General features: G+C 46.2%; 1 protein-coding gene across 1 annotated transcript; it reads left to right on the top strand.

Annotated features, from left to right (window-relative positions):
• Positions 1-34,050: 34,050 nt before the first annotated feature.
• On the top strand, positions 34,051-69,468 carry LOC149332072 (phospholipase A1-like). Its single transcript, XM_089557463.1, has 6 exons — positions 34,051-34,104; positions 36,166-36,474; positions 46,763-47,015; positions 49,179-49,364; positions 55,274-55,507; positions 69,452-69,468. Exons 1-6 carry the CDS (start codon positions 34,051-34,053, stop codon positions 69,466-69,468), a joined length of 1,053 nt encoding a protein of 350 aa, XP_089413589.1.
• The last annotated feature ends 2,621 nt before the right edge of the window (positions 69,469-72,089 follow it).

Genomic DNA, 72,089 nt, shown 5'->3' with positions numbered 1-72,089 from the left:
ATTTATTTCCAAGAAATTTGGATTCGAAGTTGAAAAAGTTGTTCCCGCCGCTCTGATTCAAACTTGGGATTCTCCTATGACGACACAGGACTAAGTCACGTGAAACATGACGTGCGGATGACGTAACGCAGACTCCGTGATTTCCGGCGGCCAGCAGTGCGGCCTAGCAGCAGCCGAAAAAAACGCTACCGCCGGCCGCACGTTGAAGGCATCTGTCGGCTATTGCGGCCGTCGCTACAGTCGCTTCGTTTACGTTTGTACCGGCGTTTTGCCAGCGTTACGATGGAACCCGTTCTCGAAGTCGTCAACGAAGTTCTCTCAAATAGACACCTATAGACCAGATTCTTTTACCCTCACACGCAGGCTGCTGGCGCGCTCCTACTCTCGACACCAGCCGCCATCTATCGGCGCGCGCGGCACGATGGACTGCGGGTCGCGCCGGCGCCGCGCGTAGAATGCATGTTTACGTGTTCGCTTCTGTCGTTGTAGTGCTTCATCATAACGTATGAGGGTGTGTGCTGTGCGTCACTACTCATATTTTCCCTCTACCAGACCGTACTGCGGTTATCTTGCGCGCAGTTATGCGTTAACGTAACATCTCCGAGTTTTTTTTTTCGTTCATTTGGGTGTGAGTGAGTGCGGCGAGGCAGTGCGCGTCTGTCTCGTTGTTTGTGCCCACCATGATGATATTGATATTGATGATTAGCGCTCGTGTCCTGTCGTCACCTTTTCTGTGTCTCGTTTTTCGCTCTACGTTTTTCAATGATGATATTCTGCTGTCTCAGGATTCTAAACGCTGGCACCGCAGCGGCGACGCTGCTCCACCAAGCCGCTGGCGCAGCGGCGCTGCTCAGGGAAATTCTGGAATACTTATGCAAACAGCAAGGATTTTTCCCGCGGAGTAGTTGGCCAGGTAGCGTACGGACTGGAAACCGGCACTTCTAAGCATATTTCTGCGCTGAGTGTCGTTTGTTGCCGTCTTTTACGTGCGCTATCATCTATGATAATTTTAGGCACAGAAATGTGGATTTATTGATTTGATTCAATGGTGTAGTAACTGGATAGTCGAGCTGCAGACTGAAGGTTGTGACGAAGCGCGTGTTTTCGATCACCTCCTTGCGCTGAGCTTGCTCTAGTTCCCATTAAACTCATTTCATGCACAGGATTATAAGCACGACCGCTACCGATTTCAGTTGCTCTTTCCGCACGCATGTCGGATCAGGGGGGGGGGGGGGGGGGGGGGGTAAAGTGTTTACTGTAGTGTCTTTCTGCTTTTGCTATCTACCTTAATCATAGGAAAATATGCGCGATTTTAATCCATTCATTCACACTTAGCCAAACGCCTACGCAACGCTGTCACACGCGGCGAGAGCTACCGAATAAAATGAACGCGACTTCGGACCTCAGATTTCGTGAAAGCTGGATTCGCAGCTAATATCTATTCAAGCTTTGATAATTTGAGCAAAAGTACGTTTTTATGCACCAGGTTGCATAAACCATGACAAATTTTGTTTTTTGTTGGCACTGCGACTCAGTTAAGCTCAGAGCGGTAATTTGTTGATAAACCGGCGCACCACGCATGCATGCGACAAGAAAGCCCTGTTTGTGGGTGGTACTTTATGGCCGAAGGATTAAGAGTGCATGGGAATTGGAAATGCATGCTAGCCGCACACCTAATACTTGATATTGAACGAAAAGTTTTTTTTTGCAGAGGAGCACTAAGACGGTAGCGATATAAGCATGAGCGCGTTCTAAGCGTCAGCACAATTCACGTGAATGTCAAACTAAATGTCATTCAAACGCATCAATGTGCTCCCTTTGATAACGTGAATACTTACTGCAACACAGCCACGCTGCGGAAGTATGCTCGGCAATTTTTTTTTAGCGCCCGAAGCGCGGCTATATGCAGGCGCGGCCGCGGAGTTGCCGCAGCCCCGCAGTCCCCAAAGAAACGCCCGCACCGCGGCGCGCCAGTCGGTGCAAAATGGCCGCGCCCAGGAGCGGCTCTGGATTCTGGTCTATAGCATACCGTGTACCTCGTTACCGTTAGCGGAATACCGGGAGCCCGCCTACCGCGGGTGAGCAGGCGCTGGTTGGTCCTGATGCTGCAGACGCGCGCGTAGCTGCCGAGTACGTGGCGCCGTCTGGCGACGTGAAGGAGATTTGCGCATGCATTGGCTGCGCCTCAGTGATTTGTGCTTCTCGTGTCCTAGTGTTGCTAGAACCATTGGTTCTAGCAACACTGTTTTGTCCTATGACGTCATGACGCTTGTACTTGCGAGTTTGGCCTGTGGCGGCGATACCTGTATTTTGGTTCTTGCTCTTTTCTACGTTACAAGAGATTTGTTGTCAGTATGAGTGGCGTTTTTGTAATAAGGAGCTGATATTCTGTCGATACAAGCCAACTTCAATTTCTCCTCAGTGTCCCTTTAAGCACTTTGGCACCCTTCTGTCAATCTATGCTGACGACTTCTCGTTTACAAGCTTTGCATAGGTCCTCAGCCTACGCTGTGACTACTCTCCCACTCCGGGTGCATAAGTGACTCTTGGGCCGGATATGCGTGAGCGGCAAGCCAAGACGTGCAATGCCTTTCTTTTTCGATTGTTTTGCATCTTCCATTAAACCTTTCGGAACATTAAAACACTTTGCGGTCCCCCATTGCGACAACTTACGTTGCAATTGAAAGCATGTTTTTTTTTTACGTACGACATTTCAGTCTCTTAACTACTGATTGATGTTCTTGGCCATGTTGTGGGCATGGCTACGATGATCTCCCATTGGCTACTATAATGCTGCGAGAAATTTTCAGAGTGAAACTTTTGCAAAGCCAGGTTTGAGGACTTTCAGTTCTGTATTGTGCCACGAAAAACAGGTGCACAGTCTGCACTGTGGGTGAGAGAAGGCATCGCACCATCGTTATATCTGGACCACAAGCGAGTCGATCACCTGCTTGGTTGTAAACCTAGTTTACACCTATGCCCTCAGCTAGCCTACGCACGTGCTTTCTATAAATGAAATGAAATTTAAGCGCACACGAAACACGCACACAAGAGGAGATACACACAGGACAGGCGCTATCCTGTGTGTATCTCCTCTTGTGTGCGACAAGCGAGTCGATCACCTGCTTGGTTGTAAACCTAGTTTACACCTATGCCCTCAGCTAGCCTACGCACGTGCTTTGGTCCACCATGACTACTAAAATTCCGGACAACAAGAGCTTGTTCTAGACCGCGATAACCTTTGTGAATGGGCTCGTGGAGTCTCTGCAAAGCAAAAAAATGACAGTGGCTTAGCTCGACTATGCCAGAATATACGTAGCAAAAGCAGGCATGCGACACAGCTGGCGAAGCGAGCGGAGGCAAGCGCAACGACGAGGCAAGCGGTGTGACGTCATACCAAACGGCGACGGTAGCTCCGCGGCGAGGCGCGCGGTGTGACGTCATGCCAGATGGCGCGGCGAGCGCGCGGCGTCCGCCAGCTTCGGCGGTTGCTAGGCAACGACTCAACGTCGGTCACTGTGCCTCCTCGGAGCACCACCACAGCGAAATCGCAAGTTCGTGGCCAATGTAGCTTTCGCTACAAGAAGCCTATCGAGCGTGGTCGTACCTAATCTCTGTGCGAGAAGCATAAGCCGCCCTTCAGACGCGAGACAGCCTTGGCAGAGTCTCTGGGCCCTCAAGAGACGCAGAGGATGACCCAGCGTTACGCGAAGCAATCGGGGAGACCGCAGGGGGTTATTACCGTTTCCCACATGCGGGAATATCACACGCTTCGGGAATCGATATCAATGACTCACGAAAACGACGCTATGCATGTGACTGGAGATGCTACAAAGTCATGACTAAAACCTTGTGCTGGCTTCTCAGCGCAAATGAAAATCACAGCTAAAAACATTTTTTTTACCGTTCGCGCGTAAGTGCGTACGCTATTTCGTAAAATACAGTTGTTCCCTCTGCAAAGAGGACGCAGTGGTGAAATGCCTGATCGTTAACGCCAGTTATCAACTCAGTACAGTAGAGGTCATGTCTTCTTGCGCAAGCTGGAGCCTACACTCAGGAGGTGACAACTTGCGAGTTACTGTTTCGACATAACTTTGATATATTGATAACGTGTTTCAAACCACAGTCATTTCAGTCTGACAGTACCATTTTAAGTGTATTTGAAGAATGTACGATGAGTACTGCGAACGTATACAATATTCGATAATAGGTATTCGTCGAATGTATTTGAAGAATGTACGATGAGTACTGCGAACGTATACAATATTCGATAATAGGTATTCGTCGAAAAAAGACGTGTTTACACACTAATGACATTCCTACGCTAGATTACGTGAGCGAGGATGAAAAGGGCTCCACTCTTCGCTGACACAGTTAAAAAAAACGATAAGCAAAAGAAATACGCCTTTAATGAAGAAGCGAGGATAGATTCCACTAAGCTTCAGGTGCAGCATCTGAGACATAGGGTTTTCTTGGCATGCACAGCTATAACCGTGAGATTACGGCAATATTGCTGGAACTCGCTCCTAGTTTGGGTTAGGTCTATGGGGGTTTAACGTCCCCAAGCGACTTAGGCTATAAGGGACGCTGTAGTGAAGGGCTCCGGAAATTTCGACCACATGGGGTCCTTTAACGTGCACTGACATCGCACAGTACACAGGCCTCTAGAATTTCTTCTCCAAAGAAATTCGTCCGTCGCGGCCGAGATCAAACCCGCGTCTTTTGGGTCAGCAGCCGAGCGCCATAACCACTAAGCCACTGCGGCCGGCAACTCACTCCTAGTATTGATGTCAGTTGTGGTGCTATTCATTAAAAGTGTCGCTTTTTACTTTCAGTAGCACCTGTATTGCTGCCACGTTTGGTATGATGGCCGGAATTCTTTAAGACGTTTACTGCAGGAAATATCTGGCACCCTTTCCACGCTGCGTGAATGCACAAATACCTACTTTTGTATGGCGTCACAACCGGGAGCAGATAATTATCTCGGATTTGTATTCATTTCTATGAGACTGAAATGTTTTTTAAAAGAAGTGTAGACACCAAATTTTGGTGGCTTGTTTTCTTCTCTAGAATGATGCGGAAGACACTGCTATGCATGAATCACCATGTGGTGTTCGCCTACGACCGCTAAATAATTTATAATAGAATATTTCTGTCACGCTGTTTCGCTTTCGGTTTCAATGGCGGAACGATTGCTGTGACGTCGAAGAGAGGTCATAGGTCACACGAGGAATAGAAAAACTGCGAATTTTTTATTTATATATTTACTAATACTGCAGAGTCGCTTTGACTACAAGGAGGGGTGAACAGTGAAATCACAATGAAATACCATAAAATACAACTATACTTGCATACGGAGACACATGATACGATCGTGTGCATATTAAAGTATACGAGTACACATACATATCAAACAAACACATTACAAAGTTCACACACTGAAGGCTCTCAAGTTAGCAAGAAATGTTTCCACATTCGGGCTTTCTACAACGCACTTCGTCAGTTTGTTACAGTTTGCAACTGTATTCTAAAAAAATGTATATTTAAATGTATTACTATGACCTCGATATTCTTGAATAATTTTTACATTATTACGACATATACTTGCGCGGGATAATCGCTGCTTCACCGTTTTAATTCACTACATTGCTGAAGCCAGCCTTCCTCAACAGCTGAAATAACAACGAATGCAGAAGCACCGATTATATTGCAGATTTCATGCCACCCGTGACCTATAACTTCTCTTTAACGTCACAGTCATCGTCCGGCTATTAAAACCGAAACTGCACAAGAAAGAAATTCGATTATAAATTATTCCACGGAGTACCAAATTATAGCACGTGGTAATCCGTGTATAATAATGCCCTACGCCTTTATGCAAAGAAAACACGCACCCAAATGTTAGGTGTCTATACTTTAACAGCAGAGCAGAACAATGACAGTGCCGTTAGTACCATCTGAAGCGAATCATTAGGCCGGGAATAAAACCGAAGGGATGTGGGCGGTTGGGCTGTTTTCTGCCCGTTCGAGCCGTTAGCCTTATAACTGCAGTATATCTCTGCTCCAAGTACCATGCTTTAGTAAAGGCACAGGGTTTTGAACAATTGTAGAGAAAATAAAACACGAAAACACATGAGGGAAGGCATAACCAGCTATTTATTCCTTTTTTTTTTGCTGTACTGAAAACCAGCGCCAATAAGGAAACCGAGAGAAACCATTGACATTAAGCATGCTTGAGAAGAAGAAAAATCTAAAAAAGTGGCTCGAATTAGATTCAGCACGACAGATATGTCTATGGTGCAATGTTTTGCATTCTGTATAAGGAGATATACTTGCAGAAATTCTCGTGCCGGTTTATCACGGCTTTGTGTAAACACAAATATCACACAACCACGAACACACGTATGGACTTGCAATACGCGGCTTTGGTGCAGACCGATTTGTAGCAGTTTGCCGAAGCAACCCCGACTTCTTTGTGGGAACGTATACACAACCGCCGTTTGCCTAATTTAAGGAATAAGATCACGTGAAATCACTCACACATGACTCTAATTCTCAAATAGGTTTTTAAGTCGACTGCTGAAGTGACCTACACTGTCTTGTGACGCTTTCTGCTCAATATCGCTGTTTCTTGGAGTGTTGTTGCTAGCTGTGTTTCTCACGACACTGTTGTGTTTTTCACGACACTGTAGCTGCAGTGAATAAATACAATTTTTGCGTTCTGTTGGCGTTCTGGCGTATCATGGTTTTTCCACAGCGAAAATGTCGCGAGCAGATTTAGCCCTGTCGATGCGGAATGGGCGATTGAGATTACTGCTCGGTAAGGTGCTCATTTTTTTGCCAACATGAAGAACACAGTTTGATTCAAGGTAAGTGTAGGATCTAATGCTCGAACTAGTCAAAAACCGGCACTGATTGTTTCTTCTGTAGCTTTTGCAAGCGTTCCTAATACAAGCGAGGATCACCATGGACAGCGGCGAGTAAAAGTTGTTCACGGTAAATTTCCTGTGCGTTTATAAGCTGCACAGCGCAGTGACAAATGCCTGCGTAGTACAAGTGACTGCGATCGGAGCGAGCGCTTTTCCGTCAAGAACAGCAAAAATGTACTTGTGAAAGCTCACTACGCACGCCGCGTTTTCCCGAATGCTGAAATGAACTTGGTGTTGTGCAGCTAGTCGCATTCATTGCGATCGTTGCAGTGTTCGCAACCGCAGAGAGCACACGCCGTTGTTACTGCTACGTATCCATCACCGATTTTAGTCACTGTACTTGTGGGTGCTGTGCTTGAAAACTTACAGAAAGTTACGCTGCCCCCAAACGTATAATAACTATTTCAGAACGACGACTCAGTTCTTAATGCGAATTCTCGATCGAACTTAGCACATCGACTTGAACAAACCAGGCTGCAGTACAGGCGACTAACAACCGTCCATCATTACAACCGGCATGATCACATTTTTCTAATAACTAAGATTGAATAATTTAAATTAAAAGTCAGTTATTCAATATTGCACACTGCAGTGGTTTTACGCTTACCAAAGGTGGTTAAAAGAGGCTAGACATTTATGAATGAAGTATTTCCCAAGCCATGCACAGTAGTTGTCACTGAACATTTAAACAGACCTTCCTGGCTCCGTTCTGACAGTTATTGCAAAAGACATAAGTTTATCTATTCAATGCATAAGCTGTTTGTGTGTCTGATTTGTGCATGGGTTAGAAATTTACATTTTAGCGCAGTGTTTTCAAATACGAAAGCAAATGCATATGAGAAAATTATGACGTTTCCAACCATTTGGAGCACGCAAAATCGGTGGTAACTACACCAGTTCTGCATTTCAAAGGAGGGTAACTATGCAACAATAAGTATTTATTTTTTTTTCGTGCTTTTCAGCCCATTATAAAGGGCAAAATAAAAATGGCACCGTGTAATTGCAAGGGGCCGAGACATGCATCACTCGGCTATAGTGCATGGCTTTATTCACGGCTCGGCAGCTAACACTGTGCGAATCTCTTTAAGGAACACCAGACACTAATCTTCACCAAATACTGCTGCTACTCGACTGTGTCCTCCTATGAAGGGCTGAGACATCGTCTAAAGATGGTCGGTCGTTATTTCATCATTTTGCGCCAGTAAGTTCTTACAGCTTGTGTAGGAGTTCTCAATGCTGATATTTCGTTATTTACTTCAGCACAGCCTGTTCAAGTGCATTTTAATAAAAGCAGAGGTTGAGAATTCTGGGAAAAAGAAATAATTTGCATCAAAAGCGAATGATTTAATGCGCACTACGAATGATAAGAATGCTGCCCAGCTCTCCAACGAAAAATGGCTTGGAATAATTGTTGTAGCGCTTAGATTTGCAGTTTTAGTAGTCTTGTCAAAAGTGAGTGCGCAAATGATTACGGATATGTAGCTTCGCATTAGCTGTAGATCGAGAACATACAAAAATTCAGATTAGACTCTAATCTGAGGAACTATATTCTGCATTTCTTAAAATTAATCTTCTCCTTCAAGGGCACCTTGAGTCTCAAGGTGATAGTGCTTGGCGCCACCACGGACCCTTTGCTGCATTACCGATGCTGTCATCCGAACCGTGGCGATAGGCTTTAAAGGTGCACTGAAGAGGAATCTGAACTCGTCTTTTTGCCGCGGGAACTCGATCTACACGTTCTGAGCACTCTTAGAAACTTCGATTTATTGCCCTGTGTGGCTGATTTTCCTAATTAAATCGAATTAACGTCCGGCTCCCGCCTTTTTTTTTAATTCTCCCTCGTACGTTGGGCGGAGGCGACCAACGCGTGGAGTGCCTTGCAGCCAGCTCCGTGGAGGCTTTGCTTTCGCTTTATTTTGTTTTTTAGGTTTCCGTGAATAAATAGTTTCATTCGCAGATAATATAGCCGCAAAATAAGCCCGCAGAAATAAAAATACGCGCGGACTATTTGCCTCTACGGACTACTACGTATTACTCCGCCGATGGCAGAGCGGCAAGCCGCCACGGGACTGGCTGAAAGGCACTCCACGCGTTGGTCGACTCCGCCCACCGTACGAGGGAGAATTAAAAAAAAAAGGCGGGAGCCGGACGTTAATTCGATGTAATTACGAAAATCAGCCACACAGGGCAATAAATCGAAGTTTCTAAGAATGCTCGGAACGTGCAGATCGAGTTCCCGCGGCAAAAAGACGAGTTCAGATTCCTCTTCAGTGCACCTTTAAGGTGAAAGGTAGAAACCATGAACGGTGGCGATCGGGGCCATGGTGAAGCTCCGGCCGAAGGGCTCTCTGTTTACGAGACGGGGGGCTCCGGGACCTTCCTGTGAATAAAACGGTGAACCACAGGCGACATTTTAGGAATCGTCAGCATATCCATATCGCATGAGTACTTTTTCCAAAAAACCGGATCGCTCCCTGAAAAGGAACCGCACTGATGAAAGCTCCGCCAGTACCCGACCTGACTGTGACCACTTTCCTCACTTCCTGGTTATCCACTCTCAGGTAGATAACGACCCAGTCGCTGCAATGTCAGTTTTTGTTATCGCTAGAACCTTTGAGAAAGTGATAAAAAACTACAAAGCAAAAAGCTTTCATCTGGTGACCTTCTTATTGAAGTGTCTCACAAAGATCGCTCTGACATCCTTCTGAGGCAGAAGCAGTTTGCTCACCTCCTTGTTGCCATCACCCCCCCCCCCCCCCCAGCGCATCTGAACACAGTACAAGGTGTCATATCAGAACGAGATCTGATCCGAGAAAGAGAGTTTGATCTCCTGGAATACTTCCGAGATCAAGGTGTCATAGCCCTTCGCCGCATCATCGTAAGGCGGAACGGTGAAGAGGGAGTGACACCCCATATCGTCCTAACATTTGAAAGGTCCCGTCTTCAAGATGCTGTGGAAGCAGCATTCATCGGCAGTAAAGTTCGTCCCTATATTTCAAACCCGAGAAGGTGCTTCAGCTGTCAAAAGAACGGACACGGATCTAAAACATGCCGCGGAAAACTCGCCTGTTCGAAGTGTGGTGCCCATGAGCACCCAACTGAAATCTGCAGTGCCACCCAAACAGAATGTCCCAACTGTCAGGGGCCACATGCCGCGTACTCACGAACATGTCAGTCATTTCTGAACGAGGAAAAGTAATTCAGATCAAGGTAACCGAAAGCATCACATTATTTGAAGCCCGGAAGAATCTTTCGCTTCTCTCCGGTAGATCCGACGCTGACGCAGCGCGCCGGGGGGCCGGGCGGCGTCTCGTCACGGTAAGCACGCAATACAGCATCGCTGATGCGAGCTCATCTCGGTCCCCCAAGCAAGCAAGCGGCTGCACTAACATTCTATGTACCAGAGGTCAACTTTTCACAGACCTCTGCGAAAACCCAGATAAGTGAGAGGGAGTCTCTCCCTCCTGTCAGATCGTCGTCTGCTTCTGCGTCTCCACAGGAAGCAATGGAGGTGACCCCGGGATCTTCAGCATCAGAGACGCCGAGGGAGTCTCCCTAAGAGAAGCTGAGTTTGCTAGACCGCTTTAAACGGAAAAGACATCTGCCGGTAAAGCCTCCCGATAAAGGCGCTGGTATCTGAATAACTCCCTCTAGTCTTCACTTCCTCACTAAGAACAATGGCCGGCGAGAGCATTATCCACTGGAACTGCGGAAGGCTACTTAAGAACCTGGATGTCATATGCGAAATACTCGCACAATATCATCCAAACATACTTTGGCTGCAAGAAACGCACTTAAACCCAACTCATAGAAAGTTTCTAAAAAAATATGTAGTATACCGGAAGGACAGGCAAGGCAGCGCTCACTCCCTAGGTGGCGCCGCTATTGTCGCTCAGAATTCAATTCCCTTTCAATGTCTTTCACTGGCTACTGATTTAGAGGCAGTGACAATACGAGTCCCAACGTTTGGTAGAGTAATAACCGTATGTTCCATATATATCCCACCAGATCATCGCCTATCTATTGACGAACTTGAAAAACTTTGCTTCCGGAGCCGTTCCTGTTGGTAGGCGATTTTAACGTACACCACCCATTATGGGGAGGTACTAGAACCCATTCTCGAGGAGCGCTAACTGAAAAATTCTAATTGTCGTCTGGCTGATGCTTATTGTCGTCTGGCTCATGCTTATTGTCGTCTGGCTCATACTTATAGAACAGGACCAACACACTTTAATGCAACACACAACTGATACACAGCAATAGACCTTGCTTTTGGATCTCCATTGCTCTTGGCTGGTACTGAGTGGGCTGCTATTGATAACCTTTATTGAAGTCACCACTTTCCTATTTCTTTAAAATGCACAGAAATTATAAATTCGAAGGTAAAGGATCCTAGCAACTTTAAAGACCAGATTGATGAATACGGCAATGCCGAGACTTCCCGGAACAACTTCTAGTCATCAATCACAGATCTAGGTACAGATGAATCACAATCCTTGATCACTCTGGACATTATAGCCTCTATACAAAAATCCATCCCACAGTCATCAGGTAAAATACAAAACAAACGAAAACCATGGTGGAATGCACAGCGCAAGAAAGCTCGTCAGAACCAAAATAGCGCATGGTCGAAATTCCGCCGTTATCTTATGGTTGACAACTTAATAAACTTTAAGCGAGCTAAAGCGAACGGCAGGCGTACTCGACATACCGGGTATTTCAGCGAACACTTTCAAAAATTCTCATAAGTAGAATTTTCTTGGTAAAGATATGGCTTTTGCAGCATAGTATTACCAAAGTTGGCGGACACCAGAAAACCGGTGAATCATATTAGGTAGTAAACTGGTTCACTAATTTTTAATAATTCACTTTTTAACTATTACAGTTAGGCGCCTAGTTGCAATTAGATATTTGTAGCTGGTCGTTAGTAACAGCCATATCAGGTTTTAGAATTTCGAAAATGCGATTATCCTCGGCGCTGTGGCTCGACAAAATTTGGCTTTTTCGACTAGTTACGTGCACTGGAGGGGATGCTTTGCCTGCATGCTTTCGATAGCGCATGTATTTTTCGCCCGATGCAGCCAAACTTTGTCGAGCCACAGCGGTGAGGGTAATTGCGTTTTCGAAATTCTAAAAACTGATATGGCTATTACTAACGACCGGCTACAAATATCTAATTGCAACTAGGCGCCTAACTGTAATAGTTAAAAAGTTAATTATTAAAAATTAGTGAACCAGCTTACTACCTAATATAATTCACCGGTTTTCTGGTGTCCGCCAACTTTGGTAATACCATGCTGCAAAAGCTATATCTTTACCAAGAAAATTCTACTTATGAGAATTTTTGAAAGTGTTCGCTGAAAAACCCGGTATATCCAAACGGAAAAATTGGGAGTCATTTCTCTCCTGTGGAAATTCTTATACAGACACGCATAAAGTGTACAATAGACTGAAAACACTTAAAGGGCATAGTGCACATCCAATTCTATTTGTTAGCACTGCTGGCGATACATTGAAGCACCGAGCAGATGCACAAGGAAAACAATTCGAATACACTTTTAGCTCAGCGCATTATACAGATTCCTTCTTGAGATGCAAGCTAGCTCAGGAGCGAAAACCTATTGGGAAAAAAAGGCCATCTGTCGGAGGATACAATAGCCCATTTACGTCACAAGAGTTGAGGGTTGCCTTCGGCACATGTGGCAACTCAACAGCAGCAGGCCATGACAGGATCACATACGAAATGTTCAAGCACCTGCATGAAGAAATCCTTGAATCTATCCGGTGCCTGTTTAACAAGATGTAGGCCACTGGACGTTTGCCCGAAGCCCGAAAAGAAGCGATTATTATCTCGATATTAAAGCAAGGCAAAGAAGCCACACTTGCGGCCAGTTATCGGCCAATTGCCCTAACCAGCTGTTTACGTAAACTCTGAAAAAGTTGTTTATCGTCACCTTGTGAATTTCCTTGAATTCAGTGGTCTTCTTGACCAGCACCAAGCTGGATTTAGGGCTAACCGTTCAACCATTGATCATCTTGTGGCCTTCGAATCTTACGTAAGGGATGATTTTGTGCATAAACAGCACTGTTTATCAGTTTGAGAAAGCATACGATACCACATGACGCTATTGTATCGTACGTGACCTGTTCGCCTTTGGCATTTCGGGAATATGTTGACTACCGTTCAGAGTTATCTCATTGAACGAACATTCAAGGTCCGTGTAGAGCATTCCTTATCTAAGCAGTTTTCACAAGAGAATGGCGTCTCTCAAGGCGGCGTTCTTAGCTGCAAGCTTTACATAGTAAAAATGAATTCATTAAAGAGTATCATACCTAGATCAATATCCTACTCTGTTTATGCTGACAATTTAGAAATAAGCTTCAAACCATGCAATTTTTCCATCTGTGAGCGGCAAATTCAGCTAGGACTACACAAAGTATGAAAGTGGGCAGACGAAAACGGATTTAAACACGGAAAAGTCAGTCAATGTACTCTTCACAAAAAAACAACAAACAAACAAAGTGGTATTAGACCCGAACCCGACATCACACTGAACGGGCAGAGTATTTGTGTCCAAAAAGACAACAAATTTGTTGGTGTCATAGTCGACGAGAAGCTTACATTCGTCATACGCATTAAGCAGTCAAAAGTTAAATGCATGAAGGTGCTGAACCTTCTAAAAATCCTGTCACACCAGTCGTGGGGTACAAATCAAGACTGCCTGTTGAGTCTCCTAAATAGAGTAGTTCTGTCACGTGTAGACTACGGCTCAGCAGTATACGAGTCAGCAAGAAAAAATTCAGGGGGGCACTTTGTTGACCTCAAGTGCGGTGAGGCGAAAACCTTAAGCGCTGTGTGGCTGCTTGTGCCACTGATGTGTGGTTGAGATGTTAAGCATCGCCACTAAGAATGGAACGCGACAGCGTCTTGCAACACTGCCAGGGAGTCCACAGAACGCCATCACCTGTTCGGCTCTACGCCTTAACGGCTCTACGCCTTAACGGCTCTACGCCTCACCTGTTCGGCTCTACGCCTAGGAAAGGTAACGTGTCTGTCTCGCATATCTCCGCGGACACCTGAACCTCGCCGTAACGGGAAGGGAGGAAGATGGGTGTGAACGAAGACACCGTATTCACTAGACGCGCCTTTGTTCATTCCAAACCATCGAGTTGTCATGGCGGAGTGGTTAGCGTGCTCGTCTCGCACTCCTGTGGTTCAATTCCACAACTCGACCAATTTCCTACTTAGTTTTATTTATTTATATGGTGTGACTAGAAAGGTTATTTAGGCTAATTGGTTATTAAAGAAATTAACTAAACACAGTCCCACTTACTTGGAGCATCACTTTACGATCCCTTTAATTGGTTGCATGGTTACTAGATAAAGTACAACTGGCCTCGTTCGAAATTGACGTCACGACCATTTCGACCAATTTAAACAAGGCCAGCGTAGCTAAAGCCAGACGGCGGCCATCCGAGGTCTCGCTTTGGCTGTCGGAGTATTGCTTTCGCAACAAAAGCACCTTAAAAATGCTCGATTCCGTATACCACCGAGGGCTGCGGTTGGCTACTCGTGCTTTCCGTACAAGCCCAATTGCCAGTTTGTATGTTGAGGCGGACTGATGGTCACTTGAACGACGGCGAAAGTTTACAAGTATAGCATATGCCATGAAGGTATTATCTCACGCTGACCATACATGCAACGCGATATTGCGAAACCCAACCAGGACATTGTTGTTTTCAAACCGACCGTCTGAAATCCCACCTTTACCCATTATAGTCGCTATACTTGTCCAAGGCATGAAAATACATGAAAATACCAGTCTCCAATATTCTGGTAGCTTCCTCCAAAGACATAATTGCTTCCTGGGAAGTGCATTCGCTTGACTGCGGCATCTTTTCGTGAAATTGTCAAGCATGGGTCGCCTACTGACATAAAACAGCACTTCATGACCCTACAGGCAAAGTACCAGTGCACACAGATTTACACTGATGCCTCCAAGACTTCCTCAATCTCATGTGCAGGTCACAGCTGTGAATTTTCCGAAACAAAAACAATGAATGGACAGACAAGCATATTTACAGCAGAATGTCATGGTATCCTGTTCGCTGTTAGATCCATCCTTCAAAAGAAAATCCCAACCTCTGTTCTTTACTCAGACTCTTTGAGTGCGGTCATCGCCCTGTCCTCTTAGAAATCCTACAAAAACCCTGCAATGAATTCGTTCTTGAAATGTGTTATGTCTGCACGCATATTGAACGTCAAAATTACGGTATGCTAGGTACCAGGTCACTATGGCATAGATGGAAATGAGGAAGCAGATAGGCTTGCTGCGTCAGCTGCCGAACTGAGTCGTATTGATGTAAACCAACTTACATGCCAGGACCTCAGGCCACATATTAGGACTGCACTCCGCAAAGAGTGGCAGCAGTACTGGGATGAACAAGCAGAAGACAAACTACAGACAATAAAACCAAGGATTGGAAGCTATGCCACAGAAAAACTAAATAGATTCAAAGAAGTTTCTCTCTGCAGACTGAGGATAGGACATACATACATCACCCACTCACATATGTTAAAGGATACGCCGGCACCGCAATTCGCGACATTTGGAGCCCACATATTTGTTGTCTACACATTAATCATCTGCCCTAGATTGGAAGCAGAAAGACGACAGCACTTCCGAGAACTATACAGAGTGAAAAAACCAGTGCACCCTTCTTTATTCTTAGATGATGACTGCATGTTTTCATTGGATAGAGTTTTTACATTTTTAACACATGCCCGATTTTACAAGAGATCTCTTATTCCAAGTAACCTCAGCTCCTCCTCATCTCTGCGCAGAAGGCTGAGCTTAGCCGTAGCTGCCAGACGCCTCACCCTTCTTGCTCGAGCAAGGACTGTGATTGAGAGGTTACCAGTCTTCATACTCTACATTTAACAGTTTTTAACACAATGTTTAGGCGCTATACACCACCACTTTAGGCGATTCCGTCTGACATACACACATCTGACGCACTGTAATCATGCACCTACTTATTACTCTAAGGCACTACACACCAGTTTTTTTAACAGTTGTACATATTTTAGCTTGAGCCAACCAATAAACTTGTGTCTGGCACTTTTTGGCCTTAGAAACCCTTGCGCCAAAAAAGACCCACTATCATCATCATAAAATTAATCTTTATGCATTTTCGCACTGGACCGTATGAAATGAATTCGGAAGGGCAGATGAAAGTGAAAGAATTCTTAGAAGATCTTGCAAAACGATCATACGGAGCTTCTATCTATTTAATTCTAGAAAATTTTTTTCTTCGATCTTTGCTGTCTGCCAGCTTTATTGACCCGGCAGATTTAACGAAGGCGAAAGTGCAGAACCCTGCCAAGCACAACACGCTTAGCCAGTTTTGTTCTTGCGTGCTTTACCAGTCTTGAGCAAAGTATGCCGTCATTAGCACACGAGGCTATGGGTGCTGCGAATACGTTTAAAAGGACTGCCCGTTTGTAAGAATTGAAGTATACTTCGGATGAATTATTTTCATAATTGCGAAAGTACACTTTTAATACACTTACAAGATGCTAAAACTGCATACATATTTTTCACGCATTTGAAAAGTGCTCGAAGTATGCTTTAAGTGAGGTATTTCTGGCACCTTTTAAGAATATATTTCGAATACCAAGCATGAAATTTAAGGAACGTATTTCTTGCATATTTTTAGTGCATTCATGAATACAAGATACGTTTAAAATACAATTTAAATAGCCCACCCTATATTCCAAACACATTAGTTTTCACTAAGGGTGTGCAAATACAATTTATTTAAATGGTTTCAGCATTTTACAAAAGCGAATCAATTTATAATTAAATGTGCATGTTCTAATGTGCACTACGAAATATGAGTGCACGGCGTGCAATGAAGTGATGTATATTTTTGATTTCCGGTTGTGGCCGGCCTTTAATAATTGACTGCGGGAATGGAAGCAGATTTGCTGGTTCGCATTAGCTTTAGTGCAACTACTTCCTGGAATACAGATTCCACCAGGATTTCAGAAACTGCATTTTGGATTTCTTAAAGTTTACGTATTTTAGCATTCGACTATATCAATGAATTTGACAGTAAAACTAGTACATACAAAACATTCCTACGACGAAGTGCCGGGGAAAGTTGAAAATAATTCAGAAAGCTGCTTTCCTGAGACAGCTGCATCGGACTCGGAAAAATTCTAAAGGCAACCCGAAATTTCCAGTAAAGCTTTGCGAGGAATAATTCTCCGATGTCAGGGCAGGTTGAACTACCCCATTTGGCCGAAATTTCCGGTGTCCTTCACTACGGCGTCCCTCATAGACCGAGTCGCTTTGGGACGTTAAACTCCCCATAAACCATAAACCATGTATAGTTTTGATGCTGGTTAGAACTTCTTGACAAAAGCATCGAAATGTTGAAGAACGTCCAGGTTGCTGCTGCAACTAAGTATGCGGGTATGCCTGTTGGGATACAGGCACAAGAGATAATCTAGACAGGGACAAGAGCGGGAATATTTATTTATTTATTTTATTTATACATACTGCAGCTCTATTGGACTATTGCCGGGGGTGGGTGTGAACAAAACAATGTAGAGAAGCAAGGAAGACAACAATGGCAAACAGCCGAAACAATATGAGTGAAATGCAAGAAAAAGGGCAAAACTATTCAATAGCCGCTAAAAACAGCTCTAAAGGAAGAGATCAAGTAGGACCAGTTAAAGAATTCCAACATTAAGTATAAATGTAATAAGTAAGTAATAAGTAATAATAAGTAATAACAGTAGTAGTAGTAGTAGTAGTAGTAGTAGTAGTAGTAGTAGAGAGTAATAAGAGTAATAGTAGTAAGTAATAAAAGATATCAGGCATACTCCTGGGCCTGCCTAAAATCAAGCCAGTCGTTGTCGCATAAAAATACCTGTTTTATAAGGTAGCACTGGCAATAAAACATTCCTCACTGAAACATGGTAACCAGCGCTAAAAAAACACAACGGACAGCGAAAAATGCCGTCGGGACACACGCAAGGTAGCTTTTCGTTGCCCTTTGTGTTTTTCAGCGCTGTTACCATGCTTCAGCGAGTGAATAAAAAGCCCCAATTAGCCCGTCTTCCTTCTTTAATAAAATTTTTCATTACGAATGATTTCAGATCATGAAGGGGATTAAAAAGGCGGTTGCCGTACAGAAGCCGTAGAGAGCCTAGAAAATAAATTTTTATTTAGTTATGCTACCAAGCAAGCTTTTCGATATAACAGTCTTGTGCCGCCTATTGATCACGTGATTGCGGGCCTTATGCGTAAAATAGCGACGAAATACAAAAATTAAAAAAAAGAGCCATAAGTGAAAATTTTAGGGACACTTCAGCTTCGCCTTAACGGTATGACGCGATAGCGTAATGGGTCAATTCCCATTTATGCAGAAGGCCATTCTCTATTTTATATTCATAGGTTCCTAGGAGTCCTCATACCCCTCCTGGCACAGTGGTGCAGCGGTTAAGTGATGAGCCACTGCCCTGCGATGGCAGGTGCTCCTAGCGGTGGGTCCTGTGCAACCCAGGTTGCTCTTCCCAAGCGACCAATCATTTTTATGCGAAGCATACTAGCCGCACAACCGAGCTCTTCCTTGCTGCGCCGCGCGCGGCCGCGTAGCTACCACTTGACCTACATCGGCGCACCACGTGATATGACGTCACAACAGCTGTGAAAGCTGGGGCTCAACTCGTGCGCTCGCTTGCGGACGCGCAGCCTCCACCGGCGGCCTAACTCCCGCTCCTTCCGCTAGGGGCGCTGACGTCACAACAGCTGTGAAAGCTGGGGCTCAACTCGTGCGCTCGCTTGCGGACGCGCAGCCTCCGCCGGCGGTATGCTTAGCATCCTAGGCTTAACCATAAGCTAAGCCAGGTCATTTTTTTTAACTGCCACCTGCTAACGTGGCCAGTTTGCTCACTACATGGCGGGCAGGTTGTGATCACGCCGCAAGGTCACGCGACCTACGTGGCCCACCTGGCTCCTGGGTTGCTCTCTGGAGATTTTGCGTGGATGTTTCGCCCACTGTCAACGAGGCCGATGGCGATGTCGGATTTTCTGCGACATGAGCTCCATAACGCTGTGGCGTTAAAACTGAAGGAAGTACTTATACTATGCACTTGCAAAAGTCTCCTATGGAGATGCACAACATAGGTATACGGTCCCTCAGCCCCAGTACGGCTGATGTAGCACCGAATGCAGTATTGAGTTGATAACCTTATTTGTGCTTGCCGAGGTGTTTGCTGTATGCAACCGATCAATTCCCGTGTGTAGTCGGCGCTGTAGAGAAGCTGGAAGGGGCCAGACTCAATTTCGATGCTGAATGGGGCCTCGGCCAGTTTTCTTGATGAGGACATTGGACTTGTGAGGTGTCGTCAGAGGCAGATTCGGTTTGGTCGTGTTCCTGTGTTGCCCACAGGGGACCAAAGTAGATATAATAGGGCTCCCAGCAGCCGGAATTCACCGCGTGGTACACACAGTGGTCTAATATTGTGTCTTAATTTGAACGCATGGTTCAACATTATGTTTACGAATATGTTCGAAGGGGTATTTTCAGGTTTTTACAGATTTTTTTGCACGGCTTCTAATAGTTCTAGTGGTCTCGGTGGTTTAAAAAAAGAACAGTAAATTTCCTTAGTCGTGATCGCAGTAAAAAGTTTAATAATGCGATAGTATTTAGGCTGCCGTCATGCGGTTCCTTGCTTCTCCGTAACGAAATTCCCTGATTGTTCAATATCCTAATTGCGTCATCAGGGTCTCGTGTCCCCATCTTAGCAACCAGAGAGCACCGAGAAATTCGAAATTTCCCGCAAAATTCTCTGATTCGTTGGCAGGATGTGACGTCATCGTAACCTCCCCACCGTGGCAGGTGTGCAGCCTGCAATCGAAGTCGACTGCCCGCCGTCGCCGAATTTAATGCAGTGGCCACCTTCCCTCTGTGGCGCTGCGGACGAGCCTTACGGGAGCTCGGGAAGAGTATACGGGGTGTCACTAATCCCACCGGTGGCTGTGTTTAGAAGAGCCCCCTGCCGTGGCAATGGCGCATCACTTAATCGATGCACCACTCCGCCATTTCGGATATGAGCACTCCCAGCGACCTATGAATGCGACTGGGAGGGTTGTGACGTCAGTACAATGTGACCACTATTGGACCAATCAAAGCACACTGCAAGCCGCCGCGGTGGCTCAGCGGTTATGATGCTCGGCTGCTGACCCAAAAGACGCGGGTTCGATCACGGCCGCGGCGGCTAGAATTTCTTTGGAGGAGAAATTCTAGAGGCCCGTGTACTGTGCGATGTCAGTGCACGTTAAAGAACCCCAGGTGGTCGAAATTTCCGGAGCCCTCCACTACGGCGTCTCTCATAGCCTTAGTCGCTTTGGGACGTTAAACCTCATAAACCAAACCAAACCAAAGCACCCTGCGAAAGTTGAAATAATGAGGACCGTTAAAGTTTGGAAGCTGGCCCAACCCCCAAAATTTCCAAGGACACTCAAAAGTTTGGAAGCAGGCTAACCCCAGAAAATGTATTAAGGAGGATTATTGGGTTCGATTACCATAATTCCATAGGATAATCAATGAAAGGTACTTCAACAGACTACGGCACCTCTTTCTTTCTTTATTCTTTCACTCTCACATCCCTCCCTTTCCTTACGGCGCGGTTCAAGTGTCCACCGAGATACGTGAGACAGATACTGTGCATTTCCTTTAATCAAAAACCAACCAACCAGCCAACTTGAATATTCTAGAAGATGGTTGACTAACGCATACCACACATGGGCAATGGAACTGGTACCACCCGGAGATTTGGTAGGAAAATCGCGAGAACATTAGACACTCATTGTAGACACCAACTAAGCGCCATCGCATTTTCTTCCCTAAGAATGTGGCTCGGAAGGCACCCATGTTTTTTCCTCGGAAAGTAAATAAATGTCAGTGGCCAACCACCGCCGTTTCTAAGCCGTTATGCCGTTGTTCACTGGGAACTAAGCAGTGAGTTAAAACTCAACAATGGTGGCCGCAGATGGAAAGAGGCTGAAAAGAAAAAAATATCCGTTTGAATTGAGACGCTAGTGCATGGTAAAAAAAAAGCGCAGGTGGTCGAACAGGCATGATTCGTTTTGGAGTTCGTGGCTATCCCAGAAAAAAAAAAGCATTCCAACGAAATGTGATTAATCAAAAGCTAAATGCGCCTGCTTACAATGGTCGTCACATGCAAAAGGTCATCCTTTAGATCGCATCGTTCGTTATCGATATGATGTGACCTTTGTATTTGTGGCAGAGTGCATCGTCATCGGCGCGCGCGCACAAGACGACCACTGCGCATGTCTGAGCACAACAGCTGCCGATATGAATACCGGAGCACTTCTTAATGAACTATTCATTACTTGTTCCCACATGCTTGCGTGCTACTGACCTTACTGCGAGCGGTAAGCTTTCAACGAGCTTATTATTAGTTTCCCTCACACGCGTATCCTCCTTGACCGTGCTATTCTCTTTTTGTTGTCTCTATGAGTGATTGCTTATTCTAAATGTTCATATTTTATGCTGACACGCACATGATCAGAGAGGCGGATAAGTGCGTCCCACCAGCTGGCAGACTTGCAAATCGCTCTCTTCACCCTCAGCCTTTCTATAAGAACCAACAACAATCGTGAACTTGTATGCAATTGTAATTACGCCGACGACGACGACAGAGGTTAGTAGTCGACGCAGCCGAGGCTTGTCAGGCGGTTCTCTGACACCATTGAACGTTAAGTAATGCAACCTTTCGACGAGGATCCGAAGAGTGTGCGTACAAGTTTTTGTTTCCATGCGCCTGTCATTGCCACGTACAAATGAACCCCTGACGGGAAAGCTTGCAATAGAAGCGGCCAAACTGAGACATTCAGGTGTATGAAATTCGATGAGCTGTTCAGGTATATTGTGGTTGTTTAAATTTGGCGCGCGATTTTAAAAACTACATTAGTCACTGCATCGCAGGTAATATTGAGAAACTATGACCTGTGACCGTATTAAACTACCGTCGCCGGTCCTTGATGATTGACAAAGTCGGTACCCCTTCCGTCGGCTGTTATCAGTTTTTGAGTGTAGTAGAAAGTTTAGAATGTTTTTGAGTAGTGTATAAATTACGTGTGGACGAATGGTGAGAATTTTGGTGAGTGGTTGTTGAGTGTTCAAGTGGTTCTCAAGGATTTTATTTACGTTGAGCTGAGTCGAGGCTAACTGTTAGGCTTAGCTGTTCGCGCGATCCGCTTAGACTTCAGATTCTCGTAGGATTTCAGAAAACGGTCCCACCTGAATAAGGGTGGGTGGTCTCCTCGTTGTTCTAGTAATGGAGCCAGATGGTTTTGTGGCGCTTCGACAAGTGCTTAGGGAAAGGAACATAAATTCGGTGCAGCCGACGTGAGACACGTCAGCTCTTATTGACTGCTAGGGACCGCCTATACCCCATAAGGGCAATTGAATCGGTTCACCCGGAGCTTTGTAGGAAAATTGCCAGAACGTTCGACACTCATTGCCGACACCACTTAAGCGTAATCGCATTCTCTCCTCTAAGAATGTGGCTCGGAAGGCACCGATGTTTTTTTCTCGGAGAGTCAATAAATGTCAGTGGCCACCAACCCCGGTTGCTAAGTCGTTGTGCCGTTCTTTACCGGGAGTTGAAACTTAAGCATCGTGGCCGCAGCTGGAAAGAGGCTGAAGCAAAAAAAAATACCCTTTGTATTGGGGCTTTAGTGCATGGTAAAGAAGAGCAGCTGGTCGAAACTTGCGTGATTCGTATTGGAATTTGTGGCTTTCACAGAAACAAACATTTCATCGAAATGTGATTAATCAAAAGCTAAATCCTCCTGCGTACAATGGTCGTCACATGCAAAAGGTCATTACACTGAATCGTTTGGTTATTGATATGATGTGTCCTTTGTATTCAAAAGACGTGGTTGCCAAGGGCTCTTTGAAGCTTAATATTCAACAAAACATATATAAAAGCTAGGCTGCTATGTGCAGTGAAGTTTTAGTGAAGAGAGATGGGAAATGCCTTTTTCCTGCTGTGGACATTGCTCTTGCAATGAGAATAATAATGACGTTACTATGAGCGGAAAGCTTTGAACGAGCTCATTCTTAGTTTCCCTCACACGCGTATCCTCCTTGATCTTGCTACTCTCTTTTTGTTGTCTGTCTGAGTGATTACTTATTGTAAATGCACATCCTCAGACAGGCGGGCAAGTGCGTCCATCAGTTGCCAGACTTGCAAATCGCTATCTTTTCACCCTCAATCTTCCTATAAGAACCAACAAAATTCGTGAACTTCTATGCAGTTGTAGTTACAACGACGACGACAGAGGTTAACAGTCGACGCAGCCGAGGCGTGTCCAGCGGTTCTCTGACACCATCAAACGTCAAGTGAATGCAACCTTTCGGCGAGGATACGAAGAGTGTGCTTACAAGTTTTTATGTCTCCATGCGCCCTGTCACTATCATCTACAAATGTACCCCTTGCAAGGGTGGAAGAGCGGGCTAGTTGGTAGTTCATCATGGGGAAAAACACAGCGCATTCCAACGACAAGGACGAAGAAAGACAAGGCGATACAGCGCTACCTTCAACTGATTATTTTATTGTGGAGCGACGTATATATATGTGTTCGAAAAGTGGGCGGGAAGACATGGGTAACAGCTGCTGAGTTTGCACGCGACCGAAAGATGACATACTAAAATTGAAAAAACACATAATGGCAAGGGTGACCCTCGGAGGCAACAAAAAATGAACACTAAACATGATAGAAAAGAAGAGTGGAGGGGCGATTAAAAGGATGACGCTGAGAAGGATGACGCGAACAGGCAGTACAAGAGAAACACTACGAGATGATAAGTGAACAAAATACACTAAAAGGCCAAAAAGACCATTAAAAATGGGAAGAATTTTAAAAGCGATAAAAGAACCAAAAGGGGCATTAAAAGCAGAAGACACAAAAACAACCTTGTACAAAAGGTAAAAAAGGCTAACGGACGTGTTTCGGAATCCTACACATTAAAGTTCGCTGTGCTTGGCTCAAATACTCTAACTAACATTTCGTTACCGCTATCGAGGGTGTGCTTACACAATCTTCACCTAGCTTTAGAATGTGGGCGGCTTCTATGATTTCGCGTGTGGTTTGATGCCCATTTCTCGCGATGACAGAGCATTCATGAAGGAAAGGCTCATGGGAACCGGAGGGGTACTTTAAGCAGTGAACACCCAGGTTTTTCTTGATGGTGTTAGAAACATTATGTGAGTGCTCTATAAGACGCTCATTGAGGCAACGTCCGGTTTGCCCAACGTAGGCCTTGCCACAGCTCAAGGCAATCTTATAAACTACACCAACCTCGCAAGGAACGAAGGGTGCATGGTGCCTCACAGGGCACGCTGGCTCTCTCACAGCCGGGGCATTCACTCTGCGACAAAGCTTGGATAGCTTGTCGGGAGCCGAGAACACAACTCGGACACCTGCATTTTGTCCAATTCTTTTGAGCCTGTGAGAAAGAGCATGCAGGTACGGCACCACAGCGACTTTGTGTTGGTGGTCTGGGGCAGCACTCACTTGGCTTTCTTTGAGTTTCCTTAAGAGGGAGCCGGCTACTGAGATGAGTAGGTGCTCGGGGTAGCCAGCTTTTATGAGCCGCCGATTCTGCTCTTTCAGGCTATGGTCCAAAAAGTGGACACAGGACTTCATTAAGGCATTTGTGAAACAGAGGTTCACAATGCCCCTCTTAACGATCTTCGAGTGAGCTGAACTCTAAGGCAACAAGGACTTGCCCCCTCTTGGCTCATACAACCAACACAGGTGATTTTGTGCCGTCGATAGCCTCAAGTCAAGAAAGCGTAAAGACCCATTCTCGGGTAACTCATAGGTCAAAACGAGGGGTGAGAGGTACCGTTCAAATACGTGGAGCACTTCTGAAACTGAGCTATGAAAAGTACAATCGTTACTGGCCAAAAAGATGAGGTAATCGTCCACGAACCTGAAAACCTTCACGGCAGCTGACGAAGAGAGCCGCTCTTTTATCAGTCGGTAATGATGGACGAGATAGATATCGCTTAAGATTGGAGCTATGCAGGAGCCGATGCACGCTCCGCTCTATTGAATAAAATTACATTCACCCCAGGTAACGAAAGTGAAGCTAAGATAAACGGTCAACAATTCTAAGAAGCCGCCCACCGAGATGCCACAAGAATTCTGAAATGTGACGGATCCGAACGAGTAAATACAACTTACAACGCACAAAAGAAGCTTGTCATGTGGAAGTGAGTAATAAAGGTCCTTATTGTCAACCGAAAAAGGCATGAGAGCACTACTGCCAGCTTTTAGAAATTCAAAAACTTGTCTCGAATCCTTCAAAAGGAAAGGATAATCGATTGTTAAAACCTTGAGTTTCATTTGAAGAAATAACCCCAGGGATTTCTGCCAAGTGCGCTTTTCAGTAACGATTACTCTCGATGGGCAGTCGACTTTATGTGTCTTTGCAGCGAAAAATACGTCTAGGCTTTTCTCGTCTGCAGCACCTATGTTTGCAACCAGTATTTCAAGATTTAGACGCTTGCAAACCTGCTTAGCCTTTGATTTCAGCCTAGAAAGGGAAACCTTATCGTCCCGTACGAAAACAGATGCTAGAGCTTCAGCAGCTTTTTACCAAACAGATCTTTGGGTAGGACTTGAAAACCATCCTCCTTATCTGCAACTAAAAGCGAAAGTTGATGTCGTCTTAGAAATGAAGCGACGTAATTGATGGGCCCAGTTTTGTCCTGGGAACTGTAGCGCGACAAAACCTGGACGCCTACAGTCGCGCTACAGCCAGCGGAATGGTAGTTATTTTAGTTCATTTCGCTAGCCTAAAATTAAATGTTACCCCGTTGTGAGCTTCGACTGTGCTGTGCCTTTGCAATTTGTCTTCGTGGTATCATAAATGCAAATTACGCTTACAGGAACAAGTACCTCGCTTGAAGACGATGGGCAGCAGCATAATTCGTAATTTCACCGTACGGATCGCTTGCGTTACAGGTATGTGATATTAAGCTCTCACAAAAACTAGAACGCCTACTACCGCAGAAAGTTGGCGCGTGAAGCCTCAGTGTGCAGGAGGCAAAGTGGGGAATGAAATCCCGCTCTCCACTTTTCGGAAAAAGGAGGGAGAAAGAGAAGTTGTGAGGCACACCGCGGTCGCTAATCAAAGTTTATACATGGCGAGAGAGGAGGGTACGGGGATTCACATTGTGATTTCTAGATGTAGTGGAGAGGGAGTACCTCGCGTCAAAAAATGATTAATGGACTGGGTGACGCCACCCGCTGTAACGACCTGGACCCGTTAGCGGCAGCGCCTACTTCGTCCGAGGGAAACACTAATGCTTACGCATACTCTGTCGCATTAAGCGCGTTTGAATTTTTTCTTTGGCACAGCTTTCTCGCCATCTCGGCTTCTTGATATCAGTGTCTATGCGATGGGAATTAATTACGCTTTGCACTGCAGATGGATTTAAGATACTAAAGCATTTTAACTCAATTCGTGTAAAATAAATAAATAAATAAATAAATAAATAAATAAATAAATAAATAAGTAAATAAATAAATATTATTGCACAGAACATAACCGAAGAAAATCGCGCTTACAGTGAGCGCTTAACAACGGCTGTTTTCAAGCAACCACTTTACTGAACTTTTTGCGGGCTCCATTTGTTGATGGCGCAAGAATTTGTTGAAAGTGTAACAACTTCTGTGCCCATACACTTAGAAATCCATCCGCGTATGAAATAGGCTATTTCTTTTTGAGCATGTCCGTTTGTTGGTACTCATGGAGTAGCTCGAACAGCATGCGTGTGCGAGTGAAGCCATCGCTCATAAATCTCCATTGCAGTGGCGTTATGGGGAGTGCCAGTTTAGTTTAAATGAGGAGAGCAACAAAATTGGACAGGGCACTTAACCTCCGCTTTAAGGGTATGATGCGCTAGCGTTATTGAGTTAATGCCCATATATGTGTACTTGGTCATTTTTTTTTTTGTTTAAACTCAATCGCTGGGAGTCCTCACACCCCTCCTGGCGCGCTGGTTTTGCGGATAAGCGACGCGCCACTGCTGTGCGATGGCAGGTGCTGCCCCTGGTGAGGCTTTTGCCGCCCAGATTGCTCTTCCCGCGGAACCTCTCGCGGCCAGTCATTAATTTAACTGTCAGCTGTCATGGTGGGAAGTTTGCTCACAACCCGAAAAGCAGGTTGTGATGAGACCATAAGGTTACGCGATCCAGGTGGCCCACTTGCAAACTATGCTGCCCATCTACGCAGGTTGCTTCTCTGTGGATTTTTCGCTTACGGCCAACGACGCCGACGACGACCCCGGCTTTTTTGTGACACAGGCTCCTTAGCTCCTTAACGCTATCGCGTTAAAGGTTTGCGAAGGCGGCCGTCAAATGGAATATGCGTACGCTAAACTCGCTAACAAAATCTAATGCGCCCAGCAAGCACAAGGCTTGCGAAGTCTTTTCACACCTGAGAACAGGGTGACCGAGAAATTATTCCAAGCAGGCTTATCGAGAGCGAAAAGGGGACAAGGAACTCGAGGCTCGCCGGATAACTAGCGCATGTAGTTGGCGCCGTTAGTGGTCAGTACTATTCCCAAATATACCTACTACGCCTAGGCACCTCCCAGCACCAGCACGCCCAACTACACAGCCTCCTTGAACGGGATTGCGTTAGCGAAAAGCGTTGAAGGACAGTCGCAAGACGTAGAGCTGTCACTCATATCGTCGCTCGCGGTACGTCCTGTAGTTAAAAGGGCATTAAATTGGAAATAACAACTAAATCGGAACTTATAGCTTACCGTCGCGTCATAGCAAATGCCATCAGCATTTCCTATAAGCCAGAGGACAGCGGATAAGTGAAGTACGCTTTGAGACACCCTTCCAAGATTCTTGCATTTGCACTTGATGATGGTATAATCCCGCTGACCACGATTAGACCATCGTTGTACTGCACAGCATTATTTCGACGGTAGTCGGCAGGTAACGTCGGAGAAGCGCATATTCGCTAGTACCGCTCCTTTTGGCAATGTGCTTGCATACCTTTTTTTTTGTAACGCTTCGCGCGAGAGGCTGGTGTGATGGTGAGCCTGCATGCTCCAAGATTCTGTCTCTTAGGGAATAAGCCTTTTTCACGAGATGTGGCGCCCTCTGGGAAGTGGGCGAAAACACTGAAAACCATGGTACGTTTGAGAGACAGCTGCCGCCATCTGTCGCCTGCTCCTGTCGCTAACATGAACTGCCCAGTTAGGCTGGCTACCCTAAACAACTCCCAGTAAGACCGGATGGTTTGTTTTCCACCGGTGGAGAGAAGGAGGAAAGGTGCGCAAGCACAGAACGGCTGTGTTAAAAAAGGCGGATTAAGATACGCGTACTGCGTCCCATGCAAAAAGTACTCCGCCCCAGGCAAGGTAAAAACGTGCTTCACTGTGACAACAGTAACAGTGGCACTTGGCGGTAATGACAGCGTTATCAGTGTGAAAGCCGAAAATTTTCTCTGTGTGATGCTTCTGCCCACGAGAAGCGCCAAACACCTTCCGCCCACTAACTGCGCCCCCAAGAGGCGCTCCCCAGCTCCAAACCACCTACCTTCACAAACCTACCCCAAACACGCCCACCCATGACACTCCTGCCAACCCACTCCATCAACCGCCACCCTCGACTCACTTCTCCATCATTTGACGACGCACCCAGCGAAAGCATGCATTAGCGTGAAAACGTAAAAAAGACAATCATCGAGAGTGAATCCAACTGAGGTCACAACTTTCTCACATCAGGCTTCTTGATCGCCCAATTATTTTTTTAAGAGACCCAGATAATCTGAAGAAGCGCGCTCAAGGTTTCGAGCCACAATAACATTTTACAGTTGCTACACCGTTTCAGAAAAAGCTTGAACACTGACCCCTTTTCGTATGCGGTATGGGTTCAATCTAGGATTCATTGCCATTGTCCAATCACTGAAATGCACAGTGCAAAGAAGGAGAGCAATATGACTTATAGAAAAGAGAAACTAGCGGCGAGCTGCTTTCACCTCGAGCACAACACGAAGGAATCAGCAAAAATTAATAGACGTCAGCTGCGATAATAGTAACGGGCAAATTATTCATGTTTACAGTTCAGGAGAATGAACCTTAATTATTCCGCAACTATTGCACGAACTTCTTGTAACTACGAACGGAGAAGCATGCTGTACGTTTCTTGTACTTAGCTATATGGAGAACTCGTCTAGCTACATTTGCTTTGTGTGTGATCGTCTGTGATCAAGTTGCGGCCTGGCCGCATTGCCATTGGTTTGTCACTTTACACTGCATGACTCGTTTCCGGCGGCCCAGCTTACTACATCCCATTTGTATACTACTTGTCTTCAATGCCGGTTACATTGCCGCAGCAGCCGCCGCGGTGGCTCAATGATTACGGTGCTCGGCTGCTGTCCCGAAAGACGAGGGTTCGATCCCGGCCGCGGCGGTCGAATTTCGATGGCGGCGAAATTCTAGAGGCCCGTGTACTGTACGATGTCAGTGCACGTTAAAGAACCCCAGGTGGTCGAAATTTCCGGAGCCCTTCACTACGGCGTCCCTCATAGCCTGAGTCACTTTGCGACGTTAAACCCCATAAACCATAAACATTGCCGCAGCCGTGGCGCTGGAAGAGTAAATGAATAATAATTTTAAATACGCGATCCTCCTTCTCAAATGATTATTTGATCAGTTTCTCGGTGAGACCTGTCGTTTGTTTTGTTTACCATAACTGGCCTGTCATCTCTCCATTTCGTTGCCTACATTTGAGCGAAAATTTCTCTTCAGCTGCTGAAAAGAAAATGTCAACTTGGTTTTCAAAAGTTGTGTCCCGTAAGGTAAAGAGCTTGTTCTTGAGATAAAGCCTTTGAATTATACTGAGGCATAAGATTAGAGGTGGAATAAAGCTGTATACTTGCACTCTACACGCTCAAAAGATGCCTACGGTTAAATTGTTTTACACTTTCTCGCTTCTTTTTTCAGTTGTGTTTACAGCTGTGCTCTGCGCGGCTGCCGCGGACAACGGAGTTAATGAGGCGAGCGGATCTCATGTACCTGATGCGTCGGGAAAAGAAGGAGAATGGACCAGCGACGTCATTAATAATACTCTTATCTTTATGGAGGTTATGAAGGTAGTAATTGCATTGAACGGTCATGCGAACGTTCACTATGCGCTTTTCCGGAATGTTTGAAATCTTTGGTGATCTTAATTATGTAGACAAGGGGGCCGCCGCGGTGGCTCAGCAGTTATGGTGCTCGGCTGCTGACCCGAAAGACGCGGGTTCGATCCCGGCCGCGGCGGCTAGAATTTCTTTGGAGGAGAAATTCTACAGGCCCGTGTACTGTGCGATGTCAGTGCACGTTAAAGAACCCCAGGTGGTGGAAATTTCCGGAGCCCTCCACTACGGCGTCTCGCATAGCCTTAGTCGCTTTGGGACGTTAAACCCCAATAAACCAAACCAAACTATGTAGACAAGGTGGAGCGACCTGACTTTTCACGTCACACCATCGTTTATGTTGATTTCGCCGCAGCGAAATTTTAGAGCCAGTCTGAAGGAACCCAATGGCGAATTGAGCAGAAAGGCCACATCGCCACTTTGAAACATCACATAAAACGGCTCCATAATGAGGACTCATATATTTGGGTTTTTGCCTTTAATATATTGGCTCCAACTCAAATGTTTAAGAGCTTAAAGGGACCCTGAAGGTAAATCCGCCCAATAAATGTTACCTGTTAAAATTAATTCCTTGGCTTTTTCTGGATATGGTAATGTATGTTCTGCTGCCAAAATCCTATATATCGCTGAGAAAATTCAATATAAAAATTTCCCACCCCTTGATTCGAACTTGTGACGTCCATATCCAGAACGATTGATAGCCACCTTTTTGAAGTGATCGGCGGGTAGCATGCCGCTAGGATCCACGCCCAATATGCGGTGTCAACGCAAGGAGTGACGTCAGCGCTGATGGCGCCACCTATATTTAGTTTGTTGGCTTTTCTAGCTGGTGAAAGCTGAGTTTTTGGTTAGAGTGATCTTCTTCTCCGTACAATACCGTAGTCTAAAGAACCAGACCACCTTCAATTTGTCTTTACTTTTCCTTTAAAGTTCTCTAAAATGTTTTTTTGTTAATCCGATTGAGTTAAAGGCTCCCGTTACGCAAAAAAAATCAGGTGTCGGCGTTGTTTGCGTCAGTGTTGCGAGCCAAAAATCACTGCCATCGCTCTGGCAGGTGGTGCCCAGAGAGCAACCCAGGAGGCAGGTTGGCCACCTAGGTCACGTGAACCTATGACGTCATCACAACCTGCCCAACGTGGCAGGTGGTAGTTAAAATAAAGATTGGGCTCTCCGGAAGAGCAACCTTGGGGGATCAAGGCTCTCCGCTGGGAGCGCCTGCCATCGCTGGGATGTGACGCATCGCTTAACCGCTGCACTATTGCGTCAGGAGGGGTATGAGGTCACACAGGGATCTGTGAATGTAAAGTAGCAAATGAAAAATTGCATGTATATGGGAACTAACACATTACGCTATCACGTCGTACCTTTAAGGGGGCGCTAAAGTGTCCCCTCCAACTTTTTCAAAGTGAAAGTGTAGCAAAATCTCGAGGAATTGAGGTTGAGGCAGTGGATCAAATTCAAAAGCATGCAAGCACGAAATAAGACTTTCACCTCCACATGCCTGTACAGCAAACTTAATAGTGACTTGTTTATGTAGAGAAGTGCTGCAAAGAAGCACGTGTTTATTAGACATGACCTTTGAAAACTAAACAAGCTAATGCCTAGACAGGCTAAGTAGGAGGTGTCCTATGACTTCAATCTGGGGCAAAATGTTACCGTCGGGAAAGGAGCGCCAATTACATCTACGTATTTTAATATGACGGAGCTAAAAGCGCCACATTAATTTATATGCTAGCCACCAAAAACCCAGTTCATCTTTTGAAAATTTGTCTCCTTAAAAAAGGAGCAGGAATGGTGAGAGCAGTAATTCCCATAGGAGGTAGAATAACGCTGATACCTCATCTTTATTTCCTATTGAGAGAGGGTGGGGGGGATACGCACATGAAGAGTGTAGGGAACGCAGCAGTGAAAAACACAGATGAATTTGTTTACTTCCCAACCAATCTCCTCGACTCCTCCTCTGCGAAAGGTTTTGCCTCAACTAATCTTTCTACATCAGATATGCCACGGTAAAGCAATGCAGATTTCAGGCTCTAAATTATGCGAATCAAATAACATTTCGGTGGAATGATTGAGAAAGGAAAATTTTGAAGTCAAACGAAGGTACAGAGTGTAAGAGAAGAAAATGGAGATATGCAATGTAGTCCTTGCAAATTATGCTGCGCAGGTGTTTAGTAGTTTTTTTCTGAGAGGGCTTTATTTTAGCGTTTATTTTAACGTAAGGAAGACGATTCGTTTGCTTGAGAATTCCTTTCTATTTGTGTAACCTCCGCACTCTCGGTGACGGCGCATGCGATGAAGGCTACACAACCGATGAACGCTGTAATCTTGTTTTAAATGATGCAGCCGATTTTATTTTTTAATAGCATTGTTAGAATATCCTGGATTGAAAGTGAAGCACCGTTTTGTATGTGGTAACTCGTTGGCAAGTACAGTTGGTGTGATTACGCAACAGGTTATTCACCTGCGCGAATAAAGAAATACTTTTTTGCGTGGCTTTCTTGACGCCCTTCTCGAAGCATTACTTTGCTAGTTGAACATATGTTTAACAGGTGGGGTTAGCGTTTCGGTTTGGTTCTTCACAGGTGTGCGGATTTTGTAATACAGAATAATATAAACGTCATATGAGTTTTTTATCCTTTCCGTTTCTTGTTGTCTTTTATGCATTTTTTTGTGTCCCTTGTCACCACACTCTTCGACAGTATATGCAGTTTGTTTATATAAATGTATATGTATGCACATATGTATGTAAACGTTCATATTTCAGTAAGTGTGTATGCACTTACTGTGATCGCTTCTTGTGGTCACTTATTTGATCACGTATTGCAATCGTTAAATATACTCGCTTTTACAAGTCGACCTAAGCAATAACAACGAGAGCAGACTGAGTTAATAGGCTGACATAGGACACTAAAACATCCTTACCATTGAAGAAGACGGTAGAATAGCCGAGAACTGTACGCAAGTCGGGGGCAAATAGAATGGTTTCTTTTAGGCGTTCAGCAACTCTTGGCATATTTTACAAATCTGCGTAAAAAAGAAGCGATGTACCGTGTGAAAGCTTCAACTGTCTATCATTTATCGGCAGATACGCTCGTACAATCCTTTCGGTTAATTTCTGGGTGCTGTTTGTTCTGCTATAATAATGGGTTCGATCAAATGTAGATTTCGGTCTGCAACCACAATATCTGTTTTTACTTTATTCAGTAAATGGAAGGTAAGAAGATGGAATTATTTACAATACACAAGAAATAGAAAAACTGGTGGGATGGGAACACTCAGAATGCTAGCGAACGCTTCGATGAAAGGACTGGGTCACGCCAAAACCGTCCGACTCACTGCCTAAACGCGCGGAGAACGCGGAGAACGCTACAAACATTGTGACTAACGTCCTTGCCAAATGCTTTTTTATCTGCATTGTAATCCGGTACTGGACTATATGGGCTGTGCAGAAGGTCCTCTTTAACAGAGAGCATTGAGGCCAGAGCTACAAATATCGAAGCGCAGCTCATAAGGGGGCAAAAACTTATTATTTTGGATAAGTGGATGCGCACCTCTCGTAGCTTTTGAACTCCGTCATATGGAGACGAATTTGCGCAGTGACTCGTATAGGAATCACAAGACGTTAAGAAAATGACAGGGCACACGATCTAGGACACTGCCCTGCGTATGACTTCACGCTATTATAGCTCCGTCTGTTTTACTGAGTTCACTAATATTTCAGGAAATCAAGGATCTTTCAGAGGAGGACCGTCAGTCACTGCAAAGTTGTGTATTAACCAGCGGAGGCCTAAGGCAATGCTTGGAATCTAACGTCCGCAGGAGGAAGAGGTGGACGGTCATGTCTTTGTTCGCGCCACTTGTGAACGTTCTAAAAGACGCGTTTCTTCAACAGGTGAGTGAGCGTATATTAGTTAATTTTGAGACCGGGTAGCGACAAGGGGTGAGACAAGCTTTAGGAGAGTCTAACTACTGAAGCTCGCTTACTCACTAATTTTGCTGGTAAAACTAATCTCGCACCACTCACCTTCCCTGAACTTTCATTTAGCTGCCGCGGTGGCTCAGTGGTTACGGCGTTCGGCTGCTGGCCCGAAAGACGCGGGGTCGATTTCGGCCGTGGCGGCCAAATTTCTATGGAGGCGAAATTCTAGAGGCCCGTGTACTGTGCGATGTCAGTGCATGTTAAAGAACCCCAGGTGGTCGAAATTTCCGGAGCCCTTCACTACGGCGTCCCTCATAGCCTGAGTCGCTTTGGGACGTTAAACCCCAATAAACCATAAACTTCGCTCGCTACCTTTCAGCGGTATATCGGCGCAATCTTCTTTCTTTCCGCTGCTGTCGTGGGTTTGTGATGTGTTCCCGACGTGGGCAATAGAATACTGAGAATGGTATTCTAATATCTCAAAAGACCACTCTGGGGGCCGTTTTTTCCCCACTACCAGTGAACATCATATTTTAATTGCGGGTCTTCGGAGCCTCTAAACCGCATCTAACCTGACTTAAGTGAGATGAATGATGTTTCGCCTTATTCCTAGACTATCTGATTATGATTTTTCAAAAATAAAAATCTACTAAGTCCCTAGGAGAGTGCTTTCCTACTTTCAGTTCCAAAATAACTACTGCTTCTCATATAAAATGAAGAGTGAAACATCGCGCCTACAAAACACCACGGCCGTAAAAATGACACAGGCGCGTTAACTATCGTCCGTTTCTTTTGGATATCAAGTAATAAATGTACAGGTGACAGGGTGGAGCAAAGGAGCAAATTACGAAAAAAAAAGAAAATTTGGGCTTTTAAGAAGGGGAATCAAGAGACTTGGAGAGTCATTCCAGTGAAAAAAAAAAACTGCAGCAAGAATCGTCACTTTACAAAATAGAATACTGCGAATGATGGACCCTGGGCACTGGCCACGGTGGCTCAGTGGTTAGAGCGCTCGGGTACTCAGCCGGAGTACGCGAGTTCGAACCCGGCCGCGGCGGCTGCATTTCGATGTAGACGAAACGGAAAAGGCGCATGCGCATGTCATGATGTCACTGCACCATAAAGATGCCCAGGTGGTCGAAATTATTCTGAAGGCCTCCACCACGCCACCTCTTTCATCCTTTGTTCTCTCACTCCCTCCTTTATCCCTCCCCCACGATGCAGTTGAGGTGTTTATGGAGATGCGCGACAGATACTGCGCCATTTACTTTGCTCAAAAAACTACCTTTTTTATTTCAATTTCATTGGTGGAAATATCTGACGCTGGTCTCAGACTTCATAAACTTGCGGCATCCGTCTTCAAACTGACATAGTGGAGCACTTATACCACCCTTCAAGCTCTAAATTTCTACAAGGTGAGGAGAACCATTCACCTCACCTTTAAAGACTGTGATGATTAGAAAAGCCGTAAGGACTCAGCTATAAGAGTTAGAAGCAAACCGTACCGCCTGATTAGTTTTGACAAAATGGCAAATTCTAACCATTACTTGTGTTTACAGATGCTAACAACTTCTTGGTGTGTTCTTGAAAAATCACAACCTTTCCTGGAAAACTATGCAACTTTCCGAGAATTTTGTGTTACACGCCATCCTGCTGAGCAACTGTACAGGCCAAAGCAAATCGGATAGATGTGGATCGATAGTAATAAGTAAAAAAATGGGGATCTTGTCACATTAATCGAATAAGTCAAGATTTGAATGAGAAGTGATTAATTTTACCCTCTAGATACTAATCAGAAAAAATGCTTATCTTGTCACTTTAATCAATAAGTCGAGTTTTGAATGACGAATGATTAATTTTACTCCTCATTTCAGGCATACTAAATGCTGTATTGTCGCTACCTTGGGCAGCCGCTAAGAATTTGGTGGACTGCAAAAAATATACTAAAGAAAAGAAGCCATGTCACTCATACATTGAATTAAATATAAGAATAGCAGAGTAATTTTTTGTAGGAATTATTGTTTTGTTTTGCAGGTAGAGAAATATATCAATGCGTACCAAGGAACTCACCAGTGCTACGACAACATTGGCTGTTTCCATCCTGTAAACAGAACAGCCCTGGAGATTGGTGGGCCAGAACCCCCAGAAACAATTCGAACGGAGATCGTATTCTTTCCAAACCGGAGTAGTCCTGGAATCAAAGTAAACCACACTACGTGGCGGCAATATTACAGCGATTCTCTCGTGGACCTTGCAAAGCCACTTGTTGGAATTACACATGGATTCACTAGAGATAAGAACATGACCTGGATGGATATGCTGAAAGATGCGCTGCTCGAACAAGTAAGATGCGTGTTGACAGAATTTTGCGCCGAAAATATGTCGTTCATAAATAGAGCTAATTAGAAAAGTTCTCATCGCCAATGAAGGCACACTCTTACAATTCTAATTTTAGCATGAACGCACGAGCGTCGACCTCTGAGTAGATAAGCGCCGTATGACGGAGCACAGCGGCAGTATGAGAATAGGAGTGTGCGCGCAAAAAAATATTGCCGAAGATTACGTTACTTTCTAATGCAAAATTTGAACGCAGCTTATCACCTGTTTCAGCTTTTCAATAGATTGAGGCAAATAATTCGAGCAAGACATGCATGTACAGTGCCTCGTATTCCTTCTTCAAGAAACACTGCAGCCCTAGAGGCACTTTTAAGGTTCTTTAACATAGTTTGGATACGGGAAAAATACCCGAGGCCTGCAAAAAGCTATTATTGTACCGTTTCTTAAACCAAGTATACCCCCAACCTCTCCTAGCAGTTATAGACCCATAGCCCTGACCAGTTGCCTCGCCAAATCCTTCGAAAGTGTCCTAAATATAAGACTAACCTTTGTTCTCCAATCCTGTGAACTTCTTGATATCCATCAGTGTGGTTTTAAAAAGGGATGCTCCACTACAGATCACCTAGTCCGTCTCGAAAATACTGTCAGAGAAACTTTTATACACAAACAACACTGTCTTGCAGTCTTTTTAGATTTAGAAAAAGCATATGATACTACCTGGAGGTTCGGGATTCTTCAGGACTTAGCTGAGCTGGGCATCCGTGGCAGAATGCTGAACTCCATCAAAGACTTTTTATCTAACCGTTCATTTAATGTCCGTCTAGGCTCAACCTTTTCGATGGATTTTATTCAGAAAAATAGAGTGCCTCAAGGATGTATTTTAAGCACAACTCTTTTTATTGTGAAAATGAATTCTCTTAGCAAAATAATAACAAGGTGCGTTATGTATTCACTTTAACTAGACGACCTCCAGATAGCTTACACATGCTCCAGCATATCAACATGTGAAAGACAAATACAGCTGACAATAACTAAACTGACAACATGGGCAGGCAGAAATGGTTTCCGGTTTCCTCCACAGAAAACGGTGGCCATTCCGTTTTCACTCAAACGAGGCTTACAGGCAGACCCCACCCTACACCTTAACGAAATAGACTTACCCGTAAAAAATGAACATAAATTTCTAGGCATAACATTTGACAGAAAACTCAATTTTCTGCCTCATATTAACGCGTTAAAAAAAGAACTTCCTGATGACTGAACATACTCAAAGTCCTTTCACATAAACACTGTGGTTCTGACAGGGCAAGCCTTCTAAAAATTTATCGCTCTGTGGTACGATCCTGCTTAGATTATGGTTGCATAGTGTATTGATCAGCAAGGCCATCGTACTTGAAACGACTCGACCCAGTGCACAATTTAGGTTTATGTCTTTTGAACTCGTGCGTATCGGATGCCGCCTATAACCAGTCTTTATGTTGAAAGTAATGAACCATCACTTACAGAGAGACAAATCATGCTCACATGCTCTTACAGTCTAAAAATCCGTTCCTTACCAAAACATATCTGTTATGAAATAGTTACAAAGTGTCCATCCAGAACACTCTTTAATAACAAACCACAAACTACCAGGCCACTTCTGCTGCGTTTCGAAGAGATGTGCGAAAACCTCGGCATACTAGACACATTACCTGGCATTACTCCAAGACTAGATCCATTACCTCCGTGGTACCCTTTTCCTTCAATCTGCGGTTTCAGTCTTACAAAGTTCCGTAAAAAAGAAACCCCACAGCAGCATATAATACAAGAATTTTTTATGCGAAGCATACTACTTTAGCTACCACTTCAGCCCTTCACCGTGGTTATGCGCCTCCAAATCACGTGATACATGACGTCACACCACGTGACACGATGACGTCACGACAGTGGAGAAACGGGGGCCCACCCCGCGCCGTCGCTGTGGTTATGCGCCTCCAAATCACGTGATACATGACGTCACACCACGTGACACGATGACGTCACGACAGTGGAGAAACGGGGGCCCACCTCGCGCCGTCGCTGTGGTTGTGCGCCTCCAAATCACGTGACACGATGATGCCACACCACGTGACACGATGACGTCACGGCAGTGGAGAAACGGGGGCCCACCTCGCGCCGTCGCTGTGGTTGTGCGCCTCCAAATTACGCGACACGATGATGCTTCGCATTCTCCAGGCTTAACCAAGTTAAGCCTCAGCCATTTTTTTGCACTCGAGAAGTACAGTACTTTTACACCTTTTTATACAGATGGCTCAAAAACAGATGTTTGCGTTGGAAGCGGAGTGGTACAGGAGAACTGGAATCAAATAGTAAGGCTTCCGCAATGTGCATCAATCTTCACTGTCGAATGTTACGCCGTCTGTGTAGCCACTCAGCAAATAGTAAACAAGAAACTCACAAACAGTATTATTTACACAGACTCACTGAGTTTACTTACTGCGCTCCACTCTAGAAATTCAATCCCTCCACTACTTGGTAACATCATACATAACATAGTAATAGCCACAGGTCAAGGACAGAACCTTTAACTCTGCTGGGACCCGAGTCATGTCGGAATAAAAGGAAACGAGAGAGCAGATTTCTGCGCTGCTCAAGCTCAGGAAAAGGAAATAAAAAAAATATGCCCTTTATAGATTGCGTGAACTTAATACAGTATAAATTAAAAGAAAAATGGCAGTCATCTTGGAACAATGAGGTAAATAACAAACTACACTTAGTAAAGCCGGTTTTATGTGAGTGGCAGTCCTGCACCCACCCGGAAGCGTGTTCGCCAAATGCAGCCGGTACAGCCAGCGATGACAGCGCCGCCCACCGGCAGGTAGCAGCCACATTAAGGCTGGTTATAAATATTCATTCAGAACGACGGCTTGACATCGCCGCTATGGCGCAGTGGATTAGAGGCACGTGTTGCGTATGGAAGGTCGGCCGTTCGACTCCGCTCTCTGTACTGTAATTTTATTGTTTTGTTAAGTTCATTTTTTTCCATTGTTTCCCTTTTAGGTCGCAAATCGTGATGCTTAGTGGCATATAACGCCGTTTAAGAGGATTTATTATCCCTTTTAGGTAAGCTGTTGTGAGAATCTTCAGTCACCGTGATCAATTCACCGTGGTTTCAAGCCTTGTGGCTGTACAGGCTGCAGTTGGCGAATACGCCACCCGGAACGTTTCAAAGAAGTGGTTATCTGTCGCCTTCGTATAGGACACACACATCTCACACATAATTTGCTACTAACAAAAGAAGACAAGCCACAATGTGAATTATGCCTAGATGAGCTAACAATAAACCATGTTTTATTTTCACGCAAAAAACTAGAAAGACAGAGGAAAGAGCATTTTACAGTTTTTTACAGCGAACACATACCATTCCGCCCAACATTGCTTTTAGGCGAACATGCACTTGTTGACATTTCACAGGTTTTTAAGTTTTTAAATAGTGCATGTGTTTTAAACAAATTGTAAATGTGATAAATAATGGTCATTTTTTTTTACAACTTGCGAATTTTTTCGAACCACACCTCAGCCACCCTCTCGCCGTGAGAAGACGGCTGAGGTCACTATTCCATTGATTGGGGACCTCGAGATCCTTGCACAGCCAAGGATGGCTGCTGAGACCGTAGGAGACCGTAGCGGTCGTCGCTAGGCGCGCGCGGAAGCGTTGGCGCGATACTATGGTAACCAACAACATGTGTTACGTGGACGTTGCCGGCCCACACCACGGGGGGTGTTACATGGCCGCAGTCGTACACAACACAAACATAGTTAACGGGTTCACTTTAAAAGCCTACAGCGAAGCACACGCGGAGGAGATGGCCATTGCTCTGGCTCTCGGTCCAAGCCAAAGTCGAAACACATCCTCACGGACTCGCGAGGGGCCTGTCGGAACTGTGAGTTGGGCTGGGCTCCCCCGCTTGCCTGGCGCTTACTTCAATATAGCTGCCGATGCGAAGATCCAACTCCACGTAGCCTGATTTGGGCCCCCAGTCACCAGGGACTCCAAGGAAACGATCAGGCCGATCAAGCCGCTCGCGCACTCTCTCCCCGGGGTATCTCCCTGTTCTTGGAAGCCTGCTCCCAATCACACAATATGGCCCTTACATTCAAACACATCACCGATTACTACAAGGGGGAGCACCGGCGCTACCCGGCCCCTTGTAAGGGACTGGATCGCGCTGACGAGCGCCTCCTCATCAAAATTCTAACACTGTACTATGCCCGGCGGTACTTAAAGATTTCAACACATCCTTTGATGGCACGTGCCAGTTCTGTGGCTGACACCTTCCACATGGTTTGGGCGTGTCAATCAAACCCATCTATCCCCCCCCACCCCCCCCCCCCCCCCAAACCTCAACCCAGGACTGGGAGGCGGCCCTGCTCGGCTCTCAGGACCTAAAGACCCAAAAGGCCTTGGTTCACGAGACGCGGGCGGCGTTGCTTGCCAATGAGGCCCCGGAATAGGGGCTCCACCTAGTATTGTTAGGGGAGAGGGCCAATAGGGCCTACCCCAATCACCTCTCTGTAAAAATTTAATACACAATAAATGTTTTTCACCACTAACACCGCCACCACCGGCGAAGCAGCTGTTAAATCCGTGCTAGTCACTTGATACCGCAGCAGCGCGGTCCGAGCGAGCGCATCTGCGACGTTTCTCCGCAGTGGGTCACGTGGTGTGACGTCACAGGACACACCTCCACTCCGTCGGCTGAAGGTCAAACCGGTGCCGCATTTGACCTTGGTAGTTTGCCTCGAGGAGGTTCCGCTCTAAAAACGATCCGGTGCTAGTGTCCTCTGCCAGGCTGTGGCGGGAAACAGATCCTATCCCCGTTTCCTTTGAGCGCGCTATCGTCTAGCTCTTTTTGTAATGAACACTGCCATATACGCTCCAATATACGCTCGCTGGATATGCCACGAGCATGTCAGCTTATTTTCCCCCTGCTTCACGTAGCATTTACGTGCCTCTGGAAACAAGCAAAAATGGCTGTGGTTAAGCAGTGCTATCAAGGCGGAAAGCTGGGCTAGTTGGTGTGTAATAGTTAATTAAAAGACTAGCGCATAAAACTAGTTCAAAGACAGAGAAGAAGACAGGACGAGCGCTTAACATCAACTGAAGATTTACTACAACAAACAGGTACTTAAAAACACTTCAGTGGCACATGCGCACACTGGGTTACAAAGAGCACAAACTAATCAAAATGTGGCAAACTGCTTCGGAGATACATGGTTTCTTTCCTGGTCAGGGCAAGTGACGTCGTGCTGATACACTTATCACCTTCCCTGTTAATGTGATAAGCCTCACAAATCTCACGGCCTAACCTTGTGCCTCCCCTACCAAGCACACACGTGGCATCAAACGCCGGCACGCACCCGCACCGCTTACAATGCGTGGCCAAATGGCTGCCCCCCCCCAATGAATCCACCAGCGTGCGATGCTCTCGTAGCCGTTCATTTAGGCAGCGTCCAGACTGCCCCACGTAGCATCTACCGCAGGAGACGGGTATGCGGTATACAATGCCAGCAGTGCACGGAACGAACTTGCACTCGTGGTTTATGGTGCATACCGGTTTCATCTTCTCATTAATCCAACTTTCCTCAGCCGGTGCGAAAGCTGGTGCACGTACGGTATGGCCGTACACCTGAGCCTTTTGGAACTTCCTCCGGCAGCCACGCCAGGGCGGCCACCTGCCCTGACTTCTTTCAAGAGGCATTCTGCCACAGCCATCACTGTGTCCTTAGGGAAACCGGCCTTCTTCAACCGGTGCACTTGCGCTTGCAAGCTGTCCTCAATCCTATGCTGGCAGGACTTCTCGAGAGCACCCCGCAGGCAACCTTTTGCAATCCCTCGTTTTACTAATTTAGAATGGGCCGAATTATACTCTAAAATTTATTTTTTTTTGTGCGCGGCTGGTACGACCAACAGTGCCAAAGAACAAACATAGCTTGAGGAACTGGAGGCACCCGTCCACTGGAACTTCATGCGTGAACCTTAGCTTGCCAGAACAATCACCGAAAATCTCTAGAACACTTTTTACAACCTGTTGTTTGTTGCTCTCGTTGTTAACACGCATAAACACAATAAAGTCATCCACGTGCCTAAAACACTTCACAACACGCTTTTCGTCTTCTATGCACGCTGCAACGCGCTTGTCAAACTGTCCTAAAAAGATTTCACTAAGAATAGGGTCCTGTCTGTTTAGCGCTCGTCCTGTTTCCTTCTCTGTCTTTGTCCTAGTTTTATGCGCTAGTCTTTTAATTAACTAAGCAGTGCTAACCACGAAATATTGTGCGAAAGCAGATTTCTGCAGGCGGACATCAACGCCGCGTACCTAAAAGCGCGATTGAAAGCGCGTTTTCTTTCCTTTCGTGATTCGCGCACAGGTGGAAGTTGACGAAGACGACGACGTGCAATGTACAGCGCGACAGCGTTGCAGTTTAACACAAAGCATGATCGGCCATGTAAAAAAAAAGAAAGCCCGAGGTCGTCGACCGGGCAGTGGATGAGTCCGGCTCCCTGAATTTCACGAAGGACTCCATGATCACATATCATGATCTCACCAATCATTTTAAATTAGAGAGGAGAATTTTCCCCCCTCCAGACAAAAGACTTACTAAAGAACAAGAGGTTACGTGGCGTCGTCTACAGACGAGATCGATACGCACCCCATCACTCCTCGCGCGCATTTATCCAGATCTTTACAACCCAAACTGCAAACACTGTGGCCAACGTGCTACCTACGATCACATCCTGTGGGACTGCAAAATAGAGCCACCTCCGGGTGATCTAGTTACAGCTCCTTCTCTCGAGCGGTGGGAGACCGTGCTGGCTAGCTCTGACCCCAGAACGCAAGTTTTGGCGGTGGAGTGGGCTGACAAAGTCGTCGAGGGCTATGTACTCTCGACCACTTAACGCGACCTCTTGCCAAGCTCTTCCCGGCGAATAAAATGTTTTACAATCAATAAAAAAAAAAGCGGCGGTAGCATAGTGCTTTCATGCAGTGGCCAGCGAAGCTTATCTGTTCGTGCCGCCGCGGGTTCGAAACCGAGTCGCGGCAATATTTATTTGTATCCCCAGGTTGGCGAAAGTTACCCGCATTCATAATCTCGTTCATTTCTCGCCATTTTCCGCATTACGTGATTAACTTCAGATGCTTCACCGCACGCCGGGTTTTCCAGGCTATGAAGCCAATAGTGTTTTCGCATTAAAATTTCTGCCACTGCAAGACTCTTGCGGATGATAAATTTCGATCTCTTCATAACTTCTGGAGCTGGCCTGCAATGAATAGGGCAGACGCCTTACCAATGTAGTATGCCAATGTAATGTCATTAACAATGTAATACCAATGTAATAGCATTACCAATAAGAACATTACCAATGTAATGCTCTTCTGGAAAGTGAAAGCAAAAGGCAACAAGTCCTCACTAACGAAGTGCGTCCGCGCTGGTATAAATGATTATTAGCTATTTCGATAGTTTCAGTTGCTTGAAAATGGTGGGTTCTCGGTTATCGCAGCATCGCTTACTGCAGTTCGGTAGACACAGAAGGTTTCATCCATCAGGCTAAGGAACCGCTGCAATGCGGCGCGAAAGAGGGTCTTATAGCGATGCGACGTAGCGCATGTTCCATTTTGAAAGGTTCCGATTCACCTTTAACTTTCTCTCGCAGTTCATGGAAGCTCGCGTTGTGATGCGCTATTTTTGATAGATTGGATTGTATCCCCCACCACAAAGTTTTCTATTATTCATGTCCGTTCCCTGTGGCGGCCTGTCCATGGTCATAATGGAAAGTTCTTCGAGGCAGCCCTTCGAAGCGCGAGACGTGTGCATGAGGGACAAGTTCTTCTGTAGAATGAAATATCCGTCAATGAATAGACCTTCGAGCACATGAGGCAGGAACTCCTATTGTAGGATATGAATGTAGGAGGGCGAATAAAATTGGCCCTGTATAATGTGAACAACGCAGCCAGCTAGAATGAATGGTTGCTTACCCTGGCCATCTTCTTTTCTTTGTCGGTAACGTATCAGCACCGCAATATCTTCTTCGCGTGCAATATAACTCTTTTCGTGATTTAAATGCGGAGTCGATGTTGCTTGTTAATCTTTAATGCCGCACTCGGAGGGTTAGTTTTCAATTGGTCATGTCTCTGCCACAGTGGTGCTTGTGGAGAAAACGAGGAAAAAGAAAAAGAGCGTGCGACCGACCGCAATCGCCAAGCGACCCATCAAAAAGCCTGAGGCTGAAGCTATTAACTACGTACTTGGGAAAAACCACTGCTATAAATAGGACGAAGACGAGATTGCACGGGACGAGCTCATTCTGTGCAGTTCTCGCCTTCGTCCTGTTTGAAGCTGCGATTTTTTTTCCGTGCAAGTATGTCGTATCAGCTGGCCCAAAACCTACCTTTGTTCAACCCTATTAAATACAGGTGGGGTGTCTTGCGTTAACTGCGCAGGCTTCTGCTCCATCGTAGCGGCACATTGAAAATAATTCAAGAGAAGAGTCAATGGTACAATACTGTCACTTAGCCAAGCACACAAGCACCCACGAGAGAGATGCTGCCGCCCTCGCCATTTAAAATTGAGTTGCAGTAGCATGCTGGAAAGCCTCCCTCTTAATTGTCTGCTTCACACGCAAGTATACAAAGTCCTGCAGAGGTCACTGTGGCACACCTGCCCACGTCTGGGAGGGGGGTGACAGCCGATGAGGAAATGTAGACCACAGAAAACACCACTAGGCAAACACTGCGCAGACGACGATGCTGGCGATTGTCTACCCTGGCTGGTGATTACCCTCGGTGCACTGTGATGACTTTTATGAATGATGTGGTTAAGTGTGCGTTCAATACGAAAATTCGGAACATCTTCGAGACTGTTGCCGGATGAGCGAGCAAAGCCGAGGGGTTGCTTTCAATTTGGCACTGAAATGCCTGAGCGCACCCCCGTAGTGAACGGCCAGGATGACGGGATTCTCGATAGCAGAAAAGAAAGTGAAAAAGTGTTTGGTTTGAATTGATTTATTTGTTTCCTTGTGGAACAAGCCGTGTGGAACACCGCCGAGAGGCAGTTTATTTCACCGGTGGCCCGTTTAGAAGGTGAGACTGCTCGGGAAGGCGCTTCCATGACTGAAATCTGTGCACTGACGATCCCCAGGCGGCGAAGAGAACAGCTATGCGCATAAGATTACATATCAACTCGAAGTCTGTTTCGTAGAACTGTAAGCTTGTCGCCTGCTTTTGTACTGACTACGATATACAGGGTCTGTTCTGAAAGTAGTAGGACTGGTTTTTTCCTGGGCGAACGGGCGGACGAGAGGTGGTCTGCGCGTGCAGGATCGTTGAAGGGGGATATTGGGAATGCTGGGGAAAATCGGCAGTCGGCTGTCGGCCGTTGAAGAGAGCAGGTCGCTTGTACTGTGAACCCCTATCGGAACGTCTCGTCACGCAGATTCATGGAGCATTTACTGGATCAGCGATACGCGATCAAATTTTGAGTAAATCTTGGTAAAACGGGCAAAGAGACTCACAACATGATTAAGGAGGCCCACGGTGACACTTCCATGGGTAGATCAGATGTTTTTTGAGTGGCACAAGCTGTTCCGAGAATGTAAGGAAAGAGTGGAGGAAGACGACCGCTCCGGACGCCCTTCGACCAGCAAGACCAACGAAAATGTGTAGCGAGTGAAACATTTACTTAACAGTGATCGTAGAATGAGTATCAGAATGATTGCTGGTGACTTGAGCATTCCTCAAGCCGAAGTTTTTGAGATCGTGACAGAAAACTTATCCGTGAGGAAAGCGTGCGCGAAGTTGGTGCCGGGAGTGTTGTCAGAGGAGGAAAAGGCCAACCAGTGGATCTTCTTCATCATGTGAATGAGGACCCCGATATTTTGGCCAGCACAAGGCGGCAACGCTGCCTCAGCCCCCTTACATTCTCGACTTGGCCCCGGCAGACTTTTTTGTATTCCCGAGAATAAAATCGACGCTCGAGGGGAAACATTACGGATCGGTAGAGGTGGTTCAACAGGCCGTGACGAGGGAGTTAAACAGCACTCCGGTCCAGGCGTTCCTGGAGGCGTACGAAAACTGTGAAACTCATTGGCAGCAGCGTGTAGGTGCGGAAAGGGTGCTACCTTGAAAAATTGTAATCATTTGTACTATTCTCTTGAATAAATTTTGTTTAAAAAAATGAGTCCTACTACTTTCAGAACAGACCATGTATGCATAGAAATAGCTGTCATGATTTCTGACGATTTTCTTGGTTGCAGGTTGACTGCAATATATTGATTGTCAACTGGACTGACGGAGCCATGTTTCCGAATTACGCAACGGCTGCCGTAAACACGCCTTTACCGGGTTTTTTGCTGTCTTTTCTACTGCAAGAAATGATGCTATCATCAAACTGCAGTTTAATGCCCCATATGATACACCTCGTTGGATTCAGTCTGGGGGCACATGTTGCTGGATTTGCCGCCAGACATTTTGAGTCTAATATTAAGCTGAAACTTGGACGGATAACAGGTATAATTATCTATTGCAAAACTTTCCTCCAGCGATCTTGTGCGCAATATGTAACCAGCATCCGGGACATATTGACACGAGGATTGGAAGTAGAAGAAGAAAGAGATCGCAGCCGCTAGAAGTAGACGACGCTGAAGTGTAGGTCCGTTTCTCTGGTGGACTCCCATGCTAATATTATTATTATTTTTTTTTCTACTCGTTTTCATTTTTCTGATTATCAAACTTTTAATTTATTATTATTATTATTATTATTATTATTATTATTATTTTTTCTGTCTCTCTTTCAGTCAATACAAAATTGAACCATTCCATATGTTGCATTCAAATTTGCACATAATGCCGTCGTCCCATCTTCGATCTCCCAGCTAACAGGACCCCTTTCGTTGCGTCGTCCAATCTGTCAGCCTATACCCTATTAATACTCCTTTTCCTCTAAAACTGCTAATCATTCCAACAGTTCACCGCCTGTGTCTTGGCCACTCCCCCGTAGTGGGTATGTGCCATTCTACTTGAGGCCAACCAACCAACCCTCGTTCAGCTGCTGCAGTTCCTTTTCAGTGTAACAACTGTTACACTATTAGTGTTATTTGTTCAAAAATGTGCCGTTGCTCCCGTGTCATAAGGAATCACTCTACAGCTTCGGTTTGGGTTTCTGAGCATTAGTAAAATATGAAAAGGGATTTCACACAGCACTGCACTTTCCGAGTGTCATAGATGTGTTCAGGTACGCGACAAAACTACAGTGTTATAGCACATTATTCTGCGAAAGCTGACTGTGGTGCTGTTTTACTGATGCAAGGCTATAGCCTCCAAATAAGCCTCTATTTGCCACTGCTGTTTCTCACTCGCGGCGGCGGCGCTTAGTCTTAGACTTAGGCATATCCCAACAAATACGAGAGAGCATTCAGATAGAACCCCTCTCTCGTAAAACCAACCCGCGCCTACCCGAAGGCAGTAGAACAGCCAGAGGAGCCGTCTTTCAACGAAGATACACTACCCACCCAGGTATCCGTAATACCGATGTCGCCTCTTTCAACGCCCTACCGCATACACTAGGAACTGTCTTTTCACCCTATCACAACACTCTCAACTAAATTTCTCGTTAGTTACACCCAGTCCGTCTCCTCCCATTATGGTGCTTTTCTTTCAGTTATCTGGGTCTATCGAAGCGCAGTTCCCTGATTGAGAGGATAAAATAAGTAAAATTAGACATGATAATCTGTTTGACAAACCTGCTCCCCTGACTCGTTTTCTTGATGCCCACATCATCGCGAGAAGCGCGTGTCAGTGCATCATGTGATCGGCAAAATTGTAAACTGGAGACATTTAGAGCTTAAGTCTACTGCTTCAGGGCAAACAATTTCTTGCGAAATACTTGTCTTTCAAGGCCACTACATATTCGGAAACTTCTCTTCAGCGCCAAACCAGTCGAGCCAGGTGGCCGTGGATAGAGAACGTGGGGGGTAGGCTGGTCGCCCAGGCGGTCGACATGCTCGGCCTATAAATTATGGCCAAATAAAGGTCTACGACTGCTACTGCTACTCGGAAACGAAAGCTTGATATCGGCGTACGGCGCAGTTAAAAGCCGTTTACAGAAGCGCATCGGTTATATATTCTTCTTTTGTTGTTTGGGAACATAATAAGATTTTGAACCGCATAAATGAAAACTGGACAATGAGGAATTGCTGCATTGCCTCTGTGACTCCCGTTACAGCTACTGTTGTTGGATAGGTAAACGCATAAATGAAGAATATGAACTTGTATTTAAAAACAACTTCGCTGACCGAGAAACATTATGATAACGAAAACCATTACGATCAATGATTTGAATGAAAGTAAAGGTAAAAATACTCTGATCAGTTAATGTGGAGAGCTGTGCCTTGTGCGTATAATTTGTTGTTGGATCGAAAGCCGTAAAAGTGATAAAGAAAGTGCACCGTAATAGGAAGAAATCTGCAAGGCGCATAGTTTATTTATGGTAAGGTAAGGTCAAGGGAAAAGGGCCCTTTCCCGCATCACTGCTGTATGACGGGATGTTAAGAGTTGACGGTAATTATTACTAATAAGCACCTTTCGCTGAGGGCATCCTCAGGAGGATCACGCACGCACGCATAATCAAAAGAAATATTGCAGCGAGATGCAACCAAACAATTTTTTCTTTAGGCTTGGATCCCGCTGGACCTTTGTTCGAAGGCTCAAACGTATCCTTGTCTGCAATGGACGCGGAATTTGTGGACATAATCCATACAAATGCAGGCAAGCTGGGCAATTCTAAACTTGGTCTCGATGAATCTAAAGGACACGTCGACTTCTACCCAAACGGAGGATCACAGCAGCCGGAATGCACTGGTAAATAACCGATGGAATGCTTTCCGTTCACCCCTCCTTTTCCATACTATATTGATCTGTGATAATTGTAACCCTATTATAACCATAATTCGCATATATCACACGTATATGCTCTGTATACCCGACAAGGAAGGAGCTTCATAAATAGGTGGTAGCTGCCGTGTAAAGATGTTATCTTGATTAAGGACGAGAAAGAAGCAACTATATTGCAATTAGTAGCAGGGAACAAAATTTATAAGGGCAATTTCCTCAAATCACCTTCAGGCTACTTCATGCCGTATTTCACGTATGTGTTATTGTGGTGGTTCGCCACACCCGTCAGGAATTCAAATTCAAATTCAAATTTTTTATTTACATTTAAAAGTACACAAAGATGTGTCCAACACTGTCTGGACCCGTAGCCGTAGGCTAGTCATGGGACCAAAAAATGAAATACAATCATACAGACACTCCAGTACAATGCAGGTAGAACTTGTAACAGCGGGGTAGATACATGTGTAATAATACAAGTGCAGAAATGAAAAAAAAAACGACAAAAACATTACACGGAACAACTCTATAATATGAAAAACATCGTCTATGTCCAAAAAAGAAATAATAATAAAAACGAATATGCGCAGCAGGTTGAGTAAGCGTTAGTTCTTAGTATGTATGTGCCGAAATAATTTTTTTGCTGTAGGAGTGAAATTTTGAGCGTATTTTACTTCGTGGGGAAGGGTATTCCATATTTTTGCACCAATAAAAGCGAGCTGTCGTTCTCCCTATACGTTGTGAGTGGGTGGCAGATTAAAGTTTCCAAGCGTTACATTCCTGGTGGGACGTGATGAGGTGTGAAATAAGGATATATGGAAAGGATGGTTGTATCTTACGATGCTGTTTACGGTAGTAGCTGTTTTCAGTAGGCGTAGTGAATCGAAAGGTAGTATCTGTAAGTATTCGAATGATTTGCTGGGATGATCCGGTTTAGAATGAGTTATGACTCTTAATGATCGTTTCTGTAATCTTCGGAAGACCCGGTTGCGGTTGCGACTGAGAGAAGAATGAAAATGAAAGTGCACGGGCCTGCCAACTGGCTCAAGCCGAGCCACCACCGCTGCCACGTGCAGATAGAAGAGAATTGAAAGATAAGAGGAAAAGAGTAAAGACGCGCGTCGCAACAACCGCGTCCGCCGAAGCGGACGCTGGCTGATAAAACAGATAAGCGGCCGTAGCCAGAAGGCTACCGACCTCGTCACCACCACCGATCCCGTTAGCTATGACACCTTTATATGGCGCTGCGCATCAACACCCAAACCGCGAGGAGTGTGTACAGAGGCAGGCGGGGCTCGTACGGAACACGACGGCGTTCAAGTTAATGGCCCATTGCCTGCGCGGCCACAAATGTCCCGTGCCGCTCACGATTCGAAGTGGGCCCGAGTACACGGCAGAGTCGCTGGTCCGGGCGCTGGTCTGCCCGGCGACACTGGCCGGTGGTTGCCCAAGCGAGGCGGTGGTCACGAAGGCGGAGAACCGATGTCGACGCGTCGCTGCAGCTCGCCAAGGATGGCACAGGCGAGATGACGACCCGAAGCCGTCACATCACTGCGGCACAGTCCACTGGCACACACGGGCCTCCCGCAGCCGACCCAGCCACAACCGCGGCGTTCGAACACACTCAGGCGCACACTACAACGTCGTCATTCGCCACGCCGGCCACTGCAGCAGCGCCACCACCACATTTATACGACCAGGAAATGAGTGCAACGGATGAAGGCTGCTTTCATCCTTTGCATGAGATTGCCTTTCGGAAAAGGACTACTCAGTTAGTCAAGATTTCTCTCGTTTCTAACTCAAGTACCGGTATGATAGCTTAACAAGAGTTAATATTCATAGTAATAGGAGGTACAATCAGGCCGGAATCAAACGTGAACATGCATATGACGTACTTTTCTACTTTGCAGCGAGATATTCCTTTACAACCAGTTTTTTATTGCGCACTTCCGTAGATCTTTTACCCAGAACGTGAATCAGGCTATTTGTGTACGCTGAAAACGCTCATGCAAAATATTATTACAGACAAGAAGACGACAAATTGGGCAGTGGCACGGCATGCCCGCCGTGGGTACGTGCCAGTTAAAATGAGTACATCATCATCGTAATCATCATCATCATCATCAGCACGGAGCGTTCGCGCTGGGCCCGTCATCATGAAATGATTTCATCGCCATATGTCATTTAGTCCTGTCTTCCCTGGGCTTACCTTCACCTAACAATATTTTCTACCGTTCACAGGCGCTGTTCGCATTTGATTCTTGTATGATTGTTCAGTCGGCCTCTTTTTTAAGGTTAGTGGGCGATCATCGACTGCCCGGCGCTGCTCTGCCGGAAACCGAAAATGGGAAAAAATCATAAAAGGGCAAGACATGCCCCCAATTCCTCCTGCTAGAGTGAGCATCCCCTTCTAGGTTGTTCTGATTAGTGCGAAGCAGTCCTGGTCCATCGTCGACTGTTATGCATCTTAACCACAACATGCGGCGACCAGTTGTTTTTATCGGCTACATATAGAGCGAGTAATATCCGAATAGAGCAAACATTTGGGATAAGTTGGGATAAGTAGCCTAACCTGCCGAAGAAACCAGTTGCAATCGTTCCTTACTAAATATTAATGGTAGAGGGCCCTCGAAATCGGCGCAGCAATTTAGCGAAAAGAAATGCGCTTGTCACGCTGGCCTCAAAATAAGCCCGGGGATAGCATTGAGCTTGGAATGTTACGTGTTTGCACCAGTCCAAAGCCACAAACATGCACCAAGTATAATGCGAAACAAAGGCTCTCAGAAGTCGGCCATAAAACTTGCTTCGCGCAGGTTGATGCTCGTTCCCTCTCCTGATTTCCGCTCTGCTTCGCCTCGATACCGCTGCGCCGGATGGTCGACGCTTACTCGATTCTCAGAGAAGTGGCCTACTGTACACTTTATAGTTTCCTAATTTGATAAGGCGTACTTCAACGCAATGCGCAATTTGGCGGTTTGAAACATACATGTATATGCTACCTTACTGGCATGTGTATAACTGAATGTGGCAAAATGTGTTGTGATGGCTTGTACGAACATCTCACTCATTCTAAGAGACAAACCAAGTCTGATTTCATAGACGATTGGATAACGCATCTACTACGAAAAAAAGAAGCCACATTCGCTAGGAGAGCTGGTGTAAGGTATCGCTTTTTTAAAGCGTGTCACACGCGTTAAACACGGGAACTAAAAAAGATAGAAGAAAACGAATGGTTGCTTCGGATAGAGGAGGAAAAATTAACCTAGAAGCCAAGTTTGATGGCTGTAGATTAATTAGTTAATTAATTATAGGCAAAATGTCGTAATTGCGTAGAAACAGCCCGGACGTCGATATAATCACGGGAATAATGTGACGTCACATCCCACGGAAGTCGTCACGGCGTAGTGAGAATCGTCACAGAACGGTCGGAAAAACGTCGGATTTGTGTCGAATTAGATGGAAAAATGTGTAATTAAGCGTAATTAACACTTAAGATCCCCGAAAGATGTATAATTTGGGTATCGATATAGCCACGGGAACGGTGTGACGTCACATCCACCGGAAGTCGTCACGACATAGTGCCTTCGGCTTTCGGCTCTCAACACTTTAGTTGCCAAAGTGTTCCCGCAATTTTTTTAATGTTTCTTCACGTGGTGAACTCTATACTTTGATACGAGATTAACATAGGTGGGAAATAAATACGAACGTGCGTTTTCTAAAACCATTTTGATTTTAATTATTGGACACTGTTTAACAACAACATATCAGCGTCAGCTGTGTAGCGGTAGAAAGCACGTATATAGAGTTTGAACAAATGTAACTATATGCTTCTGCTACCAGCACCTTATTTCTTGAACGTAATTTCTTGTGAAGGTTAGGCGTATTTTGGATTAAATGCAAAAATTCACTATTAGGTACTGAAAACTACCTTCACGCAACGGGAACTGCTCTCTACATCGTTCTCATTACGCACGGTATGGGTCCGGGTATGGTTATGACTGGCGTCGTGCTGGAGCGACAGCTACATCATATTTTAGGTTCGGTCGGCGAAGAGGTATTTTTCTCTTACGGGAAAACTCCATTCAAGTTGAGGCTCGCTTTGAAAGTTATGTTTAAAAAAAAGTGCAGAAAATTGTGAGCATTGTGACAGGAATTGCTTAACATTCCTTGATCAGTGTGAAATTTGTTTTCTAATAATTTTTACCACAAGCATAATCGGTTATACTGCAGAATAGGAAAAGTTTTAGGGGTTTAACGTAGCTAAAATGAGTAGACGTGCAAAAACATGTTTAGACAGGCCAGCTCATGATCTTGCTTCGTTGGGTCATCGGCACGTCTGGCAAGGATATTAGACTAAGGTTAAGTCGAGGTTAAACTGATCTAATTTAAATGTTCGCGCCGCGGATGGAAGTTGTTGAAGACGACGGTGTGCAATGCACAGCGCGAGAGTGTGTAGCAGTTTAACATGAGGCATGATCGGCTGCGGCGGTAGAATGGTGCCCTGGTGCTCTGGACAGCGAAGCTGATCTATTAGCGCCGCCGCGGGAAACCCAGTGACGGCAATGTTTGATTTCTGCATGGGCTGTAGCTATGCAATATTTTACTAAGGTCACCATCAACGTCAAGCTTCACACAAACTTAGTGAGCCGGTTAGACCTTGCGAAGTACTGGTTTCGCACTAAGAACAAATCCATTCGTCGCGCAAGGTGCTCTACCAACGGAGCAATGGCGGTTGCTGTCCAACCTTCTGCTTTCGGGCGTATTTATGTTTCGTGTAACGTAGCCTTGAGAGTGTTCATCGGCGCCATCCCCGCCCAAAGCGGCGGACGTAGAACTTTCTGTAATACCGCAAATGCCACGTTGGACGTGATCGAATGGCTAAGGCGGCAGTATGCTAGAAGGCTTTTCTGCTACCTATGGCAGCAAGACTGGCAGAAACAAAGCCAGTTCCGCTCGTTCACTTTACTCCCTTGCAGTTAGCTGCGACATCTATGGATATTTTATTATTTGATTCATTCGTATTCTTTATGGTCCCGTAGTTTCAGATCAGCTATGCGGGATGTCGTAGTGGAGGCGTCTGGAATAATATCGACCAACCGGTGTTCTTTTATTATGCTCTGACATCGCACTGCGCACGAACGTCTTTGCATTCCGCCTCCCTAGAAATGCAGATACAGCGGCCAGTATGTGATCACCCGACGTTGGGTTCAGCAGCCGAATGACAAAGCCGCTTAGCCTGTGATGGATTTTTTTATCATACTCATAATGTCACTACAGTAATAAGGGATGGAGATCTGCACAAGAATAAAGTATTTTGAGCGCGAATTTAAAAAGGAGGGCATCAAAATATGAAAGCCGTCGCCGTGTATATTACTGTCCCACAGAGAACGCAATTTGAGGCGCACTACAGGAAAAACTTAAGAAGACCAAAATCCGACTTCTTATGACGAGCAGGCTTGTTTGATGTAATGTGACAGTAGTCCCATGGAGGTGGTTGAACATCGAACATCGGACGAAGAGAAAGTTTAAGTGCTCTATTGGTTTGTCGCTGGGTAATGAAATCTTCCAGTGTGTTGAGCTGCGTATACTCCAGCAGCAAGACCAAAAAAAAAAAACCACGGTGATGTTTTTTTACGTGTGATATCATTAGAGAGGAAGTGCATTTTTAGCATGACTGAGTCCCGAATCATGGAAGGACATAATATCTATCAGTCGTGCGAAGAGATGGGGTTGACTTTCCGCTTGAATTTTTGAACAGTGGTACGCAGTGCTGTAGGCGGTTACATTCATCGCAACACTGGTTAGAACATTTCACAACTGTAATTGCTTGTCAATAACAACTGGTTGAGTACAGTGTATTCCTTTGCTACATATTTCAGATCCGTTTAAATTCGCCTGTAGCCATAACCGAGCTCAAGCACTCTTCATAGAATCGGTAACAAGCAACTGCTCGTTCATATCGTACTACTGCAAAGATGGCTGGAGCCAGTACGAGAAATGCAAGCAGGAGGCAAACAGTTCTCTTATTGGTGAAATGGGCTACCACAGTATTAATAAATCCGGAAGAGGAGACCAGTATTTAAAAACGAATGACATGCCACCGTACTGCAAAGGTAGGTAATGTATTTGAAAGAATGACAGAACACGGTTGAATGCAAGTGGGGTGTACTCGCACCCATGACCTATTGAGAATAGGAGGCACCGGTGTGCCGGCTGAATGCTTCTTCTTTTTTGTTTTGCTTCAATTTCTGGCACAATGAGCATGAGTCTTCACGAGACCGCTACAAATTTTTTTGTACGCTTAGGTATTGTGCATGACACTTCATTATAAGTATGCTTCTTGAAAGCGCGTAGTAAGTTCTTTTTGGTTGCGCAGCGTCTGCCGAGAAATGATAGTATCCGGCTTGGTAGACAGGGGTATTATTGGATCGTCTGTGGTACGACAAGGCCAGATTTTTCCAATAGGCTCGTGATCTTTATGGCAAATAAAAAAATAATTTTTTGATGGTTAGTATTGTACACAGGCAAAGTTCGAACCCGTCGGCACGTGATTATACGGTCGCGATAATGCAAATTACCAAGTAGACATGCATCTACAAAACATATTGCCACGCGCCTAAGCGCCGCGCGGCCTCCGCGCTGAGTCGAAGACGACGACGAAGCGGCGGTGGGCTCTCGAGGCGCGCTTGTTCTGTTCGGTGTCCTGGAACCTGGCGCTGTAATTAAAAGAAGGCTCCCAGTCTTGGCTTCTTCCCGACGCCTATCTCCACGGCCCCTTTGGTCGTGACACTGGTGGAGGTGCGGCCGATGCTCCCTACTCCTGAGGACGACTCGACACGCCCGCCTCTTGTGACCACCCCTGTCCATCGTGCCAGCCGGAGGATCCGAGGCTTGTCCCCCGAGGCCCTCCCTTTTGTCGGTGAGCCCTCGACTACCCCTCCACTCATGGCGACGCCAATACCCGCCCTGCCTCCGACTGTCCCTGCAGCCAGCCCCACCTATCTCACTCTTCAGACCCCACGAACGCCTAAGCCCTTTCGCGGTGACCTGTTTGAAGATGCCGAAGATTGGTTGGCGCATTACGAACGGGTTGCGACCTTCAACTGCTGGGACGCCGCTACAAAGCTGCGTAACGTGTACTTTAGCCTTGAGGACTCTGCGCGCACATGGTTCGAAAACCGTGAGGCTACTTTCTCGACGTGGCAGGACTTTCGACGTCAGCTCCTGAGTACGTACGCCAACAGCGACCGCCGGGAGAGCGCGGAGCGCACCCTGTCCTCTAGAATTCAGCTCCCCAATGAGGGTGTTGCCATGTACGTCGAGGATGTGACGCGTCTTTGTCATCGCGCCGATCCGGCAATGCCTGAAGAAAAAAAGCTGAGGCACCTCATGCGCGGCGTGAAAGACCAGCTCTTTTCCGGCCTCGTGCGGAACCCGCCCAACACCGTAGCGGAGTTTCTGGCCGAGGCCGTCCACATGGAGAAATTGCTGCAGCAGAGATCCCAACAGCACGCCCGGCAACTGCGTCCGTCGTCGACACTGTCAACGTTGGACCGATTCGACCATGATCCCAGGACGAATCTGGACTCCCTTCGTGAACTCATCCGTTCAGTGGTCCGCGAGGAGCTGCAGCACCTTCAAGGAACCTTTGCCCCTCGCGTCGATTCCGTCACCAGCGTCATCCGCGAGGAAGTCCGGCAGGCCCTCAGAGCACCAGACGCTGCAGTTGTGCCGGCGCCGCCACCGACTCCATACGATCCCGCGCCGTACCCGACTCCGGTCCAGCCAGTCACGTACGCGGACGTCGTGCGCCGCGCGGCCCCATCTCCTGGGCCTTTGCCTTACACCGCACCATTGGTCGCGGTGCACTCTGCTCAGCCTACTCCTTACTGGCCGGATCGGCGCCAGGCACCGCGGAAGACTGACCTCTTGCGCACCCCGGATCAACGACCGCTCTGCTATCACTGTGGTGAGGCCGGCCATCTCTACCGGCGGTGCCCCTATCGCGAAATGGGACTACGCGGATTTTCTATCGACAGCCCCCGTCCACGGCCTGGAGAGCACCCTCAAGACATCGCCGAGTATGTCACCCGCCAGCGCAGTTCGCCGTCTCCTCCGCGCCGCGAGTCGCGATCGCCTTCTCCACGCCGGTCTTCCCCCTCTGGGCTCCGTTTCGCCTCAGGACAACGCGGCTCCTCGAGCCCTCGTCGGGAAAACTAGCTCCGGCGGCCTTTGGAGGCGAGGCCGCCGAACGCCGATCCGCCGCAAAGCTTCCACCGCCGCAGCAACCGAACAGCCCCGACGTCGGATGCCGCAACGCTGCGCAGTTTTCCCCGACGCGCCTTTCGACTCGCCGCGATGCCCTAACCCCAATCGCCGACCCGCTTCCGCCGCCGCACCGACCCAATCGCACCGACGCCGAACGCCGCATCGCCGAATAGTTTCCCTCTACCCGCCGCTTGAATCGCCCCGACGACGCAACCCCAGTCGCCGACCAGTTTCCGCCGCCGCACCGACTGAGTCATCCACAACAGCCATCGACGGGCCGCGCTGAACGAAGGGTCTCTTTGGATATCCCTGTTCTCGTCGACACAAAGGAGGTTAGCGCGTTGGTCGATACGGGCGCAGATTACTCTATCCTTAGCGGACGGATTGCGACGGCCCTGAAAAAAGTGACGACACCCTGGGACGGCCCCGACATACGTACGGCCGGCGGACATCTTGTCGCACCACTCGGTATGTGTGCGGCCCGGGTTACGGTCCAAGGCTGCACATTCGTTGCCACTTTTCTCGTTCTGCGCGAATGTTCTCGCGATGTCATCCTTGGCATCGACTTTCTTCGCGAGCACGGTGCTATCATAGACCTCCCGAATCGCTTGGTGACATTTTCGACCGCAATGGCCACAGAAGAACCTGCGCACCAGGGTTCTCGATCCGCCCTGCGAGTTGCCGACGATACCGTTACGGTGCCACCACGTGCCAGCATTCTCGCAAGAGTTACCTGTGACGAGCCACATAGGGGACTGCGGGTTGTCGAGCCTAATGTCTCCCTCGTACTCACTAAGGGAGTTGCGGTGGCACGAGGCCTTGGATCCCTTCATGACGGTTGTACAGAGGTCCTTGTCACCAACTTCTGCAATGAGCATCGACATCTTTTTCGTGGCACAGCCATCGCTTACGTCGACTATGTTCAGGAAGTGGCCGAATGCTTTGCTTGCGAGGAGGGCACACCTGGAGCTGACACCGAAGCGGTCACCAACGTAGACATCAATCCAGGCCTTCCACCCGCTGAAAAGAGGCAACTCTAGGACCTCTTGCGGGAGTTTGGTGCGTGTTTCACGTCGTCGTCTAAAGTGCGACAAACGTCGATAGTTAAACACCGCATTATCACGCATGAAGGAGCACGACCCATCCATCAGCAGCCCTATCGCGTGTCCCCTCGTGAGCGAGATGCTATCCAAACACAGGTAGAAGAGCTGCTCACAGACGGCGTCATCCAACCGTCAAGCAGTCCGTGGTCGTCTCCTGTCGTGCTCGTGAAAAAGAAGGACGGGACACTACGATTCTGTGTCGACTACAGGAAGCTGAACAGTGTGACCAAGAAAGACGTGTATCCGCTCCCGCGTATCGACGACTCCCTCGACCGACTTCGTCAAGCCAAGTACTTCTCTTCGGTCGACCTCAGAAGTGGTTATTGGCAGATAGAAGTTGATGAGAGGGACCTTGAGAAAACCGCCTTCATCACACCGGACGGGCTGTATGAATTTCGCGTCCTCCCATTCGGGCTCTGCTGTGCTCCTGCCACGTTCCAAAGAATGATGGACACCGTGCTAACAGGTTTGAAGTGGCAGACCTGCCTTGTTTATCTTGATGATGTCATCATTTTTTCCGCAACGTTCACGGAACATCTGCACCGTCTCAGGACTGTCCTCGAAGCCGTTCGATCCGCCAACCTCTCCCTCAAACCAGAAAAATGCCACTTTGGGTTCACCGAGGTGAAGTTCCTCGGGCACGTCATTAGTGCTGACGGAATCCGAGCTGACCCAGAGAAGCTTGCTGCCGTTGCTGCCTTTCCGGTCCCCGTCCACAAAAAAGCAGTCCGACGCTTTCTGGGCCTGTGCTCCTATTATCGCCGCTTCATTAGAAATTTCGCCCAGCTCGTCAGCCCTCTGACGCTCCTAACCTGTGATGACACGTCATTTTCCTGGGGCAACGAACAGCAGGCTGCCTTCGACGAGTTACGACGCCGACTCCAATCACCGCCCATCTTGGCACATTTCGACGAAGATGCCGACACAGAGGTGCACACGGATGCGAGCAACGTCGGACTTGGCGCTGTTCTAGTTCAGCGGCAAAGCGGTGTCGACAAAGTAATTGCCTACGCCAGCCGCGCACACTGTCGCGCGCTGAGTTGAACTACTCTACCACGGAAAAAGAATGTTTAGCGGTAGTCTGGGCCGCCGCTAAGTTCCGCCCATACCTGTATGGCAGACCGTTTTGTATCGTCACCGACCACCACTCGCTGTGCTGGCTGAAAAATTTAAAGGACCCTTGCGGCCGCCTCGCACGTTGGGCATTACGCCTGCAGGAATTCGATTTCACCGTCACCTACAAGTCAGGCCGGAAACACACCGACGCTGACAGCTTGTCCCGCGCTCCCGTCGAACCTCCCCCACAAGACACCACCGACGATGATAGCTTCCTTGGAGCGGTCAGCACTTCTGAGCTCGTTTCCAGACAGCGTGCCGACGCCGAGCTGCGTCTGCTCATCGATCATCTCGAAGGTGGGTGCCCTGAAATACCACGATACCTCGCTCGTGGACTGTCGTCGTTCTGCCTGCGGAGAGGAGTGCTTTATAAAAAGAACTCTGCCTCAAATCCGACAACTTACCTGCTCGTCATACCGTCTTATCTACGGGATGAAGTCCTCCTTGCCTGCCATGATGAACCAACTTCCGGCCACCTTGGAGTTACACGCACCTTGTCCCGAATCCGGCAGAACTATTACTGGCCCAACCTTACTTCAAGTGTAAAGCATTATGTCCGGACATGCCGGCAATGCCAGCGGCGGAAAAAACCCGCGCTCAAGCCTCCTGGACTGCTTCAGTTCATCGAGCCGCCACAAGTACCATTCGACAAAGTTGGCATGGACCTTCTGGGGCCATTTCCTCTCTCGTCGACCGGCCACAAGTGGATCGTAGTCGCCACAGACTACTTGACCCGCTACGCTGAAACGAAGGCCCTGGCGCGAGGTACTGCCGCCGAAGTTGCCCACTTCTTTATGCACGACATCGTGCTTAGACACGGCGCCCCATCGGCCATCATTACTGACCGAGGCAAGGCGTTTTCAGCCCGACTCCTACGTGACATCTTAGCGCTTAGCCATACTGCTCATCGACCAACAACAGCGTATCATCCCCAAACCAATGGTCTAACAGAACGGCTCAACAAAACATTGGCGGACATGATCTCGATGTACGTCGACGTTGAACACAAAACCTGGGATGAGGTCTTGCCTTACGTCACCTTCGCATATAATACTGCGACGCAGGAAACCACCCAGTTCACCCCGTTCCGTCTCGTGTATGGCAGAGAGGTACGCATGATGCTAGACGCCATGCTGCCGTACGGCGACGCAGAGCTCCCCCCTGAAGCAGGCCACTTCGTGGAACAAGCAGAGCAGGCCCGTCAGCTGGCCCGCTTGCACATCAAGGACCAGCAATCCGCCGATGCCCGACACTATAACCTTCGGCACAGGGACGTGCACTACGAACCGGGAGACCACGTGTGGGTGTGGACACCAGTGCGCCGGAAGGGATTGTGCGAAAAGCTTATAAATAGGTTGACATGTTTACGCAAAAGGCGTACTGGCGCTAAAAAACGAAGACAACACACACAACAGGACAGGACTGGCGCCAACTTCCAACTAGTTTATTCACAGAAAAAAAAAACCACTTAAGAACCACACTGCATGCAAAAAAAATACAGACAACCAGAAACAAGGGGTGACTTAACAAAGATGCACGTGCCAAACGGACCAAAGGAATGATTATAACGCTGCAAGAGACCCACTCAGAAACCTAATCTCTTCTTCTGACAATGACACAGATGGCTTGCTTATGCAGATATCGCCCCTCTGTTTGATGTAATAGGCTTCTATTATTTCACGCTCTAATCAGTCTTTTGATCTTGCAATGAATTTGGTGTTCTCAAAACCAGGACGGCATTTGCAGCTTTTGCAGTGAGTGGCCATGTGGCTGCCATAGCCATTTTTTACAGCAATCTTGTGCTGCCTCACTCTTTCATTGTAGCACTGACCTGTCTGGCCGATATATTCCTTGCCGCAGCTTAGAGGAACAACATACACAACATCAGCCGTGCATTCAGTGGCGCGAATTTGGTGTTTCTTTTTGCACTGCTTAACCTTTCTTACTCTGTTGAAAGTGCAAACGCGCGACAGCTTGCAGGGAGCAGAAAGCACCACGTTGATCTTATATCTGCTGGCCACTTTCTTCAGGTTGTGCGAAAGCCGGTGAATATAGGGAATCACCACCGTCGGTTGTTTTTCTTTATCCTTGTTTTTTTGACCCTGTTCTCCCATCAACATCCGCTTGCGCTTCTTAACCAGGTCCTCACTAATGCTAGTTATGAGGTGTTCTGGGTACCCGGCTTGATGAAAGCGTTCAATTTGCGCATCGAAGCTCTGTGCCATCTCATGCTCACACGATTTATCCAAGGCTGCATTCAAGCATGTCGCAACGATTCCGCGCTTAATTAGCTTGGAATGTGCACTACTAAAAGGCAGTAGCTCTTTGCACGATCTCGGGTTGTAGGACCAACAAACATGGCGGTCCTGCTTAAATTGAAGTTTCAAATCAAGAAACTGCAGGCTATTGTTGTGGGGAACTTCATGCGTGAAACGGAGCCCTTTTGATTCACTGGTGAAAATGGTGACTAAATAGGTATTTTGGCCCGTACAGGGTCCTGCGCCGCCTGAACGGCGTCAAGTACGAAGTTGTCCCCCATGGAACTGTGATCGTCGGCCCTCAGCGTCAACGGCCTGAAATTGTGCATGTAGTGCGCTTAAAGCCGTACTTTTCGCGTGACTGAGCGCTGTGTTCACGCTGTGTTTCTTACCTTTTTCCCCTTACCCCACGTGTGACCTTGACTCTCGCCGCATCTCATCTAGCGCACATTGTGTAGTTCACCTGACCCATATTCTTCTTGTTTTTGCTCCTCCTCCTCTCACTGTACATACCCCATTCCACATCGAGACGATGTTTGCTTTCGCGGGGGGGAATAATGCCACGCGCCTAAGCGCCGCGCGGCCTCCGCGCTGAGTCGAAGACGACGACGAAGCGGCGGTGGGCTCTCGAGGCGCGCTTGTTCTGTTCGGTGTCCTGGAACCTGGCGCTGTAATTAAAAGAAGGCTCCCAGTCTTGGCTTCTTCCCGACGCCTATCTCCACGGCCCCTTTGGTCGTGACAATATATAAAAATGAAAGCTTCAGTTTACAGGTCGACAGACATTCAAATACACAAAATTTAACTTCAAAGAAACTGTCACTGAGAGAAATAAGTGTGCAGGGGCGGATAAAAGTAAACGAAGCACGCAACTGTCTTCGAATATTTTTCACGCGTCACCTAATTGAAATTTCCAGCAGTGGTACGCGCATGCTGGTAGTGGAGGTTGCGAGGCTTTTTTGTAGACAAACAACGCTTCTTCATTAGCAATGGAGAAAGCGTGATTGCACTTCGAACGCAATAGCGTGCTCCGTTTACTTATGGCCGCGCCTGTACATAACCTTGCTTACCGACTAAAACTTTACGCACTGCTAAAGCACGGACTATGCACGGAGTCCTTAATCGACTTGACTGGATTGGTGAACACTACTATGTCCAGCTTTTTCTTGTATTTTTAATGTTCCGAAAGTAACGGAGCACCGATGGCCATTGCATGAGTTGCCCAAGACTTCAGTTAACCAATGAAGGTCTAATACAACGGGGTCCAACCCTACGCCACGTTGGATACGGGCCGTTGCTGAGAAACAAAACCAAAAAGAAAGAAAGAAGAAAAGAAAGAAAGGAAATCACAAACAAACAAACAAACAAAGAAAGAAAGAAAGAAAGAAACAAACAAACAAGCAAATATAAACAAAAACATCTGTCTGTTTGGGCCTCTGTCTTTCTACTTCGCTACTGTGTGCCCCAAGCCGTGACATGAGGCCATTTTGCGCTCCCATCACCCATCACATGCTGTTGGTTGACGGTGCACATTTTCTTTCGGCTAGTGGTTCTAGCAGCAGGAGTTCACTGATCAATAAAAACAAATGGAAAAGGTCATGCCGACTGCGACAATGCGACAACTAAACGACCGGAAAGAGCTATACACACCAACGTTTTCTTATCATAACTTATGTAATAAACTCGCTCGTACTACCCCCTCGTACAATCATTGTACGCACAAAAGCTAACCGTTATAACACCACTCATTCCACAAGGCGCGACTGTTTCGAGACAGCTGCTTGCAAAAAAGGTGACCTCGCCATTCATTCTGTCTACCATTATAGACGAATAACAACAGTCGGCAATGGTTAATAATATTCTTGAGTAACAATAAACACACGGCACACGGCATTTGAAGTGAAATGTACAGCTCACTGACTTTTATCGAGCGCATATTTGTATTTATTTTTTGCGAACTGAAGCCTCCTTGCCCAAATTAACTTATGCCCAACTTTGGCACTCAGAAACAGGGACGACCACTTAACACGTTAAGTATCGACATGGCCTGTAGCTTTCTCTTCGTGGTTAACGTTTGCAAACCACGCTATCACGGACACTGCGACTGCCACCGTATACTTAAGCGGCCTGCAGGAAAATATAGAATGTAACATTTACCAAGATGCATAAGTTTTGGTGTCTGGTGCGTGCCCAGACACAGCCATATTTAGTACTGCGCGGGAGCGACCACTGCAAATTAGAACTAGTTATTGGGCGAGTTGCTTCATCTCTGATAAAAGTATGTACTTGCGCGGAAAAAAACAGGACAAAACTGAAGAAACGTGTATGACATGTACGAGGCGCTAATGTGTGGAAAGAACTAAACACTGTGTGCACAAATGCTGCGGGCATCTTGTCCTCTCATGAATGAATCACTCGCGTGGCACACTGCACAGACTGGCAAAGAAAGTAAGGGCATGGCCAATGGTTGCGGCGCGCTGTGTTAAAACTCGGCTCTGGGACAGGGTAAGCAAAAAAGCTGAAAAATATCAATTTTTTGTTTTTTGTTAAATATGAAATTACATTCTTTTCTGCATCGTTTGATGTATCACACTTCATCCTGGGCAATTTATATCAACCTGAAAAAGCTATCTGAAAGCAAAGCGGTCAGCGACACACTCCTTTACCAGAGATGTGTTTTTTTCGTTTTTACTAAAAACTAAAAAAACCTCGAGATTTTACGGAATTTAGCTGCAAGAGAAAGCTCTCTGGCAACCATCCAAGTTTTCTGGCTACCATTCAAGCTCTCTGGCAACCATCCACAACCCAAACGAGTCCTTCAACAACGTCGTATGGGAGTGTGCTAAAAAAAATGTCTTTGCGGGCCTACAAACAATGAAGATTGCTACATTAGATGCTGTTCTGACCTTCAATGATGGCGCCACCGCAAGAACTAAAGTTCTTGAGGCATGGGGACTAAGTACGGGCAGCAACACGGTCCGCTGGCTGAAGCAAGTCTATCGGCGTCGAGTTTACTTTGCTGATCGAGCTACGCAGCAAGTGACAAAACAGGCACGAGAAGCTAAACGGCAGGAAAAGAAGCACCAAGCTGACCCAGATGATAACTATGCAGCTGGTGCCTACTGAATAAATTGGTCAAAATGAGTTGGCTAAGTCGAAATGTTGGGATTGAAGGTTTTGTTTACTTTAAACTCAGTTCTCTCAAAACAAGATTTTTTGTTACGTCGGTATCATTATTTTATAAATGACAATAGATATCAAGCTGATTTTTTCTGTGTATACAGTACATATATGTCGCAATTTACTGTACCAAAATTATCAGCGTGCAATTAATATTGTTTGTTTTAAAATTAAAATATATATAAAATTTGCTCAAAATTAGGGTGTAGAAAGTAAAAAAATCACTAATAATTTCATTTCTTGTATACTAAAATAATTTTGGTACAGCGGCTAGAAGATGAAATTCTGAACAAAATGACATAAATATCTTGCTGCTATCTTTATTAGTTGCTGAGAAAAGTGTACCACAATATGCCGCAAAATACATGGGAAAGATGGGGCTTACCCTGTCCCCTTAAGTAGTCGGGCTGTGCCGCCTGAAGTGGACACACTTTATGAGTGGGACCGAGCGTAATACAAAGGGTTACCCCTGGTGGAAGAAACTTCACTGGGTTTCATTTTTTTTCAGTCGCGACTAATGACTGTTTTTACACAATTTACTACTGCTTTCTCGTCATCCCTTAAACATTTTTGAAAAGGCTGACTGCCACTAGGCTGAAAATAACCCGGGTACGTTCAGCGTTACTACCGAAAAAAAAAACAACTGATTTCTGAGTTCCGTGATTGATATCACGACATTTATTATACTGACATTATACTTCAAAGCACTGTAGTCCGCTCAACTATACATTTTCATAAAACTTATGCGTCTCGGTTAATGTTACACTCTATATTTTCCTGCAGGCCGCTTAAGTACGGTGGCAGTCGCAGTGTCCGCGATAGCGTGTTTTGCAAACGCTAACCACGAAGAGAAAGCTACAGGCCATGTCGATGCGTAACGTATTAAATGGTCGTCCGTGTTTCTGAGTGCCAAAGCCGAGTATAAGTTAATTTGGGCAAGAGGGCTTCGATTCGCAAAAAAAAAATGCGTTCGATACAAGTGAGTGAGCTGTAAAATTCACTTAAAATACCGTGCGCCGTGTGTTTATTGTTACTCAAGAATATTATTAACCACTTGCGACTGTTGTTAGTCGCCTATAAAGGTGGAAAGAATGAAGAGTGAGGTCGCCTTTTTTGCATGCTGCTGTCTTGGAACAGCCGGACGTTGTGGAATGAGGTTTCTTCGCAAGCAATTGGAAGAAATGCATGTAAAAGAGCCAGACAGCTGACCCAATTCTTTCCATTCGTTTTGTTCAACTCTTCCTATTCTTGTTTCTCAGTAACTAACTCCAGGGATAGGAAGTACGTCAGATATTCACGAAGATGGATAAGTATAGGAAAGAAATTGAATTTTAAAGCAGTTCATATTTCACCGCCTATGCTGTGGAAAGCAATGAGAAGATGGATACGTATAGGAAAGAAATTGAATTTTAAAGCAGTTCATATTTAACCCCTGTGCTGTGGAAAGGAATGAAACACATCGCGGTATGCGCGCCCTACTAAGGGCTGCAACTGCTGAAACAATGATGTAGAAAACTGTTTTCGTTTGAAATATAACCTTCATTCATCTGTTGCCAGCGATGTTTGTTAGGAAGCAGCGATATTTGTTAGGAAACATTGCCTTGGAAACACCAGCCCGCAATAGTCCCGGCGGATGCCAAGGCATGCCTGCCAAGACAAAATAATTTTTGCGAGAAAAATTCCTTTATCGGCTGTAATACGATGTAGTTGGAGGTTTCCGCTTAATCTCGAGCACCTTGAAGTTTTAAACATGGAACAAAATATTAATACTCGAAATTATAATAATGCACACCATGCCGTGACCTGCATGATAGAAAAAAAAACCCTGACACCTTGTAATCAAGGATTCGATCCCGGCCGCGAGGGTCGCATTTCGATGAAGGCGCAATTCTAGAGGCCCGTGTACTGTGCGATGTCAGTGCACGTTGAAGAGCCCCAGGTGGACGAAATTTCCGGAGCCCTTCACTACGGCGTCCCTCATAGCCTGAGTTGCTTTGGGACGTTAAACCTAATATAACCAGAGCAAACCGAACCTTGTAATGAGTGTAGGAGAGTGTTACATATTGTTTTAGCCACTTGAGCGCCTATGAGTAGAACAATAAGCGTGTGAAAGTGACCTGCTCTGTCTTTGATCCTAATGAAGTGTCATATAAATTCTAAATAAACAAGGTGCTGGCGCCACTTCCTGCTTGGGAACGCCCCCACCTGCGTAAGTCAGAATCGAAGTAAAACGGAGAACTGAGCAGTTTGGTACATTTTGAAGGGAAAAGACAGAGCTGCAACAATGGACAAAGAAGGAAACATAACCCACGCTCAATGTCAAGCTGAAGAAACGAGCTAAACATGCTCTTTTCTTCAGAACCAGAAGCGCATGTGCCTCACTAAAAGAAACAATGGTTCACTCATAGTTGAAGTAAGCGAAGTTGCAGAGTATTTCTTTAAACCTCACACGTTTTATGTGCACTCTAGGAAAGCAAAGCATGTTTCTGACGTCCGCCATCAATGATAGGTTTTCACTGGAAAAAGCAATTTTATGCCTAAAAGTTCCTATTATATATTTCTTTTGGACTTCACTGAAGCGCATTGTACGTTGCTTTTAGAATTAGGCTTTAAACGACATCTGTTGCTATATTTTACACTCAGAGGCCGAAAATGTCGGCTCGGCTCTATCACACCAGCTCGCGTCTCCTTTCTGACAAGACTAAATATGTCGCCGGCGTGCCTAGCTTTAACTGAGGGCGATGCGAAAAAAAGCAAAAGCTCTTCGCCGCCCGCTGCTCCCTGCGTCGTCCATATCTGTGCTTTAAACAATAATGTATGTTGATTTTCTAGTATGGTTCCTAAGAATGTTTTCCTGTTATTTTCTTCACGCCTCAGAAAGCAGTTGCGTGTGATACTTTCGTAAATTTCTGTTGACAGGCCAGTTGCGCAGTCGTGCTTTCGCAGTAGTTCCCCCTGTTTAGTTGCTGATTGTTACTGTCTAAAAACAGAAACAAAGGCAACAGAACGCTCAGAAAGTGTCAAGGGCAAATATGATTAAGAATCCTGCAGAGAGAGGTGGCCTCAGCTGGTGCTGGGCAGGATTAACTGGACTTCACTGAGTGAAGCCTTTACCTTGCAGTGCAGCTCGACTCATCATTTATGGGATTGCTAATGAAATAATAGAACAGTATGAAGGACGTCCTAGTTTCCTCTTTATTCCTTTGGATGTGGCTTTAACTCTATTCAGTGCCGCTATTCCCGTTCATCAGCTGTGCCTCAAGATGCTTCATATTGGCCAGCGGGGAAACGAAAAGCGGTTGAGTTGCCTGCGCTTGTTCTTGCGTTGAGCTTTTCGGCAATATTCCAAGAGATACTGTAGGGATGCGCCGGCACTACCAGATAAGGGCATTTGCTGCAAATTTCGCAAAAGGAAAATTGGGGCCTCTTACCATTTACTGCGGTCACCGCAGAACTCGGGATTTTCTATTTTATTTTGCAAGAGGCACTAACGGCTCGTTTGCACCATACGAGTGGAAGAAGGGCATGAAAGAATACGACAGGCAAGCGGCAATTATCTCTGCGATGACTGAAACCGGTTGTCACATCGTAAACACAGAAGGAACAGAAAATCAGTGTCTAAAAGGAAAAATCAGGGGCCGTATTCCGTTTCGGAAGACACGCATTCCCAACCAAAAAATCTTTCGACGTGCTTGCTCGTCAATGGAGCACTTAGTCGACGCTTCGCTAATGAAATGAAAAGGGAGAAAAACAAACGCTTTTGATGGAACACTGAACCTTCCCTCAATTCTTGAAGCTCTCATTGGTTGTAGACGACGTCGAATGGAAGCATTGGGTCTTGAATTGGGAACGATGTTCGCCAAATTGACCTTTCTTATCTCGTGTTATAGCAGAATACCGTGTAGTAAGACATCAGCCCACGTTTTTTCTCCTGAGCTTGTTGCACTCATTTACTTGAATATCATGCTGGCGCGCTCACAAGGCAGGGTGATACGAGGGGCGTTCAATAAAGATTTCCCCTGACTCACTTCTATTTATTGCGGGATGCTGAAATTGCGCATGTGTAATGACGTAAGTCAGTATAGGTCACATGCCAATCTGGAACTCTGAACTAATAACCGTCTTTCTTTTACAGGTGCTGAAGTGGTGTGAGGTGTGATAATGGATGGAGTGAAATACAGAGCAGTCATCAAGTTCTGTACTTGAAAGGCCGCACTCCAAGGGAGACGTTCGATGAAATAAAAGAGGTTTATGGGGAGGATTCCCCATCATACGATGTAGTGAAGAACTGGCACCGTCAATTCAAATCTGGTCGGACTTCGGTGGAAACGACTCCGATTACAGGGCGACCCACTCTGCTATCGATGAACACACCATCCAGCAAGTGGAGGTCGCCATTTTGGAAAATCGCCGCATAACCGTTCGATACCTAGCCCAAAATGTCAAGATTAGTGCGGGGTCCATGGGAAAAATCATTGAGGACCGTCTTCATATGCGTAAGGTACCCGCTCGCTGGGTTCCCCGGTTGCTCACACCTTTCCAAAAGCAGGAATGAGTAGAATGCTCCCAGGCTCTTTTGGCCATGTGCCATGGAAACCAGGAGGACTTTTTCAACAGAATGATTGCACAGGATGAAAGCTGGGTCCATCACTATGATCCGGAGACTGAAGTCGAGTCGATGCAATGGAAGCACTTGGACTCATCGCCTCCAAAGAAGGCACGCGCCCAGCCCTCGGTGGGCAAGGTCATGCTCACAGACTTTTGGGACCAGCACGGAGTAGTCTTGATGGACTTCATAGCAAAGGGTGCCACGATTACTGGGGCATACTATGCTTCACTGCTGCAGAATTTGCGGGAGGCCATCAAAAGCAAGAGACGTGGCGTGCTCACCAAAAGTGTCCGCCTTCTGCAAAACAATGCCCCAGTTCACAACTCACGTGTTGCCCTGATGGAAGCATGCTGCTGCGGCTTTGAAATTCTACCGCATCCCCCTTATTCACACGACCGCGCACCATCGGACTTCCACCTCTTTCCAACAATGAAGTCATATTTGAAGGGCAAGTGTTTTCCAGATGATCAGACTCTGATTTCTTGAGTCACAACATGGATTTTGGAAAAACCTGTCGAGTTCTACAAGCGAGGTGTTTACAGTTCCATAAAAAAGAAGTGTGTGTCCCTGGGTGGCACCTATATAGAGAAGGGCGAATAAATCTGCAAAGTTTCATTGCTCTACGTCCACAGGAAGTGGGTCAGGGAAAATCTTTAATGAACGCCCCTCGTAGATGGTTGTAAGGCGTGCATAATAGCACCTTTCGGTAGGCTGCCGTCGACCGAGTCGACATTTGGGTTCTTCAGTCGGTCACCAAAAGAGCAGAGAATCTATTTAAAAATCATTCTTCGCTCGATGAATATCTGAACTGTAGCGGCGTGTGTATTCCGGACTTGTTTTGTTTCGAGTATTTTTTGAGATAATCATTGGCAACTATTAGGTAATTGTATCCCCTGGTTGTTTGAACTGGCTTATGATGTCCAGCCCGGCAGTTTGAAAAAAAAACAGCGGACCTCGATCGGTTGTAACAGCCCGTAGGGCGCAGTTATCGACATTGCCCTCCACTGAAAAAGATCACAGTGGCTGACTTTCTTGTCTGTTGGCGCACCTTGGGCGAGAAGAATTGTGTTCGGAGTGCTTCAGATGAACGCCGAATTCTCGTCTCTCCTCTGTATCTACGTTCGTGTAGCGGCTACCATCGCCACTCTAGTTCTACATGGAGAGAGTTATGAAATCCCCAACAAAGAAGGGTGACAGGGAAGAAGGCATGCTCTGTCCAACGTTTTTCACTACAATTTTGCGCGACAGAGATCTGGATAAGGAATAGTTGGGGATAACAGTTGAAGCAGAATACCTAAGTAATCTTCGGCTCGCTGTGAACGTTGTATTGATAAGTAACTCGGGAGAGGAATTTCCAAATATGATGACATACCCGGACAAGCAAATCAGAACGGTGATTCTATAAATTACTAGGAAGAAAAGAAAAACAAAACTTGGAAGAAAACATAAGCTTGCGATAGACTGCGAACAGTTCGAAGTGGCAACAGATGTATCGACTTAGTGTACGTAGTTGCCGCAGATCAGAGGCATGAAAGTGAGAGTGGCATTTACTCTGACATCACGAAATGCATTTTACTAGCAGCCCTCAAGAGAATAGTATATACCAGCTGTGTCTATCCAGCCTTACTTATCGGGCAGAAACGTGGAGGTTAATGAAATGTTTGAACGCAAATTAACGACAGCCTGCTGGAAATCAAAAAGAGATGGTAACGGGCAGGGCATGTAAGGCGAGGGTAAGATTACTAATGGTGATTAATTGTTACGAACTGAATTCCAGGAGAAGGCAAGTGCAGCACGTGGCTGCAAACGGTCCGGTGGATGAATGCGATTATGATGTCTGGAGGGGCGGGGGGGCAAGATGCGATGAGGTTAATTACAAAGATATGGGAGAAGCTTTAATCCTCTAGTGGATGTAGTAATAAGACTGATCATGACCTAAACATTCGCACTATACCCTCAGGTGTAAACGCTACATGTATATGACGATAATTAACAGACGTAATTTTCCGATGACTGAAGTATGCAGTATGCTCGTTCCTAATATAACGGTGGCATGTGGCGTAAAGGATAAAGTAATATTACAGAATAGGCAGCTTCGCGGTTGACAACGATAACTATACTTGTATTTTTTCCATCATCGCGTAAAATGCGTGCGAAAACAACA

This window comes from Amblyomma mixtum, chromosome 8 (assembly GCF_055824585.1).
Source record: "Amblyomma mixtum isolate Tamu chromosome 8, ASM5582458v1, whole genome shotgun sequence".
Taxonomy (NCBI): Eukaryota; Metazoa; Arthropoda; class Arachnida; order Ixodida; family Ixodidae; genus Amblyomma; species Amblyomma mixtum.
The sequence above is the reverse complement of the archived record's forward strand: the minus strand, read 5'-3'. Positions and strand labels throughout refer to the sequence as shown.

What these genes read in the sequence shown, in the direction of transcription:
- LOC149332072 (XM_089557463.1), top strand. Translation starts at nt 34,051, where the DNA reads ATGTCTTTGTTCGCGCCACTTGTGAACGTTCTAAAAGACGCGTTTCTT. An exon ending in AAGACGCGTTTCTTCAACAG is followed by an intron (nt 34,105 to 36,165) that starts GTGAGTGAGCGT and finishes TTTGTTTTGCAG; the next exon opens with GTAGAGAAATATATCAATGC. An exon ending in GAAACTTGGACGGATAACAG is followed by an intron (nt 47,016 to 49,178) that starts GTATAATTATCT and finishes TTTTTTCTTTAG; the next exon opens with GCTTGGATCCCGCTGGACCT.